This window comes from Martes martes, assembly GCF_963455335.1.
Source record: "Martes martes genome assembly, chromosome: 12".
In the NCBI taxonomy this organism is placed as follows: Eukaryota; Metazoa; Chordata; class Mammalia; order Carnivora; family Mustelidae; genus Martes; species Martes martes.
This window is the reverse complement of record NC_137900.1, coordinates 9,937,986-10,010,074: the sequence shown is the minus strand read 5'-3', so window position 1 is coordinate 10,010,074 and position 72,089 is coordinate 9,937,986. Positions and strand designations below refer to the sequence as shown.

Genomic DNA, 72,089 nt, shown 5'->3' with positions numbered 1-72,089 from the left:
GTGGGGCTCAATCCCAGGACCCTGAGATCATGACCTGAGCTGAAGGCAAAGGCTTAATCCACTAAGCCACCCAGGTGTCCCTATTTTTATTTTTTGGAAGACTTTATTTATTTGAAGAGAAGGAGTGTGTGTGTGTGTGTGTGTGTGTGTGTGTGTGTGTGTGAGAGAGAGAGAGAGAGAGAGAAAACAAGCAGGGGGAGGGGCAGAGGGAGCAGGCTCCTTGCTGAGCAGGGAGCCTGACCTAGGGCTTGATCCCAGGAACCGGAGATCATGGCCCCAGCAGAAGGCAGATGCTTAACTGACTGAGCCCCTCAGGCGCCCCAGGAACTAAGTTTTGAAAGAAGTTCCATCTGGAAAGCAATTATTGAGACATAATATGAGATAAACGACATAGTGTAGTGATTTCGCATTTTATTTAGTCCATATAGCTAGCTTTTGATTTTAACATCTTTCCACAGAAGGTGGCACATCAGACACAGAGCAGAAACAAATGTGTCAAAATTAAAATTCCATATTACACATCCATTTCGTAAAGAACATAAGTATTTTGCATTTGACTTGGGACTAATATTGACAATTTCTAGGGAGTGAACAAGGGGAAACAAGTTGTGCATTGGACATTTATATTTTCTTTTTCTTTCTTTCTTTTTTTAACCACAACAAATGTCCCACTCACGTTCGAACTTCCTCTGGAAATGTGTAACCGGAAGAGCCCTGGAAGCCACCCTGGAGACCGGAAAAGAAAGGACAAGAGTTGCCTCCGGCCGAAGTTTATGTCCCGGTTGCCTGAACAGCATCCAACTTGAACTTTGTAAATATTTTGCAGCGACCCGAACTGTATGGTTCAGTTCGTGGTTGTGCGGCTGAGGGATTCAGATGCATCCGCGTTGTCCCTGCCGTGCAGGGTGGTGAGGGTGAGAGCAGAAGACCCAAAGAGCGGGACCCCTCGTCGCTCTGCCTTGGCTGCAGGTGCGCCCGGCGGAGTCAGCGCCAGGACAAGGTGTGGATGCTATTCAAAAAGCTGGCAAGAGACCCTCGCTGCCGGAAAAGCTGGCCACCGTGGTCAGCCTAGAGCCTTCTGCTCCAGGCTGACACCCCAGCAGCGCCGCGGGGGCGGACAGGTGTCGGCCCAGCGGAGCGCCCTCGCTGGGAGTGCAGCCGCGGGTACATTCCTGCTGCTGGGGCTGCGGCGGCGGCTGCTGTTGCCCTAAAATCGTTCGGGCAGCGGCCCCGGCGGCCGCAGCGGACACGTGCAGCAAGGGGGTAGCGGCCCGGTGGTGCCACAGGCACGACGGGCGCTGCAGCAGGTGGCAGTAGCCCCACGGGGTCGGGGGCGGACTCTGCGCGGCCCTGGTGCCCCCTCCCCGGACCCCGTGCATGATACTCTCGATACTGAAGGGTGAGCATCCGTCTCCCAGCCGCGCCGCCGGCGCCTTGCCCTCCTCCCGAAGCTGCGAGCGCAGAGAGGGCTGCAGGGCCGAGAGCGCGCCTGGGGTGGCCAGGTCGGCGCCTTGCGCTTTCTTGGGCGTCTCGGCGCGGGCCGGGGCGGACAGCAGCAGGTAGCGAAGCGGGTGAGGGTGCAGCAGCGCGCACGGGCGGCTCGCGGCGGCGGCGGCGGCGGCGGGGTAGGGCCCCGGGACTGGCTGCGGCGGAGCGGGCGGCCCTAGCAGCAGGCCCGGGTAAGGGCCGTGCAGGGCGGCGGGCGCGGCGGGCAGGGCCAAGGGGTGGTGCAGGTGGACTCCCGGGGGCGGGTGGTGGCGCTTGAAGCGCTTCCTGCGGCGGAGGAAGCTGCCGTTGTCAAACATGTCCTGGGAGGCGGGGTCCAGGCTCCAGTAGTTGCCCTTGCCGGGGTGGCCGGGCTCGCGGGGGATCTTGACGAAGCAGTCGTTGAGCGAGAGGTTGTGGCGGATGCTGTTCTGCCAGGCGGGGAACTTGCGGCGGTAGTAGGGGAAGCGGCCGCTGATGAAGGCGCAGATGCCGCTGAGCGTGAGGCGCTTGTGCGGGCTCTGCAGGATGGCCATGGTGATGAGCGCGATGTACGAGTAGGGGGGCTTCGCCGGCTGCGGGCCGTCCCCAGAGGCCGCCGCAGGGCCGCTCGATGCCCTGAACTTGGCGCGGAACTTGGAGGAGTCGCTCGGGGCGCCGCCGCTCTCGGGGGGCGCTCGGGGAAGCGCACCCGCGCCCCGCCGCGGCTCCTGCGTCCCCGGCGGTTGCAGCTCCTTTAGGAGCCGCTGGCTCTCCTCCGCCTCTTCGTCTTCCTCTTCCTCCTCCTCGTCTTCATCTTCCTCCTCTCCCAGGATGTCGATCTCACCGTCTTCCCCGTCGGAGCTCGGGAGGCTGCGCTGCGGTGCAGGGCGCAGGCGCTCCGGTTTTGGCAAGTTCATGGAGGAGCAGGTCCCGCAGACGCCGGGGAGGTGGCGGCGGCTCACCTGGCTCGCGGGGGACTGGCCTGGAGCCCTGGGTTAAGAGTGTTCCAAAAAGCAGAAACCCTTGCGGTTACCCTTTTGGTGGTGTCCTTTTCCGTTGGTTTCTCCTCGTTTCCAACACCGTCCAGCAAAGATGCACTTTGCCTTTTATTAAGGCTTCTTGGAGTCCCTGTGTGGTTGGCTCCCCCCTCCCCTTTATACCCCTACCTCTGAGAGCTCCCACTTCCTCCCTACGCAGTCCAATGATGAGGGTCCTCTGTACGTTCCCGACAGGGCAAGAACGTTCAGCCTCCTCCTTCTTACACCCACCCGCCAGCACAGATGCGCTGTTAAAGCCCTTCGGAAACGTGCACATAAAGAAGAGGCAGGAAAGTATGGTACCCAACAATCTAGGGCTACTTCCACTCAGGCCTCTCCCCTGGAGGACAGAAAAGGTGGCGGGACAGTGTCTTCGGTGCTTGACTGTAAAACAATGTGTAACAGTAAAAGTATGTTTTCGTGTTTCATAGCTGGTGATTCACCCATTTTCATGGGTCCTCATCCACAATGATGCACTGAAACATTCTTAATGCGCTAATAAGTACATCCGTGAGCTCAAGGGGGTGCGAGGAAGGCTTGCATGGTCCCTTCTACTCTGCACCTTAGCTCCACAAAATGTTCTTCCTGGCTCAGCTTTCCAGAAAAGTCTGGAATTCCTGAAATGTCCTTGGCATTAAGTTACAGAAGTTCAGGTTGGAAAGAAAGCAGGAGAGCTAAAGAGAAGTCCCCTTGCATCACTGATTCTCGAACTTCTTTGAACATTGAACCGCAGTATGAAATACATTTTATGTCATGATCTTGGATAGATAGATTTCTGTAACTAAAATGGGTTTCATGAAACAAGTGATCACTGATCTTTTTTTTTCTTTTTAAAAATGGCCATGACCGGGGCACCTGGGTGGCCCCGTGGGTTAAAGCCTCTGCCTTCGGCTCAGGTCATGATCTCAGGGTCCTGGGATCGAGCCCCACGTCTGGCTCTCTGCTCAGCGGGGAGCCTGCTTCCTCCTCTCTCTATGCCTGCCTCTCTGCCTGCTTGTGATCTCTGTATGTCAAATGAACAAATAAAGTCTTTTTTTTTTAAAAAATGGCCAAGACCAACGACTGATTTTGCCACAGACTAACTAGTAGAGAGCCAGTGTGAAAAATCCTGTTTTCTGAAAAATAGCCTCAGAACACCAAGGGATACACCAGTGTGGGAGTCAGTCGCTCCCAATGTGCTCTATCCTCCTCCCCTTTTTAAAGCCAACATTAAGCACCTTTACTATAATAATACTAAAAAATACTACTAATAATACTAAATACTTTACTATAATAATTACTATAATAATACTATATTAATACTTTACTAAAATAATACTAAATTACTAAAATAATACTAAATAATACTACTATATAATAATAATATAAATAATACTAAAAATACTAAATACTATAGTATAATACTATAATAATATATAATAATACTAAATTAAATAAGGCCCAGGAAGAGCTGCAGTTTCAGCACTTTACTGAATGACGAGGTCGTCATTCCCTACACCGGAGGAGCGACCCGGCGGAGAAGCCGATGAACTCACCTGACGTCCTTGGAAGAGGATTTTTAGATTGGCTTTATTTAAATCTGTTCAGAGACTAGAGCAGCAGTGCAGTGGAGTATATTGTGTGTTATATAAGGGGATCTTGTGCTGAAATGCTGAGCAACAGTATATATTCATAATTTAATACCCACCCACTAGTGAAAAGAATTTGAGACGGCATCTAAGAAAAATGCAGCATGAAAACGTTGTATTGTGGCACTGATTGTCACAGAATGAACCTTCCACTCTGGATTCATGCTAATGAATTTTCAGGAAAAAATCAGAAGCCAGCTACAAGGGCAAAATATAACAACAAAACGAACAAAATATCTCAAAAAAAAAAAAAAAAGCTCAAACTAGCTAGTCCTTTCAGGATAAAATTTTTGAAAACTGTTTTCTCTCCTGTCTTTTAAAAGCTTATCCATTACTCCTGAGGTTCTCACCCTCTTGGGCTTCTCAGTCAAATGTAGCTTGAAGAAGGACAAATGACAGAACTTTTGAGCCTAACAGATTTGTGTTTGAATCCCAGAGTCACCAATTATTACTTGTGTGATCTACTAAACTAAGCTCCAGGAGGGCTGCAACAGGTGTCTTATTCAAACTCAGGCGCCCAGCTGCCTCCCTGTCAACCCCCTGCAGGTAAAGGACCTTTCTGCCCAGAGCAGAGGAACCCAGATAACCTGGAAAAGGAGTATTGTTAGTTTTCCTAGAGTCAACTTCTGTGGAGATTTGGGTGATTTAAAAATGAAAGAAAAGGAAAGGCATGCAAAACCAAAACAACTGAAACAACCTCCATTCTTGGAGGTTTGTCAGAGAGGGTGCAGGGGACAAATGAAAGAGCCCCCTCCCACCCCCACCCCCAACCACTCTGTGGCCCAAGCTCAGACAATTTGAGGAAAGATTAGATTACCACCCAAAGTATAAAGTAAATATTCAAGCATCCATACTGATAAAAATTAATGATCAAGTAAATTAATAAATGGGGGTAGGGAGGGGCACCTGGCTGGCTCAGTCAGTAAAGCATGTGACTCCTGATTTCAGGGTCCTGAGTTCAAGCCCCACACTGGGCATAAAGCTTGCTTTAAAACAAAACAAAACAAGACCCCCAAAAATAAATGAGGGGAAAGAAGGAAGTCTCCCATGCAGAAGAATTCCCAGTAAGGTAGATATTGCACCCTTGAGGAGGTGGCGTACACTTACTCCTTTACTGTGGTGGGCACGCTGAATGGCTTCCTTCCAGACTACAGTGTGGTGGCAAGGGGAGCCGGTGAATAATCTTACAAGTGAAGAAGCCTGACAAACACTTCAGCCAAGCCATCAGGGGATAAATGTTAACATCAGTAGTCATAAACCGTGTGACTAGTATATACCCTTGGTATGTGATAAAAATACCACTCTGTGATCTCGCTCCCCAAAACCCATGAAGTCAGGAGAAAAACAGACAAATTCCAAGAGAGGAGCATCTTATGTACCTAATCAAAACCATCCTCAGGCGCCTGGGTGGCTCTCTGGGGAGCCTGCTCCTCCCTCTCCCTCTGTCCCTCTCCCCAGCTTGTGCAGGCATTCGTGCACCTGCTCTCTCTCTCAAATAGATAAAAATCTTAAAAAAAAAAAAAAGGAAAAAGAAAAAAAGACCATACTCAAAACTATCAAGGTCACCAAAACAAGGAAAGTCAAAGAAATGGTCACAGCCAAGAGGAGTCTACAGAGACATGACAACTAACACCTTGGGTGACATCCTGGGACAGAAAAAGGGGACTAGGTAAAAAGTAGGATATTTGGGGGCGCCTGGGTGGCTCAGTCATTAAGCACCTGCCTTCGGCTCAGGTCATGATTCCAGGGTCCTGGGATCGGGCCCCCATTGGGATCCCTGTGCAGTGGGAAGCCTGCTTCTCCCTCTCCCACTCCCCCTGCTTTTGTTCCCTCTCTCACTCATTTTATTCAATAAATAAAATCTTCAAAAAAACCCACAAAACAACCCAAGGATATTTGAATAACTATGGACTTTGATTAATAATAATGTATCAATATTGGTTCACTAATTATAACAAATGTGCCATTCTATTGTAAGACATTCACTGACTGGGGAGGGGATATGGGAACATCTACTATCTGTATCTCTATCTTGTACTATCTGCTCAATTTTCCTGTAAACCTAAAACTGTTCTGAAAATTATATTCTATTAGTTTAAAAAATTAAATATGGGGGAAAAGGCCTAATAGCCAGAAGGAAACTCAAATGTCCATCAGCTGATGAATGGATAAGTAAAATGTGGTACAGACTTTTGTTCAGCAATAAAAAGAAATCACCAATACATGCTCCAACATGGGTGAATCTCGAAAACACTGTGGTATGTGAAAGGAGTCTGGAATACACCAGTTATGGACACAGAAAGTAGATTAGCAGTTGCTGGGGGCTCAGAGCAGGGGAAAATGAGGGTAACTGCTGATGGAAAGTTTCTTTGGGGAGAGATGCAAATGTTCTGGAATCTTGCCACTACCTGTGGATATACTAAAACCATGAACTGTACACTTCAAAAAGGTGAAGTTTACTGTACATGAATTTTAACTAAACAAAACTGTTATACAAAATATGGCAGTGTAAAAACAAAGAGCTTTATCAATGAAAACTGAGTGTTTTGGAAAGATTCCATTATGCCAAGTCACTCTAAGGAAAAAAAAAAAAAGCAGGAAAGGAACTCTCACTGTCCCATCCTTTCAGTTTCAGTATTGCCATAACAATCAGAAGACTTTCTTTGCAGCCCTTGCAATCTTTAACGTGTGGCCTAGTGCAGGGTGAGCACTCCATAATAATTAGTGATTACTTCTTTCCTAACAACAGGTTTTTTCTGAACAAACCTACCGAGCTCACAAAATGCCATCTCAGTGTGAAAAACCAAACGTTCTAAACTAATCCACAAAAAGGATGATGATGTTTGATTTCTCTCCATTTCACTCTGAAAATTAAATGTAATGTAGTCATCAATGGTTAAAGTCGATTCTTATATTAAGACTAATTGAGAAAAGTATCTTTCTTATCTTTCGAAGTAGGTAGGTCAAGTTGCTAGTCCATGAAGGCAGAATTTACTTCTTTCAACATTACTTCCACAATGTATGGCATTTCTAACACTAGAATAGTCTTTTCAAAGCAATCTAAAAATAGTTTTCCCACCTACACTAGTAAATGTAAAGGAGAATATTAATCAATTTGTAGCAAGCAACCAACCTAAGTGCTTAAAATCTTCTTAGTGTTATTTTGCCGATAACTTCCTTCAAATGTCATAATAATTATAGACCCTTTCAGTCACCTGGTCTTCCCTCACACCCTGTGCTGACCTCTTCCTACAGCTTTCTTGCACTCAGAACCAATGTTCGTGCCCCTTACACTAAAAGCTGGGAAAAGCCTAGAAAAGAACTTTTGCTTTAGGAAGGTATGCGGAAAGTTCAAATTTTTTTTTAAATCAAATCTTGCTATAAAAAGAGAATTTGCATTTACAGAGACTCTGTATTGAGGGTGCTTTAAATTTCATCCCTAGAACAATGGAGAGAGATTTGCATTTTATCTCCATCTTATGAAATAAGGAGGCAAAGGCTCAGAGAGATTTAGTAATCTATCCTGTATTACTGGGTAAACTGGAGTTTTAGATGAACTATGCCTAAACCTTGATCCTCCTCATCAATACCCTTCAAATTTTCTGTAGTTAGCAGAATAACAGCCCACATTATTCGGTGATTTGCATTATTAAAAAAAATTATTCTTTCTAGGATATCTATGGCAAGTTCCCAAGTCCTCTGAAGTGCAGGTTAAACTGGTAATGATTCTGATCATGGAAAAATACTTCACTTGGGGAAAAATAAGAATGAAGAACAGAATAACACATCTTTAAAAGGACATATAAGCAACATAAAAATACAGTGCAAAACTTAAATTAAAACAGTGAAGTGGCGCCTGGGTTAAGTGTCTGCCTTCGGCTCAGGTCATGATCCCAGGGTCCTGGGATCAAGCCCTGTCTTGGTATCCCTGCTCAGCGGGGAGTCTGCTTCTCCTTCTCCCTTTTCCCCTTTCCCCTCCCCCTCCTCATGTGCATGCGCACTGTCAAATAGATAAATAAAATGTTTAATCAATTAATTTAATTAATTAAAACAGTGAGACATCATTCACGCAGACCTAAGAAGTTTCAAGTATGTTAACCAGGTTTGGAAAAATGGGTACTTTCATACCCTACTGTATAAAGTTACAGCCATTTGGAAGAGCAGTTTATCAGCTCTATTAAACATTTCACATGTGCACATGCCGGAGGCCAGTGATCCCCCGGTACCTCTCCTTTCTAGAGAAACACCGTCACATGAGAGCAGAGAGGCTGCTGCACGAGGCCGGTCACAGCAGCACTGTTTGCAGTTCCAAAGATAGGAAAGGACTGGTTCATCTGCCACAGCGATCACAAACCACATTACATCCCCAGCTAAAACCCTCCAGCCGTTTCCCAAGGCATTCAGCATAAACCACATGTGGTCTGCTCCGTGGCATGAGGAGCAGCAAGCCTGGCCCCAGCACACAGCCCCAGTCCCTCTCCATACCCTGGTTTTCCATCCTCTGCCGCCCTGGCCTCCTGCCTGGTCTTGCGTGGCACTGTGCTGGCTCCACCTAAAAGGCTTGTTCTACTGCTTGCTCCCTCTCCGTGGAAGCTTCTTCTCTCCCCTACTTCAATGCACGACCTTTCAGCTCCATTCTCAACTTAGAAACCACCTCTCCTCAGGGACGTTTCTCAGGCCCACCCAGTACTTTTATCGGCTTTCCTATTTCCCTCGCATTTTCTAATTTATTTACGTCCCTCCACCAAAATGTACACAGTAAGATCTGAACCTTATCCGGCCCGTGCAGCTTCAGCCCAGCGCTCATGTGTAGGCAGACTGGAAGCTCTCAAAAAATGATTTTTTTAAATGAATGTATTCTATGCTATGCTATGAATTTCTATGCAGCAAGAATATGACCATGGAAAGATCTAAAACTAACAGTTGAGTTTAAAAAAAAAAAAAAGCAAGTTGCATGGCCAACTCTTGATTTGGGCTCAGGTCATGATCTCTGGGTGGTAGGATTCAGTGTCACATTGACTCCGTGCTGAGCTTGGAGTCTGCTTGTCCCTCTGCTCCCCCCAACACCCCTGTACCAGGTGCATTCTCTCTTCTTCTCTCTCTCTATTAAATAAATAACTTAAAAGCAAGCTGCATTACAATATACAAATATTTTATTTAAAACACACACATAAAAATAAAATCTTTCCTTGAGGATATTTATAACAAGCTTCTAAATATCCTGAGGAAGCAGCTTAAATTATGGTTCTAATCACTGAAAAACAATTCACTTTAGGCGACAACGCAAGCCATGTGTGCGAGCGAAAAGAAACATGGAAAAGGGCAGACAGGAACCTGACAACTTCGCTTACCTCCAAGGAGTGACAGTGACAGAAGGAGAAAGGTCAGGGGAGGCTGACTTCATCTGCAACGTTTGCATTTTTTACAATATAAATACTTGTGTGATAAAAAATATTTAGAGATTAATACATTTTAAAGAAAAAAGTATTTGTGAGTTTGATACAGACTTTTAAGAGTATTGACTGATATTACTTCAAACACTTCTCCTGCAACAGGACAATTAAGGTAAGCGCTTTCTCATATTTCTAGAACAGATGAATCCAGATACTAATTGTTTGCCAAAGAACATTATGGGATATTATTGTGTCAACATTAACTATAAAATAAATCAATTTAAGTTGTTAGGAAGAAGAAAAAATTTGTCCAGGTTCTGCTATGTGCCAGGAGCTGAGCTGGGTGCATTAGAAACCTATTCAATCCCCACAACAACAGTGAATGATTGATATCATCACCGTCCACTTTATAAATACGGAAACCAATCTTGAGAAAATACTTTGCCAAAGATCACACAGCGAAGAAGCAAAAGAAGTGGAATCACAGCCCAGATCAGACACAAAAATCAAGTGAGTTTCTATTGGGCAATCTGCCGCCACCAAGTAAGCTTAGTCTCTCAACCATGAACTTAAGAGAATGGATTCAGGAGGCAAATGGATAAATACAGAGAACTTTTATTTAAAAAGAGACAGAATGTAGGAGAGGAGAGACAGATAGTCTTTTTTTTTTTTTTTTAAGATTATATTTATACATTGAGAGAGAGCATGAACGGGGAGGGGAGGGGTGTGAAGGGCAGAAGGAGCAGGAGAGGGAGAAGCAGGCTCCCCGCTGAGCAGGGAGCCTGATGTAGGGCTTGATCCCAGATCCCTGCAATTATGACCTGAGCTGAAGGCAGACACTTAACTGAGTGTTAACGCAGGCGCCCTGAGAGATAGATAATCTAGTCAATAAGCCTGCCTCCAAACACTAGAACCATTTAAGACACAGAAATGTAACTCTTCTACTTAAAATTCTGGGAAAAAAAAAGGGGGCGCCTGGGTGGCTCAGTGGGTTAAAGCCTCTGCCTTCGGCTCAGGTCATGGCCCCAGGTTCCTAGGATTGAGCCCCTCGTCGGGCTCTCTGCTCAGCGGGGAGTCTGCTTCCTCCTCTCTCTCTCTGCCTGCCTCTCTGCCTACTTGTGATCTCTGTCAAAAAAATAAATAAAATCTTTAAAAAAAAAAAAATTCCAAAAGGTATTTTGATAGCCTTCTGATACTTAATCATTCATTAGTTTGGGAAAGCTCTTCTTTAAATCCCATCTGATGCTCTTCTCTTACAATCTGAATACAGTTATGCACACCTGGCCTTTAGTAGGAATAGGAGATAAGTAAGCCACTGTACATTTACACACCAACCACTAATATAAAGATGGTTAAATAATCCTAGTTATCTGCCAGTTATGTCTGAAGTTTTGCACCTTGTCATTTTGCTTATGTTGAAAATTAAAGAAGTTCAAAGAAATCATGATGAATTTAATACCAGTAGTAAATTCTACTTAAAATTAAAAGCTCTAAAATTGGAATCATCCAAATAAATTATGAAGTAAATGGAAGTTCCATTACCCTACAGAAAAGCTTAGAATTGACTAAGAGATGGCTTTAATTTTTTGACTCAGATTTCTTCCACTCATAAGTCTCTAGCCACAACAAGACTTCCATTTAATAAAAATGGTGATATTGTTTTTAATATCAATAAACAATAACAATAAAATTATATCTATGCAGTCAGTGCAGTTCTAAGGGAAAAAGACAACGTGAAAGTAAGTTTTATCATTAGGATTATAAATAACTCCACGAGTGAAAAGTTCAACATACGAAAATTTCAAAGCCAATTCTGACAGATACTTTTGTGAACCACCTATTTAAAAAAAAAAACAAAAAACAAAAAAAAAACCTGGGTGCCTGGGTGGCTCAGTCAGTTGTGCCCAACTCTTGATTTTGGCTCCGGTCATGATCTCGGCTTCAGTCATAATCTCAGGGTCCTGGGATCAAGCTTCATGTCGGGTTCCATGCTAAGCACAGAGCCTGCTTAGGATTCTCTCTCTCCCTCTCCTTCTGCCCCTCCCCCAACACACACCTTTCACACACTCACTCTCAAAAAAAACGAAACAAAAACCAAATACTTCAGAGGACATTATATTTTATTGTATGAACGTCAAATGTTTTAAGTACTTATTTACTACATTTTATGTGTTCCATAAAATAAACACTATTTTAAAGTACACTGGAATTCACAACAGAAGTAATGCAAAGAATAGATGCTTGAAATACACCCAGTAGGAAACCTACTCCCGATTTGTCACCCAATCCCTCTGATAAGAAATGCTTTTACTGTTATGGACAAACTTGATCTTCTTTGAAACGTGCTGTCCACCGCCTTTCTGTTTCCATCACTGTAGCTATAAATAGTTGTCTGAGGATCTCCTTATCTAAATTCCTGCCTGCAAATAGAAAATATGATGTAATCATATGATGCTTACTAAAATGAGCTTGCCTACCAATTCTAAATCATTAACAACTTGATAATCTTCAGAAATTTACAAAAACTAAGTAATCAGTGATCCCTTCCATTAACTTCCTATTTCTAGTTAAGTCCCTCAGAACCAAATTGGCATTTTAATTACTTTTCTACATTTGAAGAGGAATAAAATGCCTAACAAGTTCTTCTGAATGTTACCACATCATGAAGACAAATACATTAACCACAATTTAGGTTGACAAAAGGGATTGAGATCGGTTAATACTGGTTAAGTAGCATTATTATATCACTTTCAAATATGTATTTTAGAAATTTAACTGTCACTTACCGATAAGGACCAGTCGATTTGTTCTCTCGGTGTCATCGTTCCAGCTCAGTGGTGTCTCCTCCAGATCGTAGAGTTCGTGGACACCCTGGACAATCACTTGTTTTGGTTTGTCTTTGATCGACACCAACCCCTGCTCAGATGAGACGGTTCAATCAGCCGCATTTCAAATTTAAAGCAGAAATTGAGCATCGATCTTAATTAATTATTCCTATTCCATTTTAAATTCACACCCATAAAGATGATGCTGTTAAAATTACTTGAATCCAGTTATCTGTGCATTCTAGAAATAGTTTTTTAAAGCCTCCAATTTTTTTTAAAAGACTTTATTTATTTGACAGAGAAACAGTGAGAGAGGGAACACAAGCAGCAGGAGTGGGAGAGGGAGAAGCAGGCTTCCTGCTGAGTAGGGAGCCTGATGTGGGGCTCGATCCCAGGACCCTGGGATCATGATCTGAGCAAAGGCAGATGCTTAATGACTGAGCCACCCAGGTGCTCCATAGCCTCCAATTTTTAAAAAAAAGTTTATGTGCCCAATGTTTTGTAAAATAATCCCTCAAACAATAAAATTAATATATGTATTAGGATGTGCTTTCAGGATTATGACAACCAAAAATTTAAACAACCAAATGACAAAACATGCATCGAATTCTACTGATGTTTCTACTTCAAGGATTTTACACCTGTTCCATAGTTTTAGTGGGAAAATATGAGGAGTTAAAGGACTTGGGTGATAATTCTGACTGGGCTGCAATGAATGGTGCAGGGAATGATGGAATAAAGGAAAGGAAACACTGTCTGGATTAAGTTCATTTTTTATTGACTTGTAGAAATTATAAACTGGCCCCTCTGGGCATGAAATAATTTCTCTGAAATAATGTTTGTTATACTTGTTATAAAGTTAATATATGTATTGCAGAACAGTAAGAGACACACCACTCATCGTCACTCTCGCCACATAAGCTTTGTGTGTTTTTGGTGTATTCGTGTATTTTAGGTGTATGTTCTTCCTGTTTTCCTTTGACCACTTCTGTTTTCTGCTTTTTATTTTCTAGTTTTACTGATAAAGTTGACATACAGCACTGTATTAGTTTAAGGTGTATAATATGATTTGTTTCTGCTTTTTAATTTTAATACGTAAAAACTCCTTGGAAAGAATTATCTAAACATCAATTTTCTGTTACTTGTTTAAAGACTTTGAAGTGCTAGCTGCTGAGTGAATATTTTATTTTATTTTATTATTTTTAAAGATTTTATTTATTTATTTGACAGACAGAGATCACAAGTAGGCAGAGAGGAAGGCAGAGAGGAGGAAGCAGGCTCCCCACGGAGCAGAAAGCCCGATGTGGGGCTCGATCCCAGGACCCTGGGATCATGACCCCAGCCGAAGGCAGAGGCTTTAACCTACTGAGCCACTCAGGCACCCCATTTTATTTTAAAGATTTTATTTATTTATTTGACAGAGAGAGAGCACAAGCTCGGTGGGGCGGGGTGGGGGGGGTGAGGATGGCAGGCAGAGGGAAAGGGAGAAGCAGGCTCCCGGCTGAGCAGAGAGTGGGGCTCCATTCCAGCTCCCTGAGATCTCCTGGGATCATGACCTGAGCCAAGGGCAGACACATAACTGACTGAGCCACCCAGGCGTCTCCCTGAGTGAACATTTTAAACATGTTCATCATTATCAAACCAACATTTTGTAGCCAGAAAAGGAGGACATCTATGAAAGTGAAAGCTGTGTTGCCCCAGTTCTCACAGTGCTGTTGTGATGAGACGAAGGGGAAGGGAAGAACCAAAAGGACAAACAACTGCAAAAAAACTGTTACACACCCAAGGACAAAATCCGCTGGGATGGGGCAGGATGAGCCACTGAACCGTGTGTGCAGGTGTTGGGGGCAGCACTAGTATACGTGCCCCAAGGGCTGCTTTGTAGTGTCCCCCCTCCCCCATTCAGGAGCAGGGGATAAAAGCAGTTACAGAATGAAACACAATCTGCCAGGTGGGACTGTGGAATGTAGATGGTGCTACAGTCAGGATAGCAGTGGCAGGATCATGCTTAGCTCCTCCGCGTGGGAATGACTTGCAAACAGACAGACGTGGTGCTCTGAAGCCGATCCCAGGTAGAGCCAGCACAGGGAGTAAAGAAATCTAAACCTGAATGGTTTCTTGATTGTCTCTACCTTTGTCATTCTAGTGACCCAGGAAGTCAGCAGCTAACCTCACAGGAAAATTTAGTTACGAACAGTAATAATAACAAATAGTAATAATAAAATGTGTATGCACAATTCTGGAAACAGAGCAGCAGACAAATGACTGCTGACTGGGTAAGCACACAACTAGAACCCATACTCCCTAGGAAAAAACCTACCGTGACATAAATACCGAAATGCCAAATAACATGAATGGGTTTCCAAATACAGAGGAAGAATTCTTCTCTGACGTTCTGTATCTCTGTTTATGACAACCTTCAGTGTCTGCTAAATGCGCCAAGCAACACAGGTTCAGCTGCAGCAAGATTTCTTTCTTTTTTTTTTTTTTTAAGATTTTATTTATTCATTGGACAGAGGGGGAGAGCACAAGCAGGAGGGGCAGCAGGCAGAGGCAGAGGGACAAGCAGGCGCCCCGCTGAGCTGGGAGCCCAATGCGGGGCTCCATCCCAGGACCCTGGGATCATGACCTAAGCCGAAGGCAAACGCCCAAGCGATTGAGCCACCCAGGTGCCCTTGCAGCAAGATTTCTAATGTGCTTTCTCTGTTAATGAAGCTCACTTGGAAAATTAAACACAAAAAGATGTTCGGGGGCACCTGGGTGGCTCAATCAGTTAAGTGTCCGACTTTTTTTTTTTTTTTAATAGATTTTATTTATTTACTTGACACACAGAGAGAGAGATCACAAGCAGGCAAGCAGAAGAGAGGGGGAAGCAGGCTCCCTGCTGAGCAGAGAGCCTGATGCAGGGCTCAATCCCAGGACCCCGGGATCGTGACCTGAGCCAAAGGCAGAGGCTTAACCCTCTGAGCCATCCAGGTGTCCCTAAGTGTCTGACTCTTGATTTCAGCTTAGGTCACAAGCTCGGGGTTATGAGATCGAGCCCCACATGGGGCTCACAGTGGGCACAGAGTCTGCTTAAGATTCTATGTCTCCTTCTCCTTCCACCCCACCATTCCCTTACCAAAAAAAAAAAAGGACATTCATTCAGTTTTCCTAACCAACCAAACCATGTGCCGAGGAAAGGAGAGTTCCAATGAGTCAAGCTCATCAGCCAGGTGACTGCTCGGAACACTTGGGAGGAGAGCAAGAGGGGTGATACTGCAAGGTGCATGGGTTGTTTTAGCTGCAACACTAAATGAAGCTATGCAAATAAATTACGTTTTATGCAGTGATTTCTAAAGCTTCTTTTCAGCAATGGAAATGAGAAAAAAAGGAAATCAGTAAAGATTATTTGTACTAAGACCAGTGCTTGTGTTTAAAACCAAATACAATTTTACGTAACAGTCGAGAAAGGAAAGGGCCTTTGTCCCGAAGTATAAAAGTGTAGACCGTACTCCGCACCTTTAGCCGTATGACCTCCATGCAGTCATCGTCCTTGTTTCTCACGTTCTTCTCCCATAGAAGATTCTGTATCAAGTGACATATTTAATAAGACCAACCACTGCTGCCAGCAACAACCGTGTAACACAACACGTGGTAAATCATTATTAATTAAATACTGCATTCACCTGAATAAATACATTCAGACTTTCCTCCTTTGCATTTCCTCGTACTTCAAATGTCACCGTAATAATGCTCTATAAATCAAGACAGATAATCAATCATGATTTTCTTTATAGTAATATTGGTGTACTTTTTAGAACATCAGTATTATTTTATAGTGATGTCAGAATATTTGAAGACAAAAAGGAACACGTTCACGAACATGCCTGACAAGTATACAGGGTCTATGTTTTTCACTATCTTGCTGAGTTCTGGTAGCAGCAGTTCCATTTTCTGTACTCTGCAGAGGTGATCAGTGGGTTAGTATTTGAACAGAGAAACTTTCAGGAAAGGACACTCATAGTTTCATTCATTCTTTCCAGGATGCTCAGCACTGAGCGGGAAGGTAACGTGCACAGTGTACCGACTATGTACCGAGCCAGCTACTTTTGCCTGGGCCACTTCATTACATGTTTTCATTTACTTGGGAAACAACAATCCTGTGGAATAAAGAGATTTCCCTTTTATAAATTGAGAAAAATAATGCTCAGAAAAAATAAACTACTCAGAACCGGGAGTAAAACTCAAATGCAAAAGTGTAATTCTGTTCTCTGGGAAAAATGTAAAAGATAATTCAGTTTATCTCTGACCAAGTATGTGCCAAAGGAGAAGAGTATGTGGAGATGAGAACGATAGCATAATGTCACTTTTGGTTTGCGAAGGCTGGCACCATTTAGAATGTTAACTCTGATACTTATTTTTCCTCCTGCTCTGGATAAATCTCTCACTGTCCTCTCTAAGGAACCAGAAGCTCAAGATTGCCTGTAGTTGGTCACATAACTAAAATTCAAAGCTCCATTTGCTCCTGTAACCAAAATTTCAACTTAGTGATGAAAATACACAAGGGCTAAGCGTAAGATGATGAAAACACAAACCCCACCTTGGATAATTAGGAGAAGATGCTCAAGCCAAGCTTTAAAACAGGAAGAAAAAACATAGTAAAGCAAGGCCTTGCATCATTTCCTGCAACTGCACATATTAAGAGCAATTTTATTCACCAACAGAAAAGCACACAGGCTTATAGCAGAAAATATGGAAAGACCAAATTGCTTTTTATCCAAACACAGAGGATTGCTAAAGGTAAGTACTAAAGATCAATCTAAGGACAAAATACACTGATATTTAGTCTCCACTGTTGCTGGTAATGGGAAAAGTAAAAAGGACTTTCTTGCTAAATGTGAGACACGAAAGTCAACTAAAATGGACTTTGAAATGTCAGATTTTTAGAAGTACTTGTTCTGTCACAACTGCCAGAGATGAACAATATAACACCAACAGACTAAATGGACAAAGAAAACGTAGTATAATAGTACAGTATAAAAATGTGGGATGTAAACGAACCATTATTCACCTTTAAAGAAAGGGAAATGTTGCCACGTGCCACAACATGGATGAGCCTTGAGGACAACAGGCTAAGTGAAATAAGCTAGTCAAAGAAGGACAAATACTATGTGATTCCACTTATACGAGGTATCTAAGTGGTCAAACTTACAGAAGTAGAAAGTAGAAAGGTGGCTGCCTGGCTGGGAGGTGAGGGAAATGGGGAGCTGCGGTTCAATGAATATAGTTTCAGTCATGCAAGATGGAAAAGGGCTAGAGATCTGCTGTACAACAGTACATAGACAGTATTAGCTAGTGATACTGCACTATATACTTAAAAATATTGTCAAGAGGGTAGATCCCATGGGTTTATCATAATTTTTTTAAAGTACTTATTTTTAAATCTAAATAAACACACTATGCTTTTAAACTATTTGTTTTGTAAGTTTAATAGTATCCTGTACTTAAAGTTTTCTTTTCCCCTTAAAGCAATCACTGCAATACCTAAAAATCCATATCAAAATGTTTAGAAAACCATGTAACATTTCAAAATACATAGCAAAAAGGTTGCTAAATGAAACATAATTTGTCATTTTCAAAAGACAGTAGCAATTCAACCTTCAAAATTGCTTAAAATGTATTTTATTCAAGTTGGATAACTTGGCTTTTAATATTGGAAAGGTCTCAACATGGAACTCAATACTGCTTTATTCTAGCTTAAAGAATTTTTACTGGGAATGACTGTTGTTTTTGGCAGGTTAGCAATATGACGATATTTCTAAGGGGGTACAATAAACTCCAGTATGAGATAAAAAGGGTTTTAAAAATTACAACAATGCATTACGGGGCTCAAGGAATGAGATACACATTTTAGAACTAGAGGTTTTTCTGTACTCAATAAACTCTCCTTACAGTAGACAAATCTTTTTTTTTATTTTTTAAGATTTTATTTATTAATTTGACAGAGAGAGGAGTCAAAGCCCACAGAGGGAACACAAGCAGGGGGAATAGGAGAGTTTTGTAGAAGCAAACTCCCCACTGAGCAGGGAGCCTGATGTGGGACTTGATCCCAAGACCCTGGGATCATGACCTGAGCCAAAGGCAGATGCTTAACAACTGAGCCACCCGGGCATCCTGCAGTAGACAAATCTTAAAGATTAAACCATTCAATTCCCACTGCAGAGGACGAGAGTCACAACTCATAATTTCCAATTTAATAAACTATGCACAGACTGCCATCTGGGTTTTCTCACCTTCCCACCCTCTAACCCTGGGCCCTCCTTATAGGGAGGGAACAAGGAATCCATGAAAGATGGCTGCATTACAAATGATTCAGGGATAAAACTTTAATAACATAACTACTATGTACCAAGTATTACCTATTTCAGACTTTTCTCCCAGTTTTTGTTTTGAATCTAAAATTAACTCTCCTTTTCCCAGATACAGAAAGAAGCAGAAAACCAAAGCAATCATTCAGAAAATGGAAGTAAAATAAGGTACTGCTGCTAAAATAAAATTTAGGAATAACTCCAAAATTTTAGTTTTCTGGTCTATTTTTTCTTCCACCTCCCAGGTTATTTCCCTTGGTGTCCCAGTCTTTGGCAAACAATATCTAATATGCAATAACTTCTGCATGGTTTCTTCACTTGGGAAACTGAGCCCATTAAAACATGCTCAACCCAAATGTGAAGCTCCTTCTGAGTCATCTCTATGGGATATCCTGCCACCAAGTATGAAGCTGAACATCTGGCATCCATCCTTCTCCAACTAAGTGTGCCTTCCAGGTTTCTCTAAGCCTAAGTCCCTCCAGTCAATCAGGCCTGTTTCCCATCACTTGCCCCATCTTACTGTCCTGCATCAGTCAGTGAGGTTACTCCGGCAAGTCCACCTGTGAATCAGCCCTTCATTTAACCCATTTCCATTCCCCCCGCCACCCACACAGTCCAGGCCCTTGTCACAGGGTATGTTCCTGCTTGGTCTCCTGCCATCAGCTCCAACCCAGCTCACCTGACACTGTGGGACAGCCCAGTGTGAGTTCTGCGTGCCCCCACACATGGAAGCCCAACACCTTAGCTCAGGATTAAAATACCAAGCATCCCACCAACACTTCCGTGCTACAGTCCTCCTCTTCTAGAGCAGTCTCACTTTCCTACTTTTAAACATCTGGATTGCTCTTTCCTTCTTCCAGTCAAACAAAAACCTAGTTTAAGGCTACATTCTGATGTCATACTCAGAACAGCAGCTGCATCTTTGCTAATTGGAAAGAGACGCAAAGGAACTCTCTTAATGATTTTGGAAATCTTCTGTATCCGGATCTAAGAGAGGATTACAGAGATATGTGTCCATGTGTGCAGATGGACTGATAACAAGCACAAATATATGTAAAGACACATGGACTTCTATGCTAAAAACCTGTACGCTTTACTGTACATTAAAAAAAAAAGTATCTTTCATGAAGCCTCAGATCCACTAAACCAAAGGAGACCATCATTCCCCTGAATCCCAGAGCCTTTGTATGCAGTAGTACATTCTGCCCTTTTTTATATGCCTAAAGCAGGGAAGTGCCTCAGAATCTCCTGTAGAGCCTTAAAAAAAAATAGACATACCCTATTTACTGATGAAATAATGACACACTGTCTGGGATTGGATTTCATACACCCCAGCAAAGGTAATGGGCACTTGCAGTTTTATTATACCATTCACTTTTATGTATTTTTGAAATTTTCTGTTTAAAAAATACTCAAGCAAAAAAAATAGTGGGAAGACAGAGGCAATAAAATCAGCAAAATGTTGACAACCACTGCAACTGGGTTCCTATTGCTATTCTCTGTACTTTTGTGTATCTTCAGAAATTTCAATAAAATGTTAAAAATGTACATACACATTAATTTGCACACACCCAAACCCCACTCCTGGAGATACGAGGTGGGGGACTACTGAACATCCAATATTTTTTAAAAAGTTCCACAGGTGACTCTGATGTTTCCCATTTGAGACACAGCTTTTCATTTTTATAACAAATATTCACTGAGCAGCCACCACATATCATGCCCTGTGCAGAGCACTGAGGACTCCACACTTAAGGAGCGTACAGACTACTACAAGGAAAAAGCATTTCAACCCAAACTGTAGGGCATTATAAATGCCATGAGAGGGATATACGCAAGATAACGTACGTAGAGATATTGGCCATTATAAAGATTCTTGGAAGAGACTACTACATTCTTCATCTTTTAGATGACTCCTAGGATGATGTCCCTCACTTAGAAAGTAAGAACATGTTTCCGGTTCATCATTATGACTATTACTGAGTATTGTAAACAGTTGGGATTTTCCAAAAACTCTACTGCCAGAGAACTGTATTTCTCTCACTCACTCATTTTAAAGACATGCAAAGATGAATATTTTATTAAGCTTCCCAGAGGAAAAGTGCCAGGAACACAGTAGTACTGGTCCCCATAAATTGAGGCAAAATGAAGATAGACAAACAAGTAGCCCCATCACAACCAGTAATGCTTCAAAGAGTGAGTGCCGGTTTCTAGACAGAGGAGGGAAGACGGTATATGGCTCACTCACATGCTCCCTTTGTGTTTCAGTGGAACAAAGAAGTTACCAGAAAGAGCTTTAGACCATCTAAATTTTAATTCAGGGCACCTAAATATTAAGAGCTTTAGACCACCTAAATGAAGGACACCTTAGGGAGTTCAAATTTACAGTGCTATCTCCAGGTGAAACTCCAAGTCAATTTTCATTTAAATAAGCCATAGAGGTTTTTACCAGACTTTCCATTAATCTTTTGGTTCAACATAGCTAAAAATAGGCTGCATATAGAACCCCCAGGCTGCTTTTAAGCAGTGATTCCCATCAGAAGAATACGCTGAGTGACCTGTTGAATAGAGAAGCTAGAAAGCACGATTTCTTGAGATTCTAAATAACTCTGGTTTAATGAATTCCTAATATGTATTAAGAAGCTAGATGAGATTACCTAAAAAGCATCCAAATTCTGAAAATTATCAACAAACTTCAAAAATACTTTTTTTTAAGCAAGACTCAAAACAGTCTTAACAGGAACAATTTGTTTTTTTTATGCTTAAAATATTTTTTTTTAAAGACAGTTTTACCTGATCAAGGTGAGGCTGTGTTGTTGGCACATGCTGAAGTTTTTTCTGCAAACTAAAAAAAACTGATTATAAGTTAAGAGATCAATATACTTTCAATTTAACCTTATATGTTACTTAGAGATGCAGAGCTAAGAAGGGAGTTTCCACAATTCACTCTATTATATGGTTCCAGTTTTACATACTATTTACACATTCTAATAGAGAAAAGCTAGCAAAATGTTTAAAGATTTTTTCTAATGATGTGTACACATTCAACAAATAAGCAAACAGACTGGTATGAAATGGGTGAAGGGGACTAAGAGGTAAAAACATCCAGTACAAAATAAATAAGTCAAAGATAAAAAGTACAGCACAGTACAGCACAGAGAATATAGTCACTAATACTGTAGTAACATTGTACAGTGACACATGGTGACCACACTTATCAAGGTGAGCACTGAGTTAAGATAAAGAATTCTCAACTCAATATGCTATACACCTGAAAATAATAAAATACTGTATGTTACACTTCAATTAAAAAAATGTATACTCACACACATACATATACACACAATATGGAAAAAAATTAATCTTTAGTGACACTACTCTGTGTGGTTAAATATATCAGCAGATTTCTTTTTAATTCCAACAGATCTATTACCAGCCCAGAAAAAGACACATGAGCATTGTACTACTGCTCCAAATTTCAACTCGTCCCAGGCTTCCTAATGTCAAAACAAGGCTAGTACCTAAACTAGGTTTAGGTACTAAACAAGGCTAAACCTAAACTAGCCTTTTTCCTAAAGCAGTGTCTTCCCTTAAACTTATCTACTTATTAAGAAATAAGTAACATCCATAAATATACGCCTTCGATATAGTTACTTGCCAATGACTGAGAGAAAACAAACAGAATCTTAAAAATGTATTGTTCTGACATGAAAGAGAGTAAGAAGATCAATATGGCACAACCAGTTACAACCTTAACAACTGTAGCATACACTTGGACACTGATGGGGGGTAGGCTGGGAGGAGGAAAAAGACTTAAAACCTTGCAGATGTTTTGCTTTGCACAGCAGTGAGGGGTAAATTACTAACAGGGAGTTTAGAAAAGAGAAAAGGATTGTAGGAACTGCCGGAGGGAAATGAGCCTCACTGGAGGGGGTCCTGGTAGAGAAAGTGTCAAATTAAATCCTTCCCAGCTGGTTGCTCAGGAAAGGATTCTCCATTTCGGCAACTGAGCACAATGAAAGTTATGCACAGGCTTAAGTCACAGAATGGGCTCACATTAAATAGTTACTTCTTTAAGTGTCACTAATGCATTATCACTGTTCTTAAGCAAGTGTGGAGTGAGATTACCTTAGAAAATGTTTGAAAAATCACACATTCTTTCCTTAGGTTCAATATTCAATGTTGTTAAAAATAACTGCCAACAACTTCCACAGGGAAGGAAAAGGTTTTCCTCAACCCTCTAAGGTGTCTGGCTGGGCGTGAAAATTAGATTGACAAACAGAGATTAGCAGGAGAAAATGGTACAAATTTATTACAGAGAGAGAAAGAAAGAGTGCGCAGCAGGGAAGGGGAAGAGGGAGAGGGAGAAAGAATCCCAAGCAGATTCTCTACAAAGTGCAGAGCCTAACACAGGGCTTGATCTCAGGACCCTGAGATCATGACCTGAGCAGAAACCAAGAGTTAGATGCTTAACCAACTGAGCCAGTCAGACACCCCTATTAATATAAGTTTTATGTAACACAGGAGACTTCATAAAGAAATGAAGAACCAAAGAAATGGTTAAACCTGAGCGTTTTTATGCTCTGTTTGATGAAGACTGGAAGGTTGTGGAAAGATAAAATGGGACAGAGTACAAAGCAAGTGCAGGAAACCGGGTGATACTCAGGCCGGTTTCTTCAGATTCCTCTGTGTGCATCTTAGTCTGCAGAGAAAGGATGCTCCCTTCCTCTGGGCACTGGGCGGGTACCCCTCACACAAGGCTCATATGACTCAACGACTTCGGAGGAAATGGGAGAAAATATTTCCAAATCACGTATCTGATGAGGGGGTAACACCTAGGATACATAAAAAGCTCCTCCAGCTCAGCCACAAACAACAGCAACAAACCACGGGATTAAAAAATGGCCCAAGTATTTGAATAGACATCTCTCCAAAGATCATCTACAAATGGCCACTAAGTACATGAGAAGATGGTCATGATCTCTAACCGTGAGGGAAATGCAGAGCACAACCACAAGGTCCTGCCACCTCACACCCATGAGCACGGCTACTACCAAAACCAACTGGAAATACCGAGTGTTGGAAAGTCCATGGAGAAAGCAGAACCCTGTGCAGGGCTGGTGGAAGTTAAAATGGTGCAGCCACTGTGGAAAACAGTATAGTGTGCCTCAAAATATTACAAAGAAGTGAAAGCAGGAGTTGTGAAGAGACATTTGCACACCCATGTCATAGCAGCATTGTTCCCAACAGCCAAGAAGTGGAATCAAGCCAAATCAAGCCAAATGTCCATCACTGGATGAATGGATAAACACAATGTAACACATGCATATGATGGGGTATTATTTAGCATGAAAAGGAAAGAACTGTCACATGCTACAACATGGATGAACCTTGAGGACTAAGTGAAGTAAGCCAGTTACCGTAAGACAAATGCCATATATTTCCACTGGTATAAGGAATCTAAAGTAGTCAAATTCTTTTTTTTTTTTTTTAAGATTTGTCTTATTTGAGAGAGAGAGAGAGAAGAGAGCACGAGCACGAATGGTGGGGACAGGCAGAGGGAGAGGGAGAAGCAGACACCCCACTGAGTGGGGAGCCAGATGCAGGACTTGATCCCAGAACCCAGAGATCATGACCTGAGCTAGAGGCAGACACTTAAGCGACTGAGCCACCCAGGCGCCCATAAAGTAGGCAAATTCTTAAGAACAGATAACAAAATGGTAGTTGCCAGGGGCTGTGGGGAGGGGACCATGGCAAGCTGTCATTCAACAGAGTTTCAGTTCTGCAAGATGAGAAAGTTCTATAAATCTATTGCACAACAATGTGAATATACTTAACACTACTGAACTGTACATTAAAAAATGGTTAAGATTATTTAAAAAAGAAAAAAAGAAAAAAGATACTGATGTCCAGGGAAGAAAGATATGTTCCTTTCCCTTATCAAAAGATTCCCTCCAGGGGCACCTGGGTGGTTCAGTGGGTTAAGCCTCTGCCTTTGGCTCAGGTCATGATCCCAGGATCCTGGGATCGAGCCCCAAATTGGGCTCTCTGCTCAGCGGGGAGCCTGCTGCCTCCTCTCTCTCTGCCTGCCTCTCTGCCTACTTATGATCTCTCTGTCAGATAAATAAATAAAATCTTTAAAAAAAAAAAAAAAGATTCCCTCCAGGGAAAGAAACAGGAAAGTGATCCATCACTTAAGAGAAAGAAGTGTGTAGGAATATCTCAAGCTAAAATTTTTTTGTATTTCATCCATTTTTCTCATAGAAAGTATTACACACAGTGGTTGGTGTAGAAATATTAACAATGGATCCTTAAAGTTAACTACCTTTTTTAAAAATTATTATTTTTTTAAAGATTTTATTTATTTGACAGAGACAGATCATAAGTAGGCAGAGAGGCAGGCAGAGAGAGAGGGGGAAGCAGGCTCCCCACTAAGCAGAGAGCCTGATGCGGGGCTTGATCCCAGGACCCTGGGACCATGACCTGAGCTGAAGGCAGAGGCTTTAACCCACTGAGCCACCCAGGCGCCCCAAAGTTAACTACCTTTTATACTAAAATTTCTATAGGAAAATGTATTGTGATTTCCAAACATCAAATTAATAACATTTTAAGAATCTAAACATTAGGAATGATCTTGTACACCATAGGAATGATCAGAAACTTAATACAAGTACGCATCTGTATAAATCATTCCTGTAATTTCTACAATTATGGAATAAAAAGTACATTACAAAAAAAGTGAACAAAATACAGAAAACATACCTTATTCCAGAAAGACTGTCAAAGGCATGAAGATCTAATACATTAGAAAGATCAACTCTAAAAGGAAGAAATCCAATGTAAACAGTGGGAAATTCTGTGAAATATATTCAATTAATCAAGGAAAAAAAACCTCTATGAATATTTTGCCAAAAATGTAGACATAAAGTTTAATCAACATATCATACCATTTGGGAAACACATAAAAATGACAAGCAAAGAACAAAAAGCTCGTTGTAAAATTTTTTAATAAATTTCTTCATAAAATTCAAAAAATGGTGAATAGTATAAATTCAAGGCAGAAAATTACTTGATTATTGCTTCAATAAACTACAGATATTTTTATTTATACTTTCAATTGTTTTTTCATCCTGGATATTTATGAGCTTGATTTCAAATACATTTTTACAGCCAAAAAAACAGAAACAAAAAACACATCAGTTATAGAACTGGAACCTTTCAAAGCAGCAGTTTATTACTCAAAAGATGAAATGCGAGAAGAGAAGCAAAGAGACTAGCACAGTACAGTACCTTACCTTCAGAAGGTCTGGATTCACTTCACTCCCCCCCACCCCGACCATGATATAACAGGTAATATTTTAAGAATATGAGGAGTCAAACAACTAAGGTATAAATGTTCACTCTAGGACCCTAATCTACATTCAAAGAATGTGGTTTATTTCCTTCAGATCAGGATTGCATTGACTGAAACATCCCAGTTAGTGCACTATGTGAATAAACACTATTTCCATGGGAATTATTTAGAGGTAATTGTGGCTTATTAGGAAAGCAGTGATTGAAATCAGAAGAGAATATCACATCAAAGAGCATTCATTTTGGTTACATAAAGACTAGTGAGTTCCAATTCTCACATGAGCTTGTAAAACAGTAGAGGACAGTGACTTCTCTATAATCAAAGCTACAATGAAGGAAAGTTTCAAGAAAATTACAACAGTATGAATTTCAAAATCAGACTCTAGGAATTTGCCAAATTAGTCAAATTTAAGATTTTTTAAAACATGCCAATGTTTAAGCCAGACCACCTCTTCTAACTTAGGAGTGACTGGCTCTGGCTGCTTTGCTGATTCCCAACAGTCAGCCAAATATTCGTGCCTGTGGCAACAATAGTGTTTGATTAGGAGTACTTATCCTGGCACAAGGCAGACAAATTCCTATCTTACGAAAAGAGTAATACTCCAAAGTTATATATTAATAAACTATATCAACACTTTACATTCTGGACATCCTAGATGAAAAGAATCAGGAAAATCATCAAAGAAGTAAATATTCCATAAAGAAATTTTTAAAATAACAACTTACATAAGAGATCAAACCCTTAATATTAAACATATTTCCATCTTCACCATGACAATTGAGTAAATATTTGTACTGATATGTGACAGATGAATGAACTTCTCCCTCAAGTTTATCATCTTTTTTTTTTTTTTTTAAGATTTTATTTATTTATTTGACAGATCACAAGTAGGCAGAGAGGCAGGCAGAGAGAGAGGGGGAAGCAGGCTCCCCACGGAGCAAAGAGTCTGATGCAGGGCTCGATCCCAGGACCCTGAGATCACGACCTGAGCCAAAGGCAGAGGCTTAACCCACTGAGCCACCCAGGGCCCCCAAGTTTATCGTCTTTACCTTAGGAAATAGTTTAAAAAGTACACCTGCCAATCATCTGAATATCAAAATTCAGGCCAACTGTATGAACACCAGAAGTCAGTTTTGAAACACAAGTTTCTAAAATAAACAGTTTCACTCTGACAGTGTTCTTAAGAATCCACATCACACATTTAGAAATAATTCTGCTTGATACCCAGAATCTTTTGATATTTCCAAAACACACAGGATCAACACTAGGTCTGCACAGGTTAAAATCTATAGAGAATAGAGTCCTCACGGAGGCTGCCACAACCCAGCCGCTGCCCTTGCTCCTGTGGCAGAGCTGGGGGTGCCGGAGGTGCCAGGTGCACGCCTCTCTTTTCCGTACATGTGGGGAGGGGGCTGGAATAGGGCTAGGGGAGCTCTGGGGGGTCTCCCACCCAGACCAGACTGGGGCTCTCCGCTGCAGGAACCATTGGGGGCTGGAGGACACTACAGCAGTGTTGGAAGGGAGGGGGCAAAAAAAGAAAAAATCTACAGAGAATAAAGTAACACTAGCCTCTCACTACATCTCACCAGATTCTCAATGGAGAATTAAAGAGGAAAAGTTTAAGGTTCCAGATTAGAGTTAACATGGACCTGACCAAATCTAGTACCACCATGGAAAATAAATTCCTTCACTCATCCAACTAGAAAACTAATTTCAATGGCATAAAATATATTTAGTGTCCTCCTTTAAAGAAAAGAGCATCAGATATTTCCAAAACAGTAATACGAAAAATAAAAAAATTAAAAGACTACCTCCATCAGTTTTTACATAGTGGGGAGCAGTTTAGCTGCTACCCCAGGGTTAGTGTCTGCTAGTTACCTTTCCAAAGTTCAGTAAGTCTCCTAAGCAGGTGCCACCAGCCAATCCCAGATCTACAAACCGTCAAATCCATCCAATAGCTAAGTCCTGAACTTTAGAACCAGATTTCTGAAGGCCTTCCCCAGTGGTACCTCAATCTCAGTATCTCCAAAACTCAACAAAACACCTTTTACCAAACCCCCGCTACCACTACCTCACCCGGAAATTGCTCCTCCTTCTGGTATTTCCTTCCATGGAGAACTGCACCATATTCAATCCTTCTCCCAGGACTCATACTGCTTTTAAAACCTTTCACTGACTCCTTGCTGCCCACAGGAAAAAAAAAATCCAAAGTATATGTCATGGCAGTCAAGATCCTTTGTGGAAAGTTCTCCATCTCCTTAGTCACACCTCTTTTTCTTTCTGTCACACACCATGTACTCTAGCTGTTCTAAAATACTTACAGGTCCCTGGAGTACAAAATCTTCCTATGCCTAAAAAGTCACTGCTACTCTTGTTCATGTGGAAAAATTCTGTTCATTCTTCAAGAGGTCAATAATCACCTTCTCAGTCAAAATTTCCTGAATCTTCATCAAGAAGAGCTAAGCAGTTGTTCCTCTATATCCCTGTTCTTATAGGACCCGACACAAATAATACTCCTGTTATATTAATAATATTTAAAACATTGGGTTTTGCTTGTTTAGTTCTGTCTCCCCCAAATGACTCATCACCTACCACAAAGGCAGAGTTTTTGCCTTATCCATTGCTTAAATCCTCAACAAGCCAAGAAATGCCTGGCAGCTAATAGAACGCCCAACAGTTTGTTGAACTGATTAACTGATTACTGAACCACTGGATTTTGGTTTTCCTGTTCCATCCTCTGAAATCTCTAAGATTAAAAAGGAGTCAGGGAGAGAGAAGAATGGCTCTTCTTCTGATCTCCCACCCCTGCTTCTGAAGTCTATATGGCCCATTAGAACTTCCATGTGTCTCAAAGTCAACTTAAGTCTTACTATTAGTAAGACAATGCTACACCTGATTCTTAGTCCTCAACTTAAATACTCAAGGTAAGCCTTTTCTACATATGCTTACAGCAGTTTTATTATTGTCAGTTTTACTACTATCAGCGTTTGTCAACCACAAAATGCTTGAGGCATTAAAATTTAAAAACAAGAAAACAAACACTGTAAGACAAAACTTCCATCAATTATTTCAACCATTTTGTTAAAAACCAGATCTCTCCTTTCTAAACTGGGAAGCTCAAATTGCTGCGCCTCAAGGAATTGGGGGAAATATTTAATGGAAGATTCGTGACCCTTGTAAGAATTCTACCATGGAGGTCTGATCTTCACTGAAAAAGATCCTAATCCAACTTCAGTCCTCACGGCAAGGAAGTACTATTTCAGAAAGTCCCTACATTCTCAGATAGGATGGCAAAACACAAGACACTGAAGAAACAGAAAAAAAAAGGAAAAAAGGAGATTTTATTCATTTGCTCATTCACCCATTTGAAGTAACTATATTATATATTATATATATAATATATATAACTGCATGTTTACTGTTCTATAACATAACAGAACAACTGTTAGAAATATCATATAAACATCAAAATTGTTTCATCATAATCTCTTCAAGATAAAACCTTGATGCAGGGCATAAAGGTCTAAAATGAAAACAAACAGAAAAAATATTAACCAAGGTAAATCCAGGGGCCTGTAAAAACTGAGATGTTTGTGAATGTGAACCAAATAAATGCTACTACAATAGAACCACAGCTACTTATGGATATAGTTTTTAAAAAACTTATTTCAGCTTTATGTGGTCGTCCGTGTGTCACTTCGTAATGAAGAGAAAATTTAAGGAAAAAGAAAATGGCAAAAATGCAATAGAAAGAAGAGGGATAACTGAGGAATGGCTCTGGTATGGGTTAGATGATGAGAGATTTTCTACACTGGGATCTGAAATGCAGGAAGCACATTTGGTGTGTGCTTGGAGAAGACTTACACTAAGGGCATTCTTCTGCCACCGCTGCCAACAGATGAGTGGCTTCTGAGAATGCATACCAAATTCATTCCCCAGCTGTTCACACGCACACAGGCAGCTGCCTCCGTTATGCCTAATGCTGAGGGTAGTCTGTCAGCACCTCTAATCTCCGCCATAGCAGACAAGCCTCTCAGCTAAGACCTCTGCTGCACTTCCAAGGAAAGAATCTTTGAATTAAGGACTGGGTTGGCGCTAGACTGCCAGCTGTGAGCCCCAGAGCTGCTGGCTGCATGCTGCTGGGCCTATCAGCTGCTCAACCATTCCTGCTAAAAAATGAGCTTAACGACATATCCCTGTAAGAAATTTTCTGAAATCGTAATAGCATTCACTGGAAAACCGAATTCAATCCAAACAAATACATTTCACAGATGTTTTAAGACTATGTCTATTTTATAAAGTAATGCACATCTGTATGAACAGAATAAAAAGACAGAAGAACAACCTATAGGAAATGGAAATAAAAATGTAAAAAAGAATGTGTTAGGAACTTAAAGATAAAGGTTCCATCTATTTTTACATGACAGATTATTTTTGCAGCTATACAAAAAACTAAGAAGTTTTTAAAAAATATTAGAATGCCATTTAAGTACCTCAAACTAAGATGAGATTCCTAGTAAAATACACACACACACACACACACACACACACACACACATATATTCTGTTTTAAGATTTTATTTATTTATTTGACAGAGAGAGACAGCCAGAGAGGGAACACAAGCAGGGGGAGTGGGAGAGGGAGAAGCAGGCTTCCCGCTGAGCAGGGAGCCCAATGTGGGACTTGATCCCAGCACCCTGCGATCATGACCTGAGCCGAAGACAGACGCTTAACGATTGAGCCACCCAGGTGCCCCAGAGATTATTAGAAATATACTCTTACAGATTTCTATACTAGTTACTTTTATGAGTAGATGAAAAGTCCCATGTTTTTTTCCTCATGAAACAAAAACAGTTACCCAGTCTTACCACGGCTCTTAGTCTTAGCTATAAGAAGCAAACATACTAACCAAATATGCCAAACTAATTTATAAAGAACATTCAAAACATTTTGGGGCCCCATTTTTTTAAAAGGTACATGTATCTTTCTTATAATAGAATCAAACATATTTATCAATTAATATTAATTATTAATGCTTAATAATAATAATTTTAAAAAATATTTATTTATTTGACAGACAGAGATCACAAGTGGGCAGAGAGGCAGGCAGATTGAGAGGGAGAAGCAGGCTCCCCACCGAGCAGAGAGCCCAATGTGGGGCTCGATCCCAGGACCCTGAGATCATGACCTGAGCCGAAGGCAGAGGCTTTAACCCACAGAGCCACCCAGGCACCCCTAATGCTTAATAATTATTAACTAAAATTATTTACTGTCGATATTGGTAATGGATTTTAAAAGTACCTTGATCTTTGTGTTTCTAAAATTTTTCCCAGTCCGTTTATTGATCTGAAATAAACATAAAAATGGAGAATGGTAAAAAGGTAAATGTTAAACTTTTTAAAGATCAAAAAGCATATTATTTCTAAAACAGAAAATAAGCATATGCAAATACATCCAGAGGAAAAACAACAGAAAAACAAAACTTACATTTTTTTTTTTAAAGATTTTATTTATTTATTTGACAGACAGAGATCACAAGTAGGCAGAGAGGCAGGCAGAGAGAGAGGGGGAGGCAGGCTTCCTGCTGAGCAGAAAGCCTGATGCGGGGCTTGATCCCAGGACGGGGGATCATGACCTGAGCCGAAGGCAGAGGCTTTAACCCACTGAGCCACCCAGGCGCCCCAAAACTTATATTTTTTTATAGCTTATCATTTTTTATCTAATCATAAATCAGGTATATTCCACTTCAGTATTAAAACATGACAGGCAAAAATCTACTGCACAACTGACAAACTAGGGACTACTTTGTGAATTATAAAGAGACCTTCACTTTAGAAAAAATGATTCATAAACATCCAGTAATTCTAATGTTCTCAAAATGAGAAGATAAATCAATACTTTCACTGATACTCAATTATCCACAAGCACACATCGTGGAAATGGCTATACACATGCTAGAAATAAAAACCTAGTAGTGAGTGGCTTTGACCCCAGCCTGTCCTCAGTTTTCACAGTAAGTCAGGCATTCAGGTTCTTCCATAGAATAACGTCTTTGTTCTTTAACTAGAATCCATACCCACTCTTCCTGTCCTTCCCTTTCTGATACTAAGATAAGGAAAGAGGACTCCTTCTGTATGGTACCAAAATACTTGTTAAATTCTTTTCAACATACTATACACCTCATCTATTTCTCTTTAGACCATCAATTCCACTGCCTTCAGCATTACTTGCTTAATATATGTGCCTTTTTTCAAGCTTATTTTCATGGGTAAGGCTTCCCATCTACAATGATTCTAAGTCAAGTCTCTACCATTTCACATAGTTCTTAATCTTTTCTACTGAATATACTGTATAACCTGATGGCCACTTCCTCTCAGATATATTCACTTTCAAGTCTGATGTACAATGGAGGGTCAACACCCAAAGGGTTTGTAATTTATCAAAGCACTGTGTCCAAATTATTTCCTGGTACTGCTGTACAGAGCAGGCCGGCAACAAGCTGGCTAACCAGTCAACAGTGCTGATGTTAGAGACCCAGCTTCAACAGTCCGCAGGCGGACAGAAAGCACTGTAGCAACAACAATCCTTCCTTTTGTGACAAAAATGTTTGCTACATGGATTTATGTTTTCCTTTCCAGCAATCACAATGATGTAGAGGATTTTGGAAAGAGAAACAAAATTTAGGAGACCAGTGTCAAAAGGGGTAAAAGAACTAATCTCCATTCACTGCTTTCATCTTTCCAGACTTTTCAAAAATATCAACCATTTTTCTATTTCTTTTATTCACTGTAGCTTGAAATTACTATGTAAACCAGGAAACAAAATCTACACTCTAACAATAACAGTAGCTAACAGAGCACTTGCTATGTGTCGGGTACAGTGCTATGTTTACCAACACTGTCATGAACACTTTTACCGAACTTAATGAAGTAGTTGTTATTTCCTGTCTTAGGAGAATTTAAAAGAGCACACCAAGAAACAGACCAAGGAGTAAAACCCAACCAGATTCCAAAGTCCATCGTCTTAAACACTATACAGCACTACCTGCCCTCCACATACAGACAGTATTACAGTTTTCTATAGTAAAGACTCAAAGGATATTAACATTAAAATAAAACAAAATATGCAGAAAAATGGGAATTTCTTTCTTCTTTAATCATTAATCACTGCAGCCAATCTCCTCATGAGCCTTACCTTATAATTCAATTTATAACATACTATGTGAACTGGTACCGGCAGAATCAAAATGCGATGTCAGCAGATTACATCCATTAAAGATGACTAATAATAAAAGCTATTGAATGTCTCTTTGTAGATGGCATTTCTTAATTTAGGTCTTAAAAGATAATTAAAAGTCCCTGAACTCTCATCTCCTTTGAAAAGTCCAAATGCCTGTTGGGTCATTTAGCATATATTTGACTACCATTCATATTGTCCTATGTTGACCAACGTTGGCCATGGACTCTGAAGACTTTAAAGCAAGCTGGGAGACAGACACATTTAGTTGATAGTCAAGGAAGACAGGTCAGTGAGGGTTCAGGGAAAGGAGACCACCTGAGTCAGGGCAGATTTCACAGGGGCCCAAGGGAGAAAAGGAGATGCTGGGATGACTCTACAGAATGGATAAAATTGTTTAAAAAAAATGAAGCAAAGAAAACAGAAAAAATGAAGGAATTCAAGGACTGGCAGAGTGAGAGTGAGAACATGTAAGAGTAAAGAAAGGATATGGCAAGACACACCCATGGGAAAATAAGTCGTCCTTAGTTAAGCTGGAGAACTCCTTGTAGGGAAAGAGTCAAAGAGAGGACAGAAAAAAGAGGATGGAGTCAGAAGACCGTGAATGTCAGTCTATGAATTCTAACTATATTCTGTAAGAAATGGGGAATGATTTTATATATTACTATTTACATGAGTCAATTAGGCATCAACAATAAGTGATTCCAGAACAGTATTTGAAGCAGGTCAACCTTGAACCTCAAGTTTCTATAGGGTAACATTGGAAAAATATTTTGTATAGTGCAGTTTGGGTTTGTAGGTAGTCAATACTTAAAAGTTCATACCTAATGGCTGTTCTTAATTTGCTTAAATCCTCTTCTGAAACCAAGTCTGTTTTATTAATGATGATGATATCTGCCAAAGCAACTTGTCTAAATTAGAAAACAAAGAACAGATGTCAAAAGAGAAAGGTTAAGAAATTAAAAATAGAAACATCTTCTTCAGATCAAATAGCATTAAGGACTATATAGTATTCTATATGGTAATTGGTTTTACTCCTATTTATCATTCTTCAAATAGTAGGAATAAATTACATCCATCACTATATAAATTCAGTTTTCACATGTATTCATTCAAAAAATATTTACTAAGTGGTCTCACTTGCTACTCTGAAACTGAAAAGACAAACCCCAAAAGTTTACAATCAACAATCATTTTCAACTCAAAATTTTCTTTGTAAAGAAATGCATATAATTCAGATATTCAATATGGTAAAAATATGGACAGTCTACTGACTAAAATATTCCATGTTATCACATGGAATTTTCAAAGGAATAAAACAAATTAACAGTAACACTAAACAGGTTTTTTAAAACTACAGAAAATACATCAGGATCATAAACAAATATCTTCTTCATCACTATAAATGTATCTGTGTACATGTATCTGTAAAACTGATACATAGACATTCAAGTTAAAGAATGCTATTCTGTCCCATTGATAGAATGCTAGATAACAAAATAGCTTACTATAAATAGAAGTTCTATTTTCTGTTAACAGGAGTAGTAGAGCTGAGGATTCTTTAAATTTTCCTCAGTTCTTCAGGAAATTTTAATCACTGGGCTATTTATTCCTAATTCTAGTTTTATGCTACCTGAAGATAAAGCTATTTATTTCAAAGGAGATAGCCAAATTCTTAAAAATAGGTTAACTCTGATTTACTGAAAAAGCAAGTTTCAACAGTATATACACTACATCATAATCTCATTTCTGTTTAAGTTTTCTATGAATAAAGATTTAATGTGGACATCACCAAATATAAACAGTTACTATCTTTAAATTGGAGGCCTTCTACATTTAACTTTATTTATTTTTTTAAGATGTATTTATTTGAGAGAGAGAGAAGGAGTGGGGGAAAGGGGCAGAGAGACAGGATGAGAGAGAGAGAGAGGCAGACTCCCAGCTGAGCCCATAACCTGACTCGGGGCTCGATCTCACACCCACAGAACATGACCTAAGCCAATATCAAGTCGCTTAACTGAATGAGCCGCCCAGGTGCCCCATCTTTACTGTTGCTTTTATGACACTTTGCTATTTTCTATTTGGCTTATTTATATTTTCCATAATAAATATACTTTAATAAGGAAGAAAATTACAAAAGTGTTTAAGTTCAGTCTAATCTGAATCATAGCTACATATGCACTGCAATGTTTGGGCAGGATTACAGCACCACAGAGCACCATACTGCAAAATGAGAGGGAGCCAACTGCTTGCCTACCTTCTATTATTTGTCTGGATCATCCTTAGCAAATCTCAGGGAAACTCCCCCTTAACCTCAGCAGCACACTTAGCAACAGTGGTATATCCCAAAGCCTTCTTCCCCCGTTAGGAAGAATATGCTTAGGGTAGGCAAACTGATTTAAATATTTCTAAGTCTTAAGACAACCCAGTTAGGACTAAGGTATTAAACAAAAAAATGTTCTAAATGCCAATTAAAACTATTTTCATATTTCTTCCTCTTTTGCTCTGAATAACAGTGAATATGTAAATCAAATGAATTACTGTTGAAGAAGGTAGTAAGTGAACCAACTCTTTTCTTTATCATCCTCTTGAATCCCAATGAAACCATAAAAGAACAAAAAAACAGTTTTAAATGTTCACCATTCCCAAGCTCCTCTCAAAGAACTGCTATGCCCAACAACACTCATTTTAAGCTGTATATAAAAGTTTTAAATAAAATTTTAGTTATCAGGGCACCTGGGTGGCTCAGTGAGTTAAGCCTCTGCCTTTGGCTCAGGTTGTGATCTCAGGGTCCTGGGATGGAGGCCAGCATGGGGCTCTCTGCTCAGCAGGGAGCCTGCTTCCCCCTCTCTCTCTGCCTGCCTCTCTGTCTGCTTGTGATCTCTCTGTCAAATAAATAAATAAAATCTTTAAAAAAATTTTTTTTAGTTATCAGACCATTATAAACAGCAATTCAATTATAGGGAAAAAAGATAACAAGTTTTCCTTGATTGTGTTTCTATATTTCTCACTTTGGTTTTCAGAATAATTTTCTCTTTTCAATTAGCCAGTAATCAACATATACTTTGAATATGAATACCTAGAAGCTTCATTGATAAGGCCATCTGGTTTTTCTTCTTCTAAATGCTAAACAAAAACAAAGTTTGAAAAAGGTTACTGTGGGAAAACACAAATGCTAATGTCAACACAAAGAATTTTACTTTCGACACACCTTTCTTGCTTCTAATATAGATTTCAACAAGTTCTATTACTGAATACACAAATGCAGAGCTAATTTTTCTAATGAAATAATTTTATTCCCCATTTGTAATTATTTTCCCATAGTGAACCTGTGGGAGTTTTTTGGGGGAGGGGGCAGGACTTAAATTCTGTCTCCCTGACATCTCCTTTTTCTTAAAAGGAAAACCTTCCAGATTTAAATAATGCCAATAAAAACAAAGAGCATTACAGTTCAAATTAAAGGCTTTTCCTTTTCACAAAACTGTTTTTGTTGTAAATATTCATTATTACTTACATATAAAAGAGGTAACCACTGAAATAAACTTTCTTAAAATCTAATACACTTCCATCCATCCAAGTCCCACACCTCACTTTGCACCCTAGCATCACACACAATACAGATTCAGTGCTGAGCCCTTCCTAGTCCCTCGAAACAAGCTGTGGGAAGGCCTCAGCCCCAATTCTAGCCTAAGAACAGCTGATCATTTAGAGAAACCCACACCTGAGTGACCTGGCCCCTCAGTGTAACTGTTTACCTTGCTGACCTCTCCAGAGTCAAGCCAGTTCCAAAAAAATATTGTGACACTGACCCAGGGACCCACAAGCTAGCTTTCATCTCCCTAGAAGCAGTTATTACTTTTCCATAATTCTATTTAAATCCCTAAAGGCATCAATGCCATAAAGTTCGTCCTGCAAATCATTCCACCTTTGTTACTTTAACCTTCAATACTTGCTCCCTGTCACAAGAAAAAGCTGCCTTGTGAGGTTAGAGGCAATTTGATTATATTAATATTCTTTGTATTTGAAATCAAACTTCGCAAATTAAATCATTTTACATACATTATCTCATTTAGCCTTCAAAGAATCAGAGGAAATGGCTATTCTCATTTTATAAAAGAAGAAACTAAATCTAATACTGTCACAATAGTATCATAATAGTATCACAGGATACTCTTTTATACAGGGGTATTTTTCAAAAACTGAAAACATACTCAATTTAAGTAAAATGATCATAATTTTAAAACCTTGTGAATGAAAGCTTTTTATGTCACACAAAATCAATCTTGGATGAAGATGTTACGTAAGTGTTAACAATCACGTAAGAGTATACTCATAGAGATTACCTAAAAATTGCATTCATTATTCCATTATTATTATTGAATCAAAACTGTTCCTTGCCAAAAGACGAGTTTACTATTTTTGCTAATTATTCTTAGCCTGAGGCCACTGCAAACCCCATTATTATGTCCTGTAGAGAATAAGGCTGTTACCATCCTGGAAATAGTAACTGGCACCAGGCTCAACAAATATCTGTTGAATGAATTCTAGTTAACACCGCTATTTGTTGACAAAAATGAGTGGATGTTGTTAATTGAAATATTCTATAGAATGTGCAGCAACAAATCCCCTTTTATTCAGCAGTTTATCTATTTAATAAAGATGTATTTTTAGCAAAGTACCTATTTCTGAAAGATCTTGGGATATTCCAGATTTGAACATTTTAAGCATTTTTCAAAATATTGTATTGCTGACCTTTTGGGAGCTTTATTTACATATGAATTTGGGGCTACCTGGCTGTGAATTGGTGGTGTATAAAAAAAGATATGGCAGGAAAATTAGATTTTTTTGTTTTTGAATTTCCATACCTAAATGGAACTAAGAGTAGTTTCACAAAGTTACCCATGTTTTTAACACATTTACTTCTCCAGAAGATTAGAAATCTGTATGTAGGGGCACCTGGGTGGCTCAGTGGGTTAAAGCCTCTGCCTTCGGCTCGGGTCATGATCTCAGGGTCCTGGGATCGAGCCCCGCATCGGGCTCTCTGCTCAGCAGGGAGCCTGCTTCCTCCCCCTCTCTCTCTGCCTGCCTCTCTGCCTACTTGTGGTCTCCGTCTGTCAAATAAATAAAAATCTTTAATAAAAAAAAAAAAAAAAAAGAAATCTATATGTAAAGCTAACTGGGAAAAACCAACATTTCACTACCTTCAAGCTGTCAAGAAGTACCAAATATAAAAACACGTTAAAATCCCCAAAATAAAAATGGCCAATGTGTACAATTCTATTATGGATAAAGGACATAATAATCACATATAATTATAGAAAAAGAGACAAAAGCCCCATTCTATGCATTTTTGAAGGCCATACAAACATAAAGAAATAATAAATGCACACTAGCATTTATTTTCTCTGGGTATCAGCCTGATATTTACTTCCCTTATGCAACTTCCTATTTCCCCAAGCCAAACTCTGCAAAAAGACTAAAATCAGTGTCTGTTATTCAAAGGGACATTCTCCAATATTTATGACTCAGTTGGATAACTTCCCTTTATAAAGTTAAAAAGTGGGAATTTTAATATTCTATTCTACCTCTACAAGCAAGGAAGGAAAACATCTGCAAATTTTTTTTTCAAAAATTTTAGAGTGTGTGTGTGTGAGAATGTATACATATACCCAAAGGATTCCTCATCTCTGCTGAGAGACCATGGCTTTTGCTTATATATTAAAAAAGACAAAAATGATTTTGGTACTAATGAACACAACACTTCCCCAAAATCAAGGTTCAACCCTCCAACTCAGCAAACATAAGAAAGGAAGAAACCCTCTGAAATAACACCACTGTAGACCCGACTTCAGCAAGGGCTACCGGGTAACCTCTCCTGCAGAAACAGAAATAAGCTGGACTTACTTCACTTCTTTCCATGTGGGTCACTGTTTTTGACCCACATGGAAAGAAATCTAGTGTCAGAGATCTCAGACGACATTTAAAAAAAAGCATCAGCAGCTCTCTCTTCTCCAAGGACTGGTTATAGATCTGACGCTATTTCAGCTGTTAGAAAACGATTGTTGCATAATGTCAGTCTATTTATTTTTCCAGTCTTTTCCAAGCCCAACTGTTTTCTGACTGAATTGTTTCAACAGCTAGTGCAGTGTAACAGAGGAGCCGGAGAGAAACCTCTCACTTGACCTTTCCTGTGTAACTTCATCCATTGATTCTATTGCATTCAATGCTGTCACGTTTGTAGAACTGAAAAGAACAATGTTGGCAGCGTGGGTGTCAAGTCCTGAGAATAGAGAGCTGTCATTTGAAGTTGTTCAATTCTTTGCCCGTGATTAAAAAATGAATATTTCAGATCAATGGGTGGCAATCCCATTAGAGTGATAGCCCATGATATCAATTACCACTTCAGTTTCAATTTGGCTGCCCGGCCACAGGGTACCATTTCTCAGCTTTCCTTGTGATGGGCTGGCTCTGTGAAGCATGACATCCTTAAATTGCTGCCCATCATCCAAGTGTCATTACTTGCACTGCCTCAGAATGCTCTGAATCACAAGCAGCTACTGGGGTCAAGCTGTGCAACCAGAGGAATTGGACAAGTGGGCAAATCCTTCATATCAAGGAAAAGTTATTTATCTGGCATCTGACTTAGAAAATCTAAAGTTTCCATTATCCTGACAGTATGTCAGTTTTGTGTAGGTATATTGATTTAATAATTTAAGAGGTTTTATCAAGGTGGCAGGAGGTTAAACGTTTACTGTGTTTGCATTATTCAGAATGTTGCTTTGTTTATTGGGCCCCAATTACACTGATAATAGATTCTATTTAACTCCTCTGCACATCCAAATATACACATAAAATTATTCAACTCTGGGTGTGATACGTTAAGTCTATCAAGAAAACAAATAAAATATCTTAACTGCTACCTCTCCCATGGGTATCCCAAATTTGGTAATAAATGTATGTAAGAGAGGAGTTCAAACATGCCTATAGTAAACATACAGAACTAACAACTTGATTTATTTGGCTTCTTCCATAAATTTTTTATTAGAAATATCATGAGTTCAGAAAAGTCAGAATTTTTCTGGGTAAAACTATAATACTGGGAATCTTTCTTTGATTCTTTCTTTCTTTCTTTCTTTTCTTTAATTCTTAAGATGACTAATAAATTTGGACTTAAAATCTACAAAGAAATTATTTTCCAAACAGGTCAAATTAGGTCCTCTATTCCTGAGGGAGCTAAAGGGCCAGTGAAGGGATATTGGGAACCACTTAATAAGCCTGGTGTATTCTGAGAGCATAACTGTATTGAAGGTTTGGAAGGAAAACATTTTTAAGATTTTATTTTCTTAAGTAATCTCTACACCTGACATGAGGCTTGAACTCACAGCCCTGAGATCAAGAGTCGCATGCTCTACCAACTGAACCAGCCAGGTGCCCCAGCAGGAAAACATTTTCAAATTAACAATTCAGATATACGATGGAGTAGAATACAAAACTGACGTGTATTTTAATTTTATTTATTTATTTATTTGACAAAGAGAGAGAGAGATCTCAAATAGGCAGAGAGGCATGCACAGAGAGAGGGGGAAGCAGGCTTCCTGCTGAGCAGAGAGCCTGATGTGGGGCTCAATCCCAGGACCCTGAGATCATGACCTGAGCTGAAGGCAGAGGCTTAACCCACTGAGCCACCCGGGTGCCCTGAACATGTATTTTTAAATATTAAATTTAAGCTTCTGAGAAATGATTACTTAGAAGGCTATCCACATCCTAAATTGAGACCGGGAGATGGAGGATAATTTCATTCTCTTCTCCCTATTTAGCAGTATTTCACTCGGAAAGTTGAAAAATACTGTCTTATTTTATGCAACATGTTTCTAAAAATCTTACTAAGTGCATTTTATGAATTTAAGTCCATTCAAATGCATTTGAAGAACTTACGAAAACATTCACAGGAGGTTGCCTTTTAAGGGAGTTTATCCTCAATACATGTATGTATAAATCCTGATTTCTTCAAAATAAGGTAAAGCAATTATTTTTTAATGCAATTATTTCCAGTTTGTGTCTGATAGAAGTTTAACATGAGAAAAAAGTTCTCATATGCTTTATCAAGCTCAATTGCTTCTACCAAATGGAAAAATACATCAACATTGAGGTTGAGTCCCAGTAAGGAGTTACACATACCCAAACTTTATCCTGTAATATCATCATTACAAAATATTACACTTCCAACTTCTATCACATTAAGCCAGAGTAACAAAAAATAAATACTTAATTTTAAAACAATAATTAAAAGACACCTTATGATATGAGCAATAGATGAAGTTAAAAAAAACTTTTTGTTAAAATAGTCAAACAAAAATGTAGAAAAAATAATATAATCAATTCCCAGATACCTAGCTTTTAACAAATTATTAACAACTCACAGCAATCTTTCAACTTACTTTTAATCCGTATTTTGAATCCACGACAGTTATAATACCTACAAAAGAATACATCTTTTAGTCACCTTTATGTTTGAGAATGAAAATCACAACCTATTTAAGTTCACAGATTTTACTCAGTATTTTTTTTTCTGTCGTGCTAAAACTGATATTTAATTCAATTCCATGAACAAGCAGACACATTTCAAATGTGTACTGAGTGCCTAGCACCATTTTAAGGCATTAGAGAGGTTATAAAATACTTTTTTAATTGAATAAACAAAGAAGTAAATAAGAAAATAAGATTTCCCTGGCCTTTAAAAAGCTTACAATCCAAAATATGATGAGACAAATTCCATAATATAAACTGGAATGTGATTAACTACATAAGACAGGTTATTTCCAGTTTATATTCTCATTATCAAAATCAAGACTTTTCTTAACATTTAATTTACTGCTTAATAAATCTGAGATGCCTTAAGATATCTTATTCCTAGTAATTTGCACCAAATCTAACTCACACAAGTATTTTCCATAACACGTACCTAAGTTTCCAATGGTCAATTAGTTTGGCAACCTCTGAATTTGCACGTCGAGTAATTTTTTCAAATGGTAAGAGCAGAATGAGTCTGATGATACCTAGGGAATTCAACCAGCTACATGCTACGTATACTAGAGCCAAATGATTAGGCACAGTCTTAAATTTCACTCTTGAGTCTATGGAAGACCTGGTTTAAAGAAAGGTAAAGGGTAGGCGGGTCATAGTTACTTCATTCAGAAAGTTTCCTTATGTCTTAAATGAAGTCTATGAATAAAATTGCCCAAAAGTGTTAAGGCAAAGAAGAAAAGGGTGGGTGGGGGCTTTGCTTAATTCCTATCTTCAAGGGAAAATGAAAGCAGAAATAGTATCCTCATACTGCATATTTTAAATAAAGAAGACTAAATCAAACATAGGATATAAGAAACTGACATAGCATTTTAAAAGGAAAACCTTAGTGGAAGCACTAAATTGGGAGCTGACATTGAGACCTTACATCTAGTTCTACCACTTTCTGGGGCTTTGGAATCTTACTTCATTATCAAACTAAACAAATTTTAAAAGAGTAAAAATGTGAAGATTAAAATTATAATGTGAACAAAAAAAAATTTTAACCATAACATTTTACTTGAAAACAAAAGAATATTTGCTTCTCAACTTACCATCAAGATAAATATCAACCCCTAATTCAGCATCAACCCAAAACATAGAAGCTACAGCACCTGAAAAATATATAAAATATTCATCAAACAAAAATATTTACTCAAACTGAGAAACACTCTTCTAACCAGGCTGTTTTAACGTGTCCTAACAGAATTAGTAGGCAAACACATACACAAATGATGTATGGCTTTCCAAACTTCTTTATGGGAATTACAATGACAGAATCTTTTGCTATTTGTACTCATTTCTTCCCCTCTCCCTTTTCGCCCCCCACTCCGAAAAAAAAGGAAAGAAAGGAAAAGAAAAACAGATCAGCTCTTACCACATACAAACTCAACACCAAGATTCTGTCGATGCCATAATAATCTCCCAATAGATACTACCAAATAATTTGGGCACTATGGATATGTGCACATGGGACTTATTTTTATGTTTTCTGTCCCTAATTTAATAATCATACAGTTCACAAATAATCAATTATCTCTCTAAAGGGAAGCAAAACACAACATAGATAATTCGGAAGCCACTTGACCGAAAAAGAGAAAAACTTGTAAGTTTTAGAGAAGAAAAAGACCAGAGGCAAAATTGTATACTCTATGGTATTACCAGTAAAACCTTATACTGTTTATTTAATACTGATATAAAATATGGGTCTGAGGAAAAATAATTTCTAAATAAGAAATTAAAACTTGTTTTTGACACACACTGGTTCAGTAGCAAAGCACACACCCTGTTTAGTATGCCACCACACAAGAAAAAGGAAACTGGCCGTAAAGAAAGTATTTGATTTTTCAAAGCATCACAGGTCCAGTTAGTGACAGGGCTGTCTAAAAGAATGAGTACTGGGGAAAAACAAGGATAACTGAACTCATTCCCATGTCTGAAGCTGTCCACCTACCCCGAGGAGATGTGGTCCCCCAAGCATCACTCTGTGTCAACAGTGAAATACCTGTCAGCTGTTTACAGTGATTACTCATGCAAGATATAGCAAGGGCCACAAGATCTAATGGTTTTCTGATATCTATTGATTTTTTCCCAAAAACTTAATAGTTTTCCAATTTGACTGAAATAGGATTTGTGAGTAACAGGAGCGAATCAATGCCTGTTCTTTTCAAGGAAATTACTTTACCATGACAATTATTTAGCTTAGAACTGGAGACTGTCAGTCTCCTAAACGGGAAACAACTGAATTGCCAATAAGAATTTTCTTTACTTACTTGGCTAACAACATGATAATAATTAATGAGGGAGAAAAAAGGAAATCTACTATGAGCATCATTACTCCAAACAGTAAGTCATAAAAAAGACTTAATTTTTTTCACTCAATAAAATTCCACCTTGCTCATAAACCTTTTTTTAAATTCATGGATTACTATTCAAATAGTTTACAAGTCCTACACAGTTAACATTCGTGTCGTATTAGTTGAATTGCAGGAGGGTATTGGAGCTTTTTTCCTAAATCTGATGTGCATCTTTGGTAATATCAGGCTACCCAAGAAAGAACTATCTGAAACTCAGATGTAGCAAGAGGAATAAAGATGAGAGAGTAAGTTGATCAGTAGTTCCAAACCCAGGCTGATTTTTCTCCCCAGGGAGTATTTGTCAACGTCTAAAGATATTTTTAATCGTTTCAACTAGGGGCATGGTACTGGCATTTAGTGGGTAGACGCCAGGGATGCTGTTAAACATCCCACAAGGCAAAAACAAAACAAAACAAAACAAAGAAACAAAAACATCCCACAATCCACAAGACAATCCCCTACACAAAGGAACTGTCCAATACAAAATATATCAGTTGTGCCAAGGTTAAGAAACCCTTAGCTAGATTATAGAATCTCCCTTATTCAAAACAAATTACAACAAAAATTTAAAATAAAATTTTAAAAGCCAAATTTTCATCAGCAATAACGAAATATATAACCTCCTACAATGAATATTGAAGAGTGATAGTCTAAATAAGAAACAAAGTCCTATGTGACTTCTGATAATTCTTCATTCTACCCCCACCAATAAGTGGTTGTAGGGAAAGAGTTTACAGAATCCAAATACTTATCAGAAATAGCTTTCAAAATGGTACGGGGAACTGAACAAGAAGTAATACAGGAAAAAGTCAACCAAGGGTAAAAGTTTCTAACCATTTCTACATCTTTTTAAAAGATTTTATTTATTTATTTGAGAGAGAGATAATGAGAGAGAGCATGAGAGGGGAGAAGGTCAGAGGGAGAAGCAGACTTCCCGTGGAGCTGGGAGCCCGATGCGGGGCTCGATGCCGGGCTCCGGGGTCATGACCTGAGCCAAAGGCAGAGGCTTTAACCCACAAAGCCACCCAAGCGCCCACCATTTCTACATTTTTGGAGGAGGGGGTCATCTTCTAGGGCTCAGAGCAAAATGAATTGAAAGGTCTGAGGCTTGAGGATATACCCTCACAAGGTATAGAACATATACTCATGAGTAGCTGGAGGAAATTCAGGAGGGGAACACTTGGATACTTTATAAAGAGAGCTGAGCCTGAAAGTCTGATTGCCCATCTGAGAGATCTGACTGGATCTCTGTCACCCTTTTTCCTTTGCTTCCCCTTCCCTGCTCCCAGCAATACCCAGCACTCAAATTGAGGCCCAGGAGAAAAACACGTTTAGGTAAGATGGGTAAGATATTAAAAATAATTCAACACCATATGTAAGTAGACTGATGTTCTCTACGTCAATCACCAACATTCTGAAAAAACCAATGCCCACATATTACAGCTTAGAAGAAAACAAAAAAGATGAAAGAAAGGAAAAAGAAGAAATGAGTAAGGCATATAAATGGCATAGAACCCATTCTGGAAGGAAACATAACCCAAGAAATCAAAGAAAATTCTCAAAGGTCTATTCATAATAGAGAACTTAAAAACAACATAATCAATTAAAAACAAACTCTCAAAGGCAAGGTAAAGCAGAGTAATACGAAACGGTACTTTGTGAAAGAAGTAAACATATACACCCAATAAACATATCACTACTTAACGAATTCTTTTAAAAGATCAAGGATAGAATAGACACTGGTGGAAACAGAATTACAGACAAAAAGGAACATGTGAGATGATTAAATACAGAAGCAAAAGACAATCAGAAGATAAAAGATAGGGAGAAGAAAAGAAAATTCAATATAAGGGAAATTGGTGTCATAAAGCAGAGGACCCAATAATTGGACAAAAAAAAAATCCTTATGGCAATAAATAAGGAAAATGTTCCTAACTGAAAACATAAACTTAGAGGCAAAAGAGCATACTGTAATCCAAGAAAAAATGATTACGGATGACACGTAGATGTACTTTGATTATATTACTGGCCTTCAAAAATAAAGGAAAAAATTGTAAGGCATTTTGGATGAGAAAGAAAGTCACCTTCCAGGAGGCAGAAAAAAAAATTAGACTTTTCTATAGTAACAGTCATTGCCCCAATATAATAAGATAATGACCATTAAGTTCTAATGAAAGTGTTCCCTAAGGATATTACCTCCTGCCAAGTTGTTTTTCAACAATAAAAACACTAGGTAGACACACACAATACATTAAAGGAAACAAAAGCATTAAAACTCAAAAAATACATCACTCACAAATCCTTTCTGATGAAATAAAAGAGGAAATCCAGCCAATCAAAAAATACCAAGAGATCAAGAAGTAATATATGCTAAGTTCTGAGGGAAGTTAATTGTGATCTGGAAACTTTATACCTAGTCAAATAATCCTTCAGTTATAAAAACAAAGCACAAGCATTCTTAAGGAAATTTGCAAGAACTCAAGAAGGAGGGAATCTGGGTGGTTCAGTCAGCTGAGCGTCTGACTCTTGGTTTCAGCTCAGGTCATGATCTCAGGGTCATGAGACTGTGCCCCACATCAGGCTCTGCACTCAGCATGGAGTCCTCTTGGGACTTTTCTCTCCCTTCCCCTCTGTCCCTGCTCCCAACTCTCTCTCTCAAATAAATAAGTCTTAAAAAAAAAAAAAAAAAAGCGAAGGAATAGAGCATCTGTAGCTTGAAAGGATTACCTGACCATGAAAATCAGTCCAATCAAGAGATTCATCAACTCAGGAATGGAGAAGCCACAGTACTGAGCTAATGAGGACTAAAACTGTTTAACACAGAACTAAACAAAGTATGAGAGAATGCAGATGTTAAAAATCTTAATACCACACAGAATAAATCAACCAAAACCAGGAGCTGGGAGTAAGTGGTAGTGTTCATTCCCTACTCCTTTATGTCAGGGAGTCAAGAAATACTCTGAACTGACACATATAGTTAAAAAAACTAACTCACTCCATTTGTTTATGGTTTTATTTTTAAGATTTTATGTATTTATTTGACAGATAAAGAGACAGCAAGAGAGGGAACACAAGCAGGGCGGAGCAGGAGAGGGAGAAGCAGGGTTCCTGCTGAACAGAGAGCCCAATGTGGGACTCGATCCCGGGACCCTGGGATCATGACCTGAGCCGAAGGCAGAAGCTTAACAACTGAGCCACCCAGGTGCCCCTGTTTATGTTCTTTATAACTTTTTATTCCCCTTAACTCATATCCCTTCCAGTGGAAAAGCATTTTTCTGATAATTCAGGATTCCTTCATTTCTTTCAAGTTCTTTTTTCAATTACATAGTAATTTTTTTTGCTTCTCCCCACCTTTTATTGAGCAATTTATTAAATTCATTTTAATGATATTAATAGGTGATTAGTGGAGTATCTAACACATGTTGGCTAACATTAGGTGGTTTACATATATAATATACATATTTTTAATTGAGGTAAAATGGTATATGACCTTATATTAGTTTCAGGTGTATTGTATAATGATTCAGTATTTGTGTACATTACAAAGTGATCATCATAGGAAATCTAGTTACCATCCAAAACACACAATTGACCCCCTTCATCCATTTCAGTCCTCTAAACCCTTTCCCCTCTGATAACCATCAATCTGTTCCCTGTATCTGAGTTTTGTTTTGTTTTTCCTTTTCTTAGGTTCCACAGATCGATGAAATCTAACTTATTTCCCAGAGTTTGATACCCTCAAGGTCCATCCCTGTTGTCACAAATAGCAAGGCCACTGTATATATATAGCACATCTTTCTCCATTCATCCATCAAAAAACGCTTAAGTTGCTTCCATATTTTGGCTACTGTAAATAATGATGTAATGAACATAGGGGTGCAAATATCTTTTCAAATTAGTTTTCATTTTCTTCAGAAAAGTACGTACAATAAAATAGCTGATTACATGATAGTTCTATATTCGTTTCGAGGAATCACCATAGTAATCAAAGTGTATGGAAATGGAAAAACACCACTCTCTGCAGTGGCAGCACCAGTCTGCATTCCCACCCACAGTGCACGAGGGTTCTCTTTCCTCTGCATCCTCACCACTTATTTCTTGCCGATTTGATCCTAATAGGTGTCAGGTGGCATCACACTGTGGTTTTGATTTGCATATCCCTGGTAATTAGTGAAGCTGAGCGTCTTTTCATGTGCCTGTTGGGCATCTGTATATGTTCTTTGGAAAAATGTCTATTTGGATCCTCTGCCTTCTTTCCAGTCAGTTGTGTTTTTTTTGCTATTGAGTCTTTACACATTTTGGATATTAACCTTATCAAATACATGATTCACAAATATTTTCTCCTAGTCAGTAGACTGTTTTTTCATTTTATGGATGGCTTCCTTTGCTGTCCAGATGCCTTTTAATTTGATATAGTCCCAAACACTGATTTTTGTTTTGTTGCCTTTGCTTTTAGTCAGATCCAAAAATTCAACACCAAGATGGATGTCAAGGAGCTAAATACCTGTTTCCTTCTAGGAGTCTTATGGTTTCAGGTTTTATATTCAAGTCTTTTCTCCATTGTGAGTTAACTTTTTTATCATGTAAGACAGTAGTCTAGTTTCATTCATGTAGCTGTCCAGTTTTTCCATCACCATTTATTGAAGAATCTTTTCTGCTCCTTGTATATTCTTGCCTCCTTTGTCATAGTTTAATTGGCCAGAAAAGCATGGGTTTATATCTGGGTTCTCTATTGTTTCATTGATCTGTTTTTATGCCAATACCATACTGTTTTCATATTACAGCTTTGAAGTACAGTTTGAAGTCTGGGACTGTGACATTTCCCATTTGCTCTTCTTTCTCAAGCCTGCTTTGGCTATGGGGCACCTGGGTGGCTCAGGTGGTTAAGCATCTGCCTTTGGGTCAGGTCATGATCCCAGGGTCTGGGGATTAAGCCCTATATAGTGTCCTCTGTTCAGTGGGGAGCCTACTTCTCTCCTTCCCTCTGCCTACAGCTCCTTCCCCCACCCCCCGCAGTTGTGCTCTGTCAAATAAATAAATTAAAAAAAAAAAAAAAGACTGCTTTGGCTATTCAGGGTCTTCTGTGATTCCCCACAAACCTTAGAATTATTTGTTGTGGGGCACCTGGCTGCTTCAGTCAGTTGAGCACGCAACTCTCGATCTCACAGTTATGCATTCAAGTCCCATGTTGGGGTGTGTGTGTAGAGATTACTTAAAATATTTTTATAGCTTTGTGAGAAATGGCATTAAAATTCTGAGAGTTGACAATGAATATGTATATTGCTTTGGATAGTATGGACGTTTAACAGTATTAGGTCTTAAAAAAAAGGAGCATGGAATAACTTTCTATTTTTGTTACTTAATTTCTTTCATCAATGTCCTACAGTTTTCAACATACAGATCTTTCACTTCCTTAGTTACATTTATTCCTAGGTATTTTCTTTTTGATGCAAATTGTTTTGTTAGGCTTTTTGCAAGGATTGTTTCCTTAATTTCTCTGACAGTTCATTACTTGTACATAGAAACACAACAGGTAAGTATATACTGATTTTGTATATAGCAAATTACTAAGTTCACTTATTCTGGTTTTTTGGTGGAGTCTTTAGGGTGTTCTATATATAGAATTATGTCATCTGCAAATAGTGATTGATTTATTTCTTCCTTTCCAATTTGGATGCTTTTATCTCTTTTTCTTGTGTTACTGTTGTCGGTAGGACTTCCAATACTATACTGAATAAACAGGCAAGAGTGGGCATCCTTATTTTGTTCCCAAGCTGATGAAAAGCCTTCAGCTTTACACCATTGAGTATGGGTTTGTCATGTATGGCCCTTATTATATTTAAGTACATTCCCTCTATACCCACCTTAAGAGTTCTTATCATAAATGGACACTGAAATTTATCAAAGATTTCTTCTCCATTTATTGAGATGAGCACATGATTGTCACACTTCGTTTTGTTAAGTTGTGTATCACTGACTGATTTGCTTATGTTAAAGCATCCTTCCATTCCTGGAATAAATTCCATTGATCGTGGTGTATGATCCTTTTAATGTATTGTTGAATTCAGTTTGCTAATATTTTGTTGAGGATTTTTACATCTATGTTCATCAGGGATATGAGCCTATAATTTTTTTTTAAAGATTTTATTTATTTATTTGACACAGACAGAGAGGGATCACAAGTAGGCAGAGACAGGCAGAGAGAGAGGGGGAAGCAGGCTCCCCGCCAAGCAGAGAGCCTGATCCGGGGCTTGATCCCAGGACGTGAGATCATGACCTGAGCTGAAGGCAGAGGCTCAACCCACTGAGCCACCTCAGGCACCCCCTAAAATTGTTTTTTTTAATTTATTTTTTTTGGTGGTGTCCTTCTTATTTTGGTATCAGGGTAATGTTCACCTTATAAATGAGTTTAGAAGCTTTCCCTTCTCTTCAATAGTTTGGAAGCGTTTGAGAATAGATATTACCTCTTTTTTATATTTTTGGTAGAATTCTCCAATGAAAACATCTGGTCTTGAACTTGTTTGCTAGGAGGTTTTTTTCATTACAGATTCAATCATCTTACTAGCAATGCATCTATTCAGATTTTCTATTTCTTTGTGGAAGACTGTAAGTCTTCAGAGATTATGTATTACTAGGAATTAACCCATTTCATTATCACAGTAATCTCTTTTGAGCCTCGATTTCTGTCGTATGGTAACTTCTCTTTCATTTTTTTTTTTTTTAAGATTTTACTTATTTATTTGACAGACAGAGATCACAAGTAGGCAGAGAGGCAGGCAGAGAGAGAGGAGGAAGCAGGCTCCCTGCTGAGCAGAGAGCCCGATGCGGGACTCGATCCCAGGACCCTGGAATCATGACCTGAGCCGAAGGCAGAGGCCTTAACCCACTGAGCCACCCAGGCGCCCCTACTTCTCTTTCATTTCTGATTTTCTTTTTCAAAAAACCAGCTTACTTTCATTGATCTTTTCTATTGTTTTTTTTAATCTCTATGTCATTTATTTCTGCTCTGAATCTTTATTATTTCTTTCCTTCTATTACCTATGGGATTCATCTGTTCTTTTTCTCAACTAGGAAAAAAGGGCCATACATGACAAGCTCATACTCAATGGTGTCTTTATGAAACTTGCTCTCAGAACTGCTTTTGCTGCATCCTACAGGTTTTGGATTGTTGTCTTTCCATCTTCATTTGTATCAAGGCATTTTTTATTTCTCCTGACTTCATTGACTCATTGATTATAATAGTTGCATGTTATTTAATTTCCACATATTTATGATTTTTCCAGTTGTCTTTTTATAATTGCCTTTGTTTCATACCACTATCATTGAAGGTATCTGACATGACTTCAATCTTCTTAAATTTACTCAGACTTGTTCTGTAGTCTAATATGTGATCTATTATGAGAATGTTCCATACGCAGAGAAGAATGTATATTCTGCTGCTTTTGGATGATATGAATTGTATACAATTAACCCTTGAACAATGGAGTTGGGACGATGACCTCCCATGCAGTCAAAAATCCACATATAACTTTTTTAAAAAGATTTATTTATCTGACAGAGAGAGACAGAAAGTACACACATGCACACAATCAGGGGGAGGGGAAGAGGGAGAAGCAGGCTCCCCGATGAGCAGGGAGCCCAATGACAGGCTTGATCCTAGGACCCTGGGATCATGACCTGAGCCAAAGGCAGACACTTAACTGACTGAGCCACCCAGATGGCCCAAATATAACTTCTGATTCCCTGAAAACTTAACTACTAATAGCCTACACCCATACTGATAATATAAGTAATTAGTTACTACATATTTTGTAGGTTGTATTTTGTATCATATTCTTATAATAAACTAGAAAAAAGAAAATATTATTGAGAAAATCATATGGAACAGAAAATACATTTACAGTATCATACTGTAAAAAATCTGCATGTCAGTGGACCTACACAGGTCAAACCCATGTTGTTCAAGGGTTAACTGCAAACTTATTAAGTCCATCTGATGTCATATGTTAAGGCTATTATTTTCTTATTGGTTTTCTGTCTGGATAACCTATCCACTGATGTAAATGGAGTACTATAGTCTTCTAATAGTATTGCTGTCCATTTCTCCCTTTAAGTCTGTTAATATTTGCTTTATATATTTAAGAATTCCTATGTTGAGTGAATAAAAATTTTCAAACATTACATCCTCTTGTTAGCTTGACACTTTGTCATTGTGCAATGCCCTTTATCTTTTATCACAGACTTTGTTTTAAAGTCTATTCAGTTTGATATAAGTAGAGCCACACCAGCTTTCTTTCATTTACATTTGCATGGAATATCTTTTCCACCCCTTCACTTTCAGTCTGTGCATCATTAGATCTGAAGTGGATCTCTTATAGGCAATATATAGATGAGTCTTTTTTTTAATCTGTTCAACTACTAGACATCTTTGAAGATGTACAAAATCAAAATTTAAAAAAAAATCAAAATTATTTTAAAAGAGTATGTCCATTTACATACATATGTGGAGAGTATGTCCATTTACATTTAAAGTAATTATAGATAGATATGTACTTCTTGCCATTTTTTAAATTATCTTCTGGCCGTTTTTGTAGTTCTGTTTTTTCTCTCGCTCACTTCCCTTGCAGACTATACATACATACATACATACATTTTTATATATACATACAAAATATGCTTATACATACATGCAGCCTATATATATATTTGTTTATATACTTGTTTGTATACTCATATTCTTATAGATGTTTATATTTATATATGCTTATATAAAAATAAAAGCCTATTTCAAGTTGAAAGTACCATAAATTTGAATGTATTATAAAAACTAATTTCTGCTCTTCCTTCCACATTTTTTTTGATGTCATATTTTACATCTTCTTTGTGTATCTCTTAATTTTTATAGTTATACTTCAGTTCACTTTTGTCTTTTAACCTACGTAGTAGGTTTATAAATGGTTGATTTACAACCTTTACTATATATTTGCACTTACAAGAGAGATTTTTACTTTCCCATGTTTTCTCATTATTAGTACCTTTCCTTTTCAGCTTAAAGAAGTCCCTTTAACATTTCTTATAAGACCAATTTAGTGGTGAACTCCTTTAAGTTTTGTTCATCTAGAAAACTCTCCTCCAATTGTGAATGGCAACTGTGGCAGGTAGAATATTCTTGGCTGGAAATTTTTTCCTTTCAGCACTTGGAATCTATCATGTCACTCCCTTCTGCCCTACAAAGGTTCATCTGAAATATTAGCTGATAGGGTTTTGGGGATTCCCTTGTACTTAACAAGTTGTTTTTCTCTTGCTGCTTTTAAGGCCCTCTCTTTAATTTTTGACATTGTAATTACGATGTCTCTTGATGTGGATGTCTTTGAGTTCATCTTATTTGGCACTCTCTGTGCTTCTGGGACCTGGATGTCTGTCTCCTTCCCTGGGTTAGGGAAGTTTTCTGTCTCTTTCATTCTCTCTTTTCCTTCTGGGATCCCTATAATATGAATGTTATTTCACTTGATATTGTCCCATTGGTTTCTGAAGCTATCTTCATTAATTTTGTTGTTGTTGTCGCTTTGTTTGGCTGAGTTCCACTGCCCTTTCAGGTCACTGATCCATTCTTCTTCACTTATTTTGATGCTGAAACCTTCTAGTATATTTTTCGGTTCAGTTACTGTACTCTTCAGCTCCGTGACTTGCATTTGGTACTTCCTCATATTTTCTATCTTACTTTGTTGAAGTCTCAACCATTCTTCTGACTCTGGTAAACATCTTTATAACCATTACCTTCAACTTTTTATCGAGTAGGTTAGTCATCTCCACTTCATTAAGGTCTTTTTTCTGAGGTTTTGTGTCCTTCTTTTGTTTGGAAAATATTCGTCTCCTCATTGTGCTTGACTCTCTGTTTCTACTTATTAAGCAAAACAGTTATTTCCCCCAGTCTTGACGGAGTGGCCTTGTATAGGAGATAAACCTTATTATTCAACCTTGCTCTAGCTCTTGGCTGTCTCTCTGAAGCTTTGTGTTACCTAATTAGCCTGAATTATTCTTGGTAGATCCAACATTGTTGAGAGTGTGTCAAGACCTCCCAGTGTTCCGAAGGGAATGATCTCAGCACCTGGTTTCAGACTGACTGGAAGACAGATCCATTGGAAAAAAGATCCACAGGAAGGGGCTTTTGGAGTATACAAATATACAGCCCTGTGGCACTACAACTGTAAAGCCAGCTGACCTCCAGCCCAAGAGATCTGGAGGTGTCTCCTGAACTCAACCTGCAAAAATCAGGGCTTTAGACAAGCACACAAACTTTCTGAAGGCACCAGCAAGCTGCATTGAAGCCGAAGGAGAGATCAAAGATGGTGTCTCCCTGGCTACATTTTGAAAGCATCTTTGAAGCCTGTCCCTTAGGCTGGCTCCAGGACAAGTGGATGGGCCTTCCTCATAGGCAGACTAGTAGCATGTTTCAGCAGGCTGTCTATGCAGTACCTCGGGTATGGTAGCCCTCCCCAAACTACCTTCCTATTATAGTCCCATAGGGTGCAGAAATTCAAGCTCTTCCAGCCACCAGGGACAGGTGATCAACAGACATTCCCTCTGTGGACCACACTCAAAGGCAGGCTTTAGCAAGGCTGCAGGAGTACTGAGGGTGGAGCACATCCATGGCTTTAGGGATGCAGGAGAACAATGTGGGCAGGATATACCCAAGGCTTTAGTGAGGCACGGAGAAGGCTAGAGACAGGGCATACCCATGGCTTTAGGGAGCTGTCTGTGTCCATGGTGACTGACTGCACTAGCAAAGTGAAAGGAGAATGCAAAAATGGCGTTCACAAGCACCTCTGGACCCAAAGAAAATACCAACTGGTTCCAGCTACTCCGGCAAACACTTTAGAATTAGCAAATGAATCTCCTTCCCATATAATTCAAACACTTTCAAATTGCTGTCTTTACACTGGGTCCCAAGATGAGTGTGCTTGTGTGTAAGTCCCTCAAAAGGAGTATCTCAGATTCCCCTCAGCCCCTCAGGTTCACTATACACAAGTCCCTTTGGTTTCCAAATCCACCTGGGGAGCCTCATCTTTCCGGTGCAGGTTCCAAGGTTTGGCATACACTAAGTGGGTTATAAACCCATCCCTTCTCAGGTAAAGACTCCAGACCTATGAAACCCCTCCCTACTCTGACTTGCTGCACCGGGCATGAAATTCTTGGCAAAACTATGTCTCCACCTCTCCTATCCATTTCAATGTGGCCCTTATTTCCTTGTTGTAGAAGGAGCTGTTCTGCTAGTTTTCAGTTCTTTCTGAGCAGAAATTATTCCATAAGTAACAGCAGATCTAGTGTGTCTACAGAAAGAGACAGTTCAAGGTGTTCCTAAGCTGCCATCTTGAACTGCCTCCAAGTTCTCTCCTTTTAGATTCAAGTAAAACTAAATAAATAATTACTAAGACTAGCCCAAAGAATGCAATCACATTTTTGTAAAATTGTCTGTTACACAGCTTTTAGAAGCACATAGGGCAGGGCTTCCCAAATTCATGAAATGTGTAAGAATCCACTGGAGGGCTTATTAAAACAGATTGTTGGGCTCACCCAGCAGATTCTGATTTAGTAGATCTGGGATGGGGCCCAAGAATCTGCATTTTTCACAAGTTTCAGAGACTGATGCTGTCATTCAGCAAGTAGCCTTGTCACAGAAAAATCCCTGGAATAAAACTTACCTACTTGCATTTCATGGTAGTGAGATACAGTGTGATTTAATTTTCTTCTTTCCATTTTCTTAGATATCGGGTAAATTTTTTTTATAACAAATGTTCCATTTTTACTCAAACAATAAAGTCTTTATTCTAAAGAAAGTTAGAAGCTACAAACATTAACCTATTTATACCTACAATTTGTACAAAAGCCTTCTCTGAGATCATTATTTAGCTTTCCTTCTCCCTCTGAAAAGCTGAACCATGTTTTATAAAACTCACCTACTCTCAAAGGAAAGTTACAAGAGTTTCTCTCTATGAAGCAGCTACCATGAAAGAAATTGATATTTGCAATTTCAAAAAGGAGGCATATATTTTCCCATCTTACCAGATTTAATATTTAGTATCAATGTAATAGTTCAAGTCCTATCATCAGTCAAATCTACTGGAAATGTATGAAAATACACATAGTACGGTCTACTACAGGACCAAAACAGCCCAACTCAACACTAATTTGAAAACAGAAGGACAATGTTATTATGCAACAATTATAAGTACAATAACCACTGTTTACATTTGGCCCTTCAGCATACTTCAGTATCTGTTTTAAACAGTTACGACCCCTAGTAAATTATTCCTAAACAGTACTTTTATATAGTCTTTTATATAGCTTTATGGCCAAATACGATTAACTCAAATTAAAAAAAAAAAAAGGTATGGTCAGACTTATACAATGAACACAAAATGTTCTGCAAACTAGGAATAAAGGTGTTACCTAAAAGATATTTGGTAAGAAGGAAACAGAAACTGATTGTTAAAACAGTTCAACTTGGTAAAAAAAAAAAAAAACAAAAAAAAAAAAACAGTTCAACTTTGTGTAGCTTTCAAAAGAGAAATTTACATGTAATTCTACTTAGAGATAAAAGTTTCATGGATAATCATTAATTCCACACCAGGAAAAAGGTCCATTAGCCTTAATTTAACTCTGTACCTAATGACAGTATTTACAAATAAAATTATTTCAACTTCAGTAGAAAAACAAACTGCTAATAATTAACTGACAAACAATTAAGTAATGCTGAAATTAGACTCTAAAAGCTCTTAGGTATCTTTAAATGACCCTCCAAGAAAGCTGGATTAGGAAGTAATCAGGCGGCACCTGGGCGGCTCAGTGGGTTAAAGCTTCCACCTTTGGCTCAGGTCACGATCCCAGGGTCCTGGGATCCCAGAGTCCCCGCATCGGGCTCTCTGCTCAGCAGGGAGCTTGCCACCTCCTCTCTCTCTGCCTGCCTGTCTGCTTACTTGTGATCTCTGTCAGTCAGATAAATAAATAAAATCTTAAAAAATAAAAAAAAAAAAGGAAAGTAATCGGAAGTGAGATCTCTGTAGAGTATAATCAATCAAATATAAAAGTAAAGTGTAGAAGTGGAATGTCTTTATTTTTCCTAAATTTCCATACTTTTAACACCTTGTGTTCCTACCAGTAGTCTTAAATCAATCAATTGAACTTCAATCCTATTACCAAGTTAAAAGTACCATGTACTCTGATTATGATTTATCTGCAAAAGAAACATGACAATCCAGTATTTTTCCTGTCTTAAACAAAAACAAAAAATGTTTAGTTTAGAGTACAGGTTTAATGCTTACTTTACATATTTCTCAATACCTTAAAAATGTTTAAGAACTATATTCTGGTTATTAGTAATGTCATTTCTTACCAGGATCTGCTAACCCAGTTGTCTCTAATAGGATGTAATCAAATTTCCCCTTCTTCTCCATCAAATTCTCAATAGCTCTAAGACCATTGTCCCTGGAGAATACCAAAATATAAAATATAGTTGGTTATCTGAATATTTTAAAGTGATCATTATAAACATTTTAAAATATATTTAGCAACCTGAGACAAAAATACCTTCAGACATGTAAAAATTTAACTCATTCCCAAACTGCTAACACAACATCCATCAATATTTACCAATGGTGGAGAAAAATAGAGGCATATATACTGATTAGTGAAATAAATCAGATACATGAGGAGTTAATATTTTAACTTTATTAAAATTAAAAGTAGAGGAAACTTTAATAATTCTGACAAGTCAAAATCTGCTATTTTTATAGTATCACGAAAACAACTCAACAACCAAACCAATGATAAAATTTATGAATTACCGTGGTTTAATATAACATCGAAAGGGACACAATCACTACTTTTCAATTCTGTTCTGAGTAAGGGTAACAGACTTTAATTTCCCTTTACTCTTAGAACATCGACAGCCCAAGAAAATACTCACTGGATTTCATTATGCTTGTTCAAGAAAATCTGTCATGATTTTAGCTTTGTTAATATATTTGACTCAAAGTCAAATACCTAAGTTGTAAACGATGTAGAAAAAATTTAGTTCACTAGAATATACAAAGTCAACAGTACAGGTATTAATTTTCCTTATTCACTCAACAAAATATTTGAGTGAATAGGTATGTCAGGTCCTTTTCTAAGATCGATGGTCTATTAGTGAAAAAAAACAGATACTGTCGGGTCACCTGGGTGGCTCAGTTGTTGGGCATCTCCCTTAGGCTTGGGTCATGATCTCAGGGTCCTGGGATGGAGCCCCACATCAGGCTCCCTGCTCAGTGGGAAGCCTGCTTCTCTCTCTCTCCCACTCCCCATGCCTGTGGTCCCTTTCTCACTGTCTCTCTGTCAAATACATAAATAAAATCTTCTTAAAAAAACAAAAAAAAAACAAAAAAACCCCCAGATACTGTCCTTGGAAGCAATTACCACTAGTGGAACACAACGTGAGCTTTTTCACCTTTGATGGTCATTTATTTTGTTTATAGAAGGTGAATCCTTGGAAATAGGACCAATGACTCATTTAATGTAAAATAATAATTTTTACACATGAAATGTGACTTTCATGTACCACAGAAATTAATAATTAAACCCTGACATCAAAGACAATAAAAAGAAACTCAATAAAAGAACCAAAGCATTAGAGTAAACAAAAAAATAAATAGGATAGCAAGAAACACTTTAAGAAAATACATCCTAGTAAGTTACTTTCTATGTGGAAATACAATGAAGCAGACTACATTAAGTCTGTTACATTACACGAGAAAATCAAAGCTGGAAATATAATCAATAAACATTTGTAACAAACCAACAAGCACACAATAAACACATTCCTCACTTTACTGAACAGCAGAGGCAACCGTTTCTAAGTTCCAGCCATTCTTCATAGAGCTCTCCACCTTGGCTGACAGCTAAGGATTTCTCCACCGCACTTCCTGGAATAATTAACAAGAAGCACTCTTTAGATAATGTTCACTAGCAAAAGCAAAGATGAGGATATCAATAACATAGATTTCAAATCATTTGATACAAATATCTTTTATAACTTTCATTCTTTCATTGTTTGTGCAGCCTCAATGTTTTAAACTATACTACTCTAGATTATCTAGGCTTTTATTTTTTATTTATTTATTTATTTAATTTATTTTTTTAATTTACTTTATTTGACAGACACATCACAAGTAGGCAGAAAGGCAGGCAGAGAGAGAGGAGGAAGCAGGCTCCCCACTGAGCAGAGCGCCCGATGCGGGGCTCGATCCCAGGACGCTGGGATCATGACCCGAGCCGAAGGCAGAGGCCCAAACCACTGAGCCACCCAGGCGCCCCTAGGCTTTTATTTTTTAAAGAGTACTTAAGTCCCTAACAAGACAAATCCAAAATTGACTCATACCTACTTCTTTTTTGGTCCTCTCACTTGCCCACTCCTATATCCTAATAAAGCAGCTATTTCAAAAGCACTCCTTGGCCATGGCCAACCAGTATGTTTAATATATTGGTTTTTATATGCCCTTAACCCTCTTAAAAGACTGCCTTATCTATTTTTTTCTTTCCATTCTTCTTCTAAATTGTTTTTGTTTCTATTAGACAGACTACCCAATATTCCCGGTATGAGTAAAAACCCTAGTTCTTTTTGAGAAAGTTTGCTTGGCCAGGGTATCAATGTGCCCATTTAAAAATTAAAATTTTAAACTGGATTTCCTAGCAATGCTTACTTAAGAAAGAGTAATATATATGTGAAATTCTGAGATGCTTGTTACCACACAAGAATGATTTTAAATAGCTTACTTTTCCTCCAATAAAGAAATATACCAAAACCAAGGAAGAGTTCTAAATATCCAGTAAAGTGAATGGCCACAAAAGAAAATTCAGTAATTTTTTATGCATATATTTTTTGTTTATATTTTAGTTAGGCAAGGATAAAGAGCTCTGAAAGGGACTGCTACAGAATTCAAGGTATAGGGGATATGAATAAAATGCAAAGGAAAGTATTACAAATAAATGGTTTATATAAAATTATGTAAACGATCCAGAAAGAATAAAGAAAAATAGTAACAATAATAAATGTAATGATCAGTGTCCAACAGATCAGTTAATAAGCTAGAATATAAGATTTACTAGTCTTATTATAATGGCTTATTAAAATGAGAAATCAAGAGGCGCCTGGGTGGCTCAATCGCTAGAAGTCTACCCTGGGCTCAGGTCATGACCCAGGGTCCTGGGATAGAGCCCCGCATCGGGCTCCCTGCTCAGCGGGAAGCCTGCTTTTCCCTCTCCCACTCCCCCTGCTTGTGTTCCCTCTCTAGCTGTGTCTCTGTCAAATAAATAAAGTCTTTAAAAAAAAAGAGAGAAATCAAGTTTAATAGGTCTCCCTTCTTGTTCATAAAACCTAGCTCCTTTATTCATTTACAACAGAGAAAATAGTATACTTTAAGAAATAGCTCAACATAAGATGTATTTTTTTGGCTAAAAGTGAGCTATAGTTAAAATTCACACTTAAGAAGAAAAACTTCTACAAGTAATCAAAAAATTGTGTCTAATACTGCTGTATATGTATTTTTAAAAGCACAGTTCAATATTAAAATAAAAAAACAGAATTTTAAATGCATATATTTCCACAGACAACTGCAGATTTTTGAGATGGAAACCATATATTTAATTTATTTTTTAAATCTTCAGTTTTAAATGCTTTGTAAACAATAAACACCCAACAACATAAACTCATGAAAACCGGAACATTTTAAAAGAATTTTTCAAAAGTTACAAGTGAACAATACAGTCAGTATAAAAGTACATAGAAAAGCCTGAAAGAACATTCTTTCATATGTTTAGCTTTTTACTTCCGAAGTTATTTCATACAAAAATTTAATTCTGTTGTTATGAATTCTGAAGTTTTATAAAATTTTAAAAAACGATCTAATTTCAGTACCTCTAATCTGTATAAAATAAAGCTGAACAGAAATTAATTTTCCCAAAACTATCTGCATCAATGTATTCGCACTACAATACCTTGTATTTTCATTTTTAAATATGGAATATCAAAATTCACCATAAGCTATCCTATAAATTCTTACAGCATCGGATTCACTGAACTTTACTTACCTTCCCCAAATTCGTTTAAAATAACCGCTACTCTTTTACTATGTTGCTCTGTCAAAATATAGTTCAGAAGTGTTGTCTTCCCAGCACCTGTAAAACATACTTGTTTTAGGGGCGCCTGCGTAGCTCAGTCGTTAGGCGTCTGCCTTCGGCTCAGGTCATGATCCCAGGGTCGTGGGATCGAGCCCCACATCGGGCTCCCTGCTCGGTGGGAGGCCTGCTTCTCCCTCTCCCACTCCCCCTGCTTCTGTTCCCTCTCTCGCTGCGTCTCTCTCTGTCAAAAAAATAAATAAAATCTTAAAAAAAAATACTTGTTTTAAAAAACATTCAAAGGTTAATTTTAAAAGCACAGACACAAAAACAGAGTCCTGATGTTTTTAAAAACTTGTGTGCTATTTTAAAAATATTATTTAACTATGGTATAGAAGATTCTAGAAGAAAAGATTAAAGTATCCTTTGCAAACTATTAAAAAAGCTTTATGTAGACATAAAACTTTGTAAATATTTATAAATATACCTTCAACTTGGATCACAGTTTTCTTCAACCTCATACAATGAAAATATGCCTTCTATATAATTTATAATGTAATTAATAAAAAGACATCTAAATTTTCTATTAAGGAATTATTGAAATAATGGATTCCAAGGAATAAAGTACTCATGTATTTAATTTACTTTATTTAGATGTAAAGTAAATTAAATTTACTTTAAATTTAACTTTAAATTAAACTTTATTTAAATTACTAATATACCTTATTTAAAATATTTAGATACCTTCCCACGATGACAATGTTTCTTAGCCAAGAATATATGGTTTACTTCCCAAAAATTTACATATAAAGCCCTATCTTTTATTTCAATATCCATCATTAACCACACACAAATTCAAACGGACTTAGGGCTACTTTTAGTACTTAAAGTAACCTATAAGAAAATACGTGTATATATACAGCTGACCTTCAAACAACTAACTGTGTGGGTTGTAGGTCCACTTATACATGGCTTTTTTTCCGTAAATATAGTACATTACTGTATTTTCTCCCCCTTATGATTTTCTTCATAACATTTCCTTTTCTCTAGCTTACTTTATTGTTAAGAGTACAATATTTAATAGATACAACATACAAAATATGTGCTAATCAACTGTTCATATCACCAGTAAAGATTCTGGTCAACAGTAGGCTATTACCTGGGTTTTGGGGCAGTCCAAAATTACCGTGCAGGAAGTCGGCACCCCTAGCCCCCACACTGTTCAAGGGTCAACTGTATCTGACTACCTATCTATAAAACACACACAAAATGGGAGAAAGGATGTAAAAAATGTTAACAATATACAGAATTTTCAGTACTTAGAAAAATTCATAAAGCTACACTAACTTTATCCAGTAGGTGGCATGTTAAACCTAGTATGTTCAGCTCAAGTAAAAGAAAAACATTTACCTTGTGAAGAACTATACACACCAAAGTTCAAAGAAAAAAAACCCCAACAACTGTATAGCAGTGTAGTTCAGTTGTATGAGTATATCATTCATTTACTTTTCTGGTGGTGGATATTTGGGTTATCTCCAGTGTTTTATTTTCCCAAACAATGCTGCTAAGAACTTTTACATGTAAGCCTGTACACAACTTCTGAAGTACATTTAGGAGACTTTTAGCCTCTAACTAGAAGGGATTTAATGATCATTAGGGTATTAGTATCTCCACATTTTTAAGTCATATTCCTTTAAAAGCTGTTGAAGGGATTAAAAGCTTATGTTTAAAGAGCTTTAAAAACCTCAACATCACATAAGTGTGAGGTATAGAATGAAAGGGACAGAGCTTAAGGAGACAGGGCAATGAGGAAATTCTTAGAACCAGTCCAAGTGTGAGACAGAGACCCTGAACATGAGGGCGGCACAGGCAGTGGCAGTGAAAACGGAAAGGCAGAGGTGGATATAAGAGACCTTCTAATAAAATTACCAGGACTTAATAATTAACCACATTACGAAGCAGAAGATTTGAGGCACAGTTTATTCATTCAAAAGTCTACTATGGGGCAGATCTCACGCTGGGCCTTGACGGCAAGTGCACAGAACAGAGTTTTACAATGCTTAGAAAGACTAAGAAAATGAGAAATGGAAGGTAGTTCAGACGGATAAAGAGGCAATGATGTCACAGGATTACAGAGTGGACAGGAGATAGACAAGATATTAGGTAGCACCTAAAAGGGAGGTCTAGGCAGAGAAGTAACAAAAAAGAAAAGCATTCCAGGGGCTAAAATACTTGGCATTGTTTAAAAATAAAAGTACCAATGTGCCTGGACCACAGTTTGGTCGGCTAGAAAGACTGTTAAGAGCCAGATCATATAGGACCATTTGATTCACGTTTAGGAATTTGAACAGTAAATTTGACATTTACGAAGATCATTAAGGCTAAAGTACAAAGAATATATTAAAGGAAAGCATGACACGAGGCTAGTCAGAAAATTTTTAGAATATTTCACGTTGTTGGAATCAGGGGAGCAGGAGGACTGGGCGGTAAGGTGACATGAAGTTCTGGACCTGCTATGTTTGAGATGTCTGTGGGACATCAAAATAGAAACTATTTGAGTGTGAAGTTAAAAGGATGAACAGAGGTGGGAGAAAATTTAAAAAAAAAAAAAAGCCAAAGAAGTAGGCGGAAATTTCATAAGAAAAATGTGATGGAAGCTGATACAACGTTTCAAAAAAGAGAAAATGGCCAAGAATAAGTAGTGAAACTAGATCCCCTATATTCAGCAACAAGGTTGTCTGCAAAAGTCCTCATTCCTGAGCTTCAGACCATTACCTCCAATGCTCTACTGACCTCAGAATGAGAAAAATGATAAAGGCCAGAGGGGCAAGACTGAACCACTCTGTCTCAGACAAGGAATCTGCTCAACTTCTTAGTGGAGCAGCCTCCGCATAATAGTGGGGACACATCAAAAATAAATTCCTTTATAATATTAGTCCAGAAGAAAAAGGAGAATAAACTCAGTCGACAAAGCTAAAAAAAAAAAAAAACCAACAACAACATCAGAGATTTAACTCCTATTTTTGTGTAAAAGACCCTCAGGTGCACCAAGTTTGTAGCTGTCTCTGGCATCATCTAGGAATGGTATTACCGACCCCAAATCATTTCACTTTATTTACATTTCTTAACTTTCCCCCCACTTTCAATATGGTCCTGTATTTATTCTAGCCCTTCCCGTAAATTGTAAGGCTTTAGAATAATAGTCCTCAGATTTGTCCAAGCTCCTCCAGTGTAAGCCCGCAAACTGTCTTTCAGGAAATTGCACGGTTACACACCTACGAATTCAGGTGCCCGTGTGCACTCCTGAACCTCCTCGGCTTGAGAAATAGAATCTGGGAGGGTAGAGATTTTATCCTTACTTTCTCCTAGAGCGCTCAGCAAACAAACCTCAAAAAAAAAAAAAAAAGAAAGAAAGAAAGAAAGAAAAACAAAAACAAAAAAACAGAAACAAAAACTTTGCTAGGAATCCTCTCCCCGAACAGCTGGAAGAGGCTGGCCCGTGGGGAAGGGGAAGCTACCACAGAACCCCCCTTGTGGGTCGGGCACAGACAGGGCACCCTGTAAAGGTAACAGACATAAGGGTAGATGTTTCCTGCCCCACTGAGCAGGTAAGAAAACAAACTCAAACGGGTGACCGATATTACTTCCACTCTCCAGTAAGGTTCACGAGCTTCAGAAACATAGAACGACTTGTGAGAGGCCACGTGGGTAACTAGGGGGCGGGTCCAACCCTCTAGGGGCAAAGCCAAAACTAGTTTTCAAAGTGCGAGGTTAACTCTCAGTTTCCCTTGATAAATGTGCATGTAACGCAAAGGGGTCTGGGCGTCCTCGAGCCACGAGATGAAGAGCAGCCCAAACGGGCAGCGAGGGACCCAACCCCTACCTCAGAGACATGTGCTGTCGGCCAGAAGGCCCAGATGCCTGAGGTAAAGAGGCACCGGCAGCCCCCAAAATCCCAGGATACCAGCGTTCACGGCACTTTCTGACCGGGATGGTTCGTTACCTAAATACCCGGTGATAATTGTGACTGGGATCTTAGCGTCGGGACCAGACTTCTCCTCCTCGTCTCTCAGCTTCGTCTCAATGGGGACCAATTCAGGACAGTCCTCTTCCGCCAGTTCCTCTTCCTCACCCACAACACCCACAGCCGGTAACATCCCGGCCAAGTGTACAGAGTACGGCTCTAATCTGCCTCAGGAGACACAACCAAAACGCCGACGCGCAGCTGCGCACGCCGAAAGCGCCACGCCGGGCGCGTTCTTGACGTCATCACGCCGCGACATGCGGCGCCTCCCGGTCCCGCCCGGATTACCTGGGCCCCAGCGGAGAACGGCCTCGCCTCTTAGCCACGCCCCCCGAGGAGTTGACCACACCCCCGGGGCGTGTTCTCTAAACCTGAGCAGAGCTGGGAGGAGTTGTTCTGGTTCCAGCCGCGGTGCTGTCACTGTGTGCACCGACTGAGACCCGGATGGTGGGGTCCTGGAATGGGTAGCCTGATCTCAACAGTCCCCGCAGAGAACAGACTCCATCAATCTGACATTTTTTTAGTGTCATTAAAAAGCTTTTTTTAATTCATAGGGGGAAGAATGGGAAGTTGTAACACTACTATGTTAATTGTATTTTTTCTCCCTGAAGGAATAACCAGCTAAGCTTTTTTCTTTCTTTTAACTATATATTTTACATGTATATCCAAATTTTTACAATGTATATGAATTACTCTTATTTATTTTTCTTTCTCATTTATTCGGACTCAGGTAACCTGTGTTCATTTATCATATTCTTTGGTTCATGACACTCTCATCGTTAATCCATGGGAAGCCCTCCTTTATATTTATATGTTTATAATGAACTCCTTTGACCTCATCCCTAGCCCACAGACATTACCAATAAACTATACCTATCTGTGTGGAGCCAGTACCCTCTGCCTCTGCCTCTCCTCTAAGATAGTAACCATTAACCTGAATTGATTTCAGGTAACTGATCATTCGCTCCTTTCTTCTTCTTCTTCTTCTTCTTTTTTTTTTTTTAAGATTTTATTTAATTATTTGACAGACAGAGATCACACGTAGGCAGAGAGGCAGGCAGAGAGAGAGGAGGAAGCAGGCTCCCCGCTGAGCAGAGAGCCCGATGCAGGGCTGGATCCCCGGACTCCGGGACTCCGGGATCACCACCCCTGTGGAGGTGGAGGCTTTAACCCACTGAGCCACCCAGGCGCCCCCGCTCCTCTCTTTTTAGTGTTATCAAATATATATGTGAATAGACAACATGTTGTTTAATTTTGCTTGTCTTCGAACTTCATAAAAAGAGTATCACACAGTATGTAATCTCCTGGGGTTATCTACATTTTCAGCTCCTCTGTTGTATTCTGTTCTGCTATGTGACTGTTTCTTCATTGATTTCCTTTCAATTATTTCCCAGTTTTGCTCTATGGACAGCATTCAGTGACCCTTCAGCGCCGTATTACCGCCCGAGCAGAAGCTGTGACAGCCTGGACCACGTTCCCTTACACAATTCTCAGACACATTCTTGCAGATTCCCTTACGTGGCTCTGACAGAATGTTATACTAATTATCTCTTACCTCACCGAGAGCAACCTGCGCTGGAAAGGCCAGCTCAGTCAAGGTGACTGACAAATATTGCTGTAACAGTATATAGCCTTGGTCAGAGCAAAAAGAGTTTTTACACACCGCAGTGGTCAAAAGTTAAAGGCACTCCAAACGTTCATCACCCAGTGAAGGAATAAACAAAATGTGGCACATCCATACAATGAAAAATTATCTCACAACAGACAGGAATGAAGTAGCTGCTGTAACATGACTGGCCCTCAAAAGAATTAAGAAGTGAAAGGAGGCATTCACAAAACACCACACGTTGTATGATTCCATTTACGTGAAATGTAACAGAAAGTAGATCAGTTGTTACCAGAGACTGGGTGTTGAGAGGAGTGACTGATCACGTGTGCATTTTGGGGGTGATAAAAATATTCTAAAACTGATTGTGGTAATTGTAGTGCAACTGTGTGAAAATACAAAAAACCACTGAAATGTGTATTTTTTTAAAGATTTATTTATCTGAGAGAAAGAGAGCATGGGGGAGGGGCAGAGGGAGAGAATCTTCAAGCAGACTCCTTGTTGAGTGCAGATGACACCCCCCCCCCCCAGCCACGCAGGGTTCAATTTCATGGCCCATGAGATCATGACCTGAGTTGAAACCCGGAGTCAGACACTCCAGGTTTGTTTTATTTATTTGTTTGTTTGTTTGTTTGTTTATTTGACAGAGAGAGAGAGAGACAGTTAGACGGTGGGCAGTAAGAGAGGAAACACAAACAGGGGTAGTGGGAGAGGGAGAAGCGAGCTCCCCACTGAGCAGAGAGCCCGACATGGGGCTCAATCCCAGGACCCTGAGATCATGACCCGAGCTGAAGGCAGAAGCTTAACCCACTGAGCCACGCAGGTACCCTCGGAGCTGCTATTTTTTTAAATTTAATTTTATTTTTTCAGTGTTCCAAGATTCATTGTTTATGCACCACACCCAGTCAGAGCTGCTATTTTCAAAAGTGTTAAAGGTTTCGCTGTGTGTTAAAATGTGGGGGGTGCCCATGTGCATCTGCAGAGAAACACTGCCTTCAAGGTCTTCCCCCAGCCCTTTCAAGCCCTGGCCTTCTGAGCAGGTAAGTCTGAATCCATCTGCAGTGATGCCTCGGCTCAGCCACACATAGGCATGACCACAAAGATTGCTGCTTCATAAATTTCTCTTGTCTATTTTTTTTTTGTATTTTATTTATTTATTTGACAGACAGAGATCACAAGTAGGCAGAGAGGCAGGCAGAGAGAGAGGAGGAAGCAGGCTTTCTGCTGAGCAGAGAGCCTGATGCGGGGCTCAATCCCAGGACCCTGGGATCATGACCTGAGCCGAAGGCGGAGGCTTAACCCACTGAGCCACCCAGGCGCCCCTCTCTTGTCTATTTCTGTAAGACTCTTCAGCAATGTATCTATCCATGAATTCTGTGTTTTGCCATTTTCTTTTCTGACGTGTATTAACTTTTTTTCCAAAATTTAGCATCCGGGTGTCTGAAGAGGAGAGGGTTTTGATATATTCAGATAAATGGCTTGCGATCTCATCTCTCCCTACGTGTGTGACTGTTTCCACTTCTGTCTTAACATAGGATTTACCACTTTTATCCATCCTATTATGAGGAAGGTTTTGTTGTTGTTTAATCCCAAATGTCATTTAAAATAAGTAAAAAAAAAATCATAATCATATATTGCAGAATCTATTGCATTCTCTAAGGTAACTTTAAAATCCCCTCAGTTTTGCCATTTTGTTTAGTTTCCGTAGCTTTGGGGCAAAACAACCACCACAACAATAATGGTGATGTGTGGACCCCTTGCCATCTGATAGGCCTTATGTTAAGCACATCAAATGCATTATCGTATTTAACTTGGCAAGATAAATATTATTCATATGCCCATTTTATAGACAGAGAAACTAAGCCTTGAGAAGGTAAATATCTTGCTCACGGTCATACAGTTAGCAAATGGCAGCCCTGGGGCTCATTCCCGATTTACCTGACAGGATCCCATGCTCTTTTCAACCAGGGATCTTTAAACTTTTTCTGGGGCACCTGGGTGGCTCAGTTGGTTAAGTGACTGCCTTCGGCTCAGGTCACTATCCCAGAACCCCGGGATTGAGTCTCACATCGGGCTCCCAGCTCCATGAGGAGTCTGCTTCTCCCTCTGACCCTCTCCCCTGTCATTCTCTCTCTCACTCTCTATCAAATAAATAAACAAAATCTTTAAAAAAAAACTTTTTCTGTAAGGGGTCAGGTAGTAAATTTTTTATGTTTCACAGGTCAACAGCCAAATTCAAGGATATCATGTAGGTACCTACAACCTAAGAGAGAACAAATTTCTGCAAATTTTGGAATTTGGATTTGATGTGATTTTCATCTGTCATGAAATATTGTTCTTTACATTCTTAGCTCACAGGCAGTAGAGGTGATAAGCCACAGCCCACAAGCTGCAGATCTAAGCTAACATGCTCTGCCTTGTTATGCTGTATTAAATGAAATTTTGCAAAAATAGATCATCTTCGCTATTTTTTTGTTTATTTACTACTATTATTTTTTTTTCAATAGCATCCTTGCTATTTTAAGCTTAGTTTGTAAATCCTTCACCGTTGCAACAACCCCTTGCCCTCCAAGGGTTAGCACCTCAGTTACCACCATATGAATATTCAGAGGAAGGTCTGAAGCTGAGAAGCTTAAACTATTTCTTTTTTTTTTTTTAATGTTATGTTAGTCACCATACAGTCTGTCATTAGTTATTGATGTAGTGTTCCATGATTTATTGTTTGTGTATATCACCCAGCGCTCCATTCAATACATGTCCTCCTTAATACCCATCACCAGACTCACCCCAGCCCCCCAACCCCCTTCCCTCTGAGACCCTCAGTTTGTTTCCCATAGTCCATAGTCTTTCATGGTTTGTCTCCCCCTCTGATCCCCCGCTTCATTTCCCCCTTTTTTCTCTTAATGTCCTCCATGCTATTCCTTATGTTCCAAATATAAGTGAAACTGTACGATAATTGACTCTCTCTGCCTGAATTATTTCACTCAGCATAATCTCCTCTCCTCCAGTCTCACCCATGTCAATGCAGATGGGGGTTATTCGTCCTTTCTGATGGATCCTCAACTCTATGGTCAACTAATCTTTGACAAAGCAGGAAAAAATATCCCCTGGAAAAAAGACAGTCTCTTCAAGAAATGGTGCTGGGAAAATTGGACAGCTATATACAGAAGAATGAAACTTGACCATTCGCTTATACCATACACAAAGATAAACTCTAAATGAATGAAAGATCTCAATGAGGGACCGAAAGCCATCAAAATCCTAGAGGAGAACATAGGCAGTAACCTCTTTGACATCCGCCACAGCAACTTCTTTCAAGACACGTCTCCAAAGGCAAGGGAAACAAAAGCGAAAATGAACTTTTGGGACTTCATCAAGATAGAAAGCTTCTGCAGAGCAAAGGAAACAGCCAACGAAACTATTTCTCCAAGGACACTGATACCTGGTCTTCAAGGGACCCAATTTAGGCTACACCTGAGCCTTCCTAATGGGAGGAGCTTCCCTGCACTGGAGCCCAGCAGAAAAGCACTCTGGCTGTCTGGATTCCTGTAGCCCAGCTTCAAGACAACAATCTTGCCCGAAGTCCTTTGGCACAATTCCCTGCCTCCTCCGCTTTGCCTCATTTTACTCCTTTGAACACGTATGATGAGGGCTGCCAGGAGACAAAGTAAGGACTGGAGCAATATCCAAATCAGAGGAAAGCTAAAGATAATGCCGGTTTGGTTTTGCTTTTTTTTTGTTTTAGTTTGTTTTTTCTTCTCTCATTTTGCAACTTCCTACAAAGGAAAGAACATATTAGTGGCCTGCAGTGGCTACTGGTTTAGAGGAAAGGAAACTGAGGGTTTCAGAATTAACCCAGTTCCTCTTACCTAGCTGTGGTCAGTAAACAAACAACAAACAAAACATCTCTTAAACACTCGATATTTATCCATTTACTTGCTGTTTTTCACTAGGAGCCCATGACCTTAGTAGGAACATTCCTGAAAGGCTGGAAGCCAAAGGCTTTTTGTGACCACGTCCATCAGGATAGAATATCCATATTCAAATATCGTATGCCCTCTGTTATGATGTAAAACCATGGTAAGGACATGAAATAATATTCTCCGCCCCCGCCCCCCGAATGCTGATGGTGGCTGGCAGGTGAAATAGGTACATTTCAGTATTTTTGAAGAGTGTGACTTTCATTTCAAAGGCTGTAAGTCATAGTATGCTAATTCCTTGTCTCGGGCTATTAAAGCATTCTGTTAATTAGGCTTAACTTACAGTGCAGTCACTCCTAGATCAGTTTCACACCTCCCCCCCGCCACAACGGAAAACACTATTAAAAGCTTGTAAGTTGACCATTTGAGTGGTGCATTGTTGTCTCCAAAATATACTATCAGGCAAGGAGTGGACATTGAGCAAAACTAAAAAAAAAGTTGTGCAATGATTTTGTTGTAATAGTTTAGGAAACTGTCTAAATAACATCCTCTTCTCTTGTCAAGGGACATTTAAAAGTGACATTTGTGGCTTTAAGTTTTACTTTCTAACTTTTATACTTTTAGAGAAGTGGCAAAATCCACGGGCACCTACACATGATTTCTTCAATGTAAGTAAAAGACACAGAAACAAAAATAAAATGCCTTCATTCTTCCTTCTTCTTCCTAGTCCTTCAAATTCTCTCAAAGAGTGTTTAGTGGCACTTAATACAAAAATATTGTGCGATCAGGAAAACCAGGTCTTCCCAGTTTCAAGCGAGTGTCTTCTGAGTCCCGTATCTCTGTCTCTCCGTGAGCACCATGGTTTCACTAGGAAGAAAGATTCATGAATCTTTTTCAGACTGATTTACTTTCCTCTTAGGATTTTCCTGTGTCTGTTCTGGCCCGGGGTCCCAGAGTCGACTACTCCAAGTACATGGCAGCCCCTCTCCTCAAGCCACTGAGCCATTTCCATACCTACATTTCAACCACATAGTGGATCAGCATTTTCCAGGGCATTTCATACTTCTACAGTCTACCTGGATTTTAGTGACCCCTCCAAATTTATGTGTAGAATAATCTGAACTTCCCTGAATTAGGTATGTGTATTACCCAATACCCTCCCCATCCCCTGTTTTAAT

The 72,089-nt window shown here is 39.0% G+C and overlaps 2 protein-coding genes across 5 annotated transcripts; both read right to left on the bottom strand.

Annotated features, from left to right (window-relative positions):
* Positions 1–1,013: 1,013 nt before the first annotated feature.
* LOC308352972 (forkhead box protein D4-like 1) lies at positions 1,014–2,384 on the bottom strand (the record flags this gene model as incomplete). Its single annotated transcript, XM_080819498.1, has 1 exon — positions 1,014–2,384. One exon carries the CDS (start codon positions 2,382–2,384, stop codon positions 1,014–1,016), a length of 1,371 nt encoding a protein of 456 aa, XP_080675624.1.
* Positions 2,385–11,627: 9,243 nt separating this feature from the next.
* Positions 11,628–65,632, bottom strand: LOC308352854 (zinc-regulated GTPase metalloprotein activator 1A). Of its 4 annotated transcripts, none has more exons than XM_080819310.1 (15): positions 65,365–65,632; positions 61,335–61,421; positions 59,074–59,170; positions 57,604–57,695; positions 42,909–42,968; positions 41,730–41,767; positions 36,371–36,417; positions 34,116–34,202; positions 31,357–31,401; positions 25,463–25,519; positions 21,494–21,545; positions 16,019–16,087; positions 15,852–15,917; positions 12,312–12,441; positions 11,628–11,945 (listed from the first exon to the last, which is right to left on the bottom strand). In XM_080819310.1, the coding sequence occupies exons 1-15, from the start codon at positions 65,516–65,518 to the stop codon at positions 11,839–11,841; spliced, it is 1,188 nt and encodes a 395-aa protein (XP_080675436.1). In that variant the 5' UTR covers positions 65,519–65,632; the 3' UTR covers positions 11,628–11,838. The 4 variants fall into 4 exon arrangements, with proteins under 4 accessions (XP_080675436.1, XP_080675437.1, XP_080675438.1 ...); XM_080819311.1 differs by having other exon boundaries at positions 65,245–65,606; XM_080819312.1 differs by lacking the exon at positions 65,365–65,632 and adding an exon at positions 62,521–62,612.
* Positions 65,633–72,089: the final 6,457 nt, after the last annotated feature.

Coding starts and splice junctions, on each gene's coding strand:
- LOC308352854 (XM_080819310.1), bottom strand. CDS start 65,518: ATGTTACCGGCTGTGGGTGTTGTGGGTGAGGAAGAGGAACTGGCGGAA. Junction 59,171..61,334: donor TTTAAACGAATTTGGGGAAG/GTAAGTAAAGTT, acceptor TAATTATTCCAG/GAAGTGCGGTGGAGAAATCC. Junction 41,768..42,908: donor GGTTGATATTTATCTTGATG/GTAAGTTGAGAA, acceptor ATTCTTTTGTAG/GTATTATAACTGTCGTGGAT.